The following is a 68,686-nucleotide window of genomic DNA, read 5'->3' as shown; positions in this document are numbered from 1 at the left end:
TCGGCCACGCCATCCCTGCGGCAGGAGCAGGAGCAGGAGCAAGAGCAGGATCTGGAGAGTGTTGCAGCAGCTTCTCCGACTCCCAAGATCCCGGACCGGAGCAGGAATGACGATTTGCGCCAGTTTGTGCGGCAGGAAGTACATTCCGCCATCACCGTTGCCTTGTCGGAGGCGATCGCTCCAATGCTGGCCACCGGCACCATCACTGCCCCTGGATCCGCTGGAACTCAGCCTTCGGCGGAGTCTACCAATGCTGGTAATCTCTCCGTTCCCCAGACTATACGAGAGAAAATATTGAAGGGTGACTTTGTAGATTTCACCCAGCTGCTGCCCGATACTATCGCCACCTCGTATCCTGCCCCACGCCAGCTTCAGCTGCAGTTCAGCAGTGGCGGCCAGTCTCTGGAGGTGGTGGAAGGTGGAGCTGCCCAGCCCGTTCGTCGACGTGTCCACGACTTGCCGACATGGCTGGAGGCATGGACTCTCTTCATGAACGTCGTGTGTTCTGCCAACCCGTCCCGCCTGCAGGAGATGCTCTCATACCAAGCCACCATTGTTGCAGCCAACAGGCAATACTATCCGGAGGCTTGGCTGTCGTCCGACACCCAGTTTCGCTCTGCCTTTCTGCTCAGCCAGGCAAGCGCTTTGACGTCATCGACATCAATCTGTGGCAAATGTCCGTGACTAGCCGATCAAGGCCCACATGTGAGTCCTGCCGCCTCGTCCATCCCGGAGGCGGCCAGTGTCCCTTTCGTCCGCAACGTAACAACCAGCAAGCCTTCAATGGAGTCCGTACGGTGTCTAATGGCCAACCGATCTGTCGGAACTTCAACGCTGGGCGTTGCAGTCTTAGCACGTGCAAGTACGCCAATGTCTGCAACCGCTGCGTGTCCAAGGACCACAACGGGTCTAAGTGCGGTAGGCGCCAGTAACTCTGCTGCTTTGGCTGCAGTTCTACTGATTTCACAAGCGCATGTCCTGCTGTCCAGACACCCCTCTCTGTTTCTCGCTTCGAATCACTGCTCCGTAACCACCCTGACAGTTCATTGGCTTCGTATGTTATTAACGGCCTCCGCTGCGGCTTTAACATTGGCTTTACCGGCAAGCGCATAACTAACCAGCACTCGTCCAACCTCTCATCACCATTCCAGCACTCTGCATTTGTGTCTGCACAGCTCACCGGTTCCTGCAACGCCGGCTACACGGCTGGCCCATTTGACACGCCCCCATTCCCATTTATATACTGCTCTGGCATTGGCGCCGTTCCAAAAAAAGAATTGCAAGCTACGCTTGATACACCACCTGTCCAGCCCTGCCGGCTCCAGCGTTAACGACGGGATCCCTGCCGAGCCTTTCTCCTTGCAGTACATCAGCATTGATGAAGCCATTGACATCATTATGTCCTCCCCGTCTCCTGTCTATCTCTCTAAACTCGATGTGAAGAGCGCTTTCCGTCAAATACCTGTCCGCCCACAGGATTGGCATCTCCTCGGCATCCTGTGGCTAGGGGAAGTACTACTACGACCGTGTCTTGCCATTTGGGCTCCGCTCTAGCCCGGCGGTTTTTGATGCCGTGGCAGCCACCATCGAATGGATAATGCACCACGAATTCTCCATCCTTAATTTGCTGCATTTCCTGGACGACTACTTGTGCGCGAGCGTGGGCCAGGCAGTGGCGAATCGGCAGCTGGCCATTCTTCTCCGTGCATTCTCATACCTCGGAGTCCCGCTCGCGCCTGCTAAGGTGGAAGGCCCGTCTCGAACCCTGACATTCCTGGGCATTATCCTGGATTGTGAGAAGATGGAAGCCCGGCTCCCGGACGACAAATTGGCTGACATCAAGCGCCTGTTGACTGCAGCGGGCATCAACCCCACCCTGTCTCAGCGCGAACTCGAATCTCTTCTGGGGAGCTCTCCTTCGCTGCAAGAGTCATCGTACCCTGCCGGACGTTTATGCGGCGCCTGTGGTCTATTTGCAGTCGCTACCAGCAGCCTCACTACCGCATCAGTCTGACTACCGAGTGCCAGGAAGATATCCAATGGTGGCTACGGCTCCTGGAACAATGGAACGGAAAGTCATTCTTCCTGTTCCCAGATTGGACACCATCTCCAGACTTGGAGCTGTTCACTGATGCCAGTGGCACCCTGGGCTGGGGCGCATTCAACAGCGGCCGCTGGCTTCAAGGGACCTGGTCTCCTGAGCAACTCGCTCACAGCATTGAGTGGAAGGAGCTCTACGCGTTGGTCACAGCGTACTGCACATGGGGCAAGGAATGGCGCCAGCTTCGTATCACAATGCACTGTGACAACAAAGCTGTGGTAGATTGCATCCGCTCCGGCACATCCAAGTCACCGCCAGTGATGACCCTGATCAGGGGGCTGTTCTTTGTGTGCGCCCGCTTCAATTTCAACGTCACTGCTGCTCACATTGCTGGCCAGTCTAACTGCATTGCCGATTCGCTGTCTTGTTTCCGCATGGAGGAATTCCGGCGTCTCGCCCCAGCTGCTCAAGCACAACCAGAAGAAGCAGTGCTGCCATTCCAGTCGATGTAATAGCCTTGACATACAGGTACCGATTGTCATTGCTAAATTGCCGTGTTGAGAACCTGCGTTGGATTTCATCCATCTGCATGCCTACCTTTATCCATCTCGTGCCTTGATCACTTGTTCTTAGCTCTCGTGCATTGGTGGTGAACGCTTGCTGGGGTGCCGTGTGCTGGTTTTCTGGGAACAGCTTCCTTCAACTGGTTGCTTTGCTGCTACTATCTCTGCTTAAAATTGCATAGTATTGGTCGGCTGTTTGCGACGCCAATCAGTAGTCATTGCACCCGGTCGCGGGTACTATTGCCGCTCAAGCATGAGCGATTGCTTTGGCCGTTTGCAACGCCAATTGCTTCACCCTGGTCGGCTGCTTGCAACGTCGATCAGGGGGAACTTTGCACCCGGTCGCGGGTACTGCTGTGGCTCAGTCGTGAGCGATCACTTTGGCTGTTTGCAACGCCAATCGCTTCACCAGTTGATCGAAACCAGCACACTGGTGTACCCCAATCATCCTTGTGCGGTGTTTTGAGAATACGTGGGTATGCATGCAGCTTTGCTCTGTGACTTTCCATTGCATGTGGTCACTTGGCTCTCCCATTTCCTATACACTGCTCTGATGCGTTCGGGTGCAAGCGCTAAATGTTGGGTTAGCTTTTGGGCTAACCCTAGTTAGCGATAAGACCGATGCGCTGCTCTCTATCGCATGCTAGCTGCGACTGACCTAGCTTTACACGTGCACTCAACTGCTGCGCATGCGTGCCCAAATCGCCTTGGGTAGCTCTTGCTGCGCTGACTTTGGCTTGCGCTTTCCTTTGCAGTGTCACTGAGCAGCAACCGGAATTTGTTTGCCACCCACCCTCCCATTCCCACATTATATAGGTGGGAACAGCTTCCTTCAACTGGTTGCTTTGCTGCTACTATCTCTGCTTAAAATTGCATACTATTGGTCGGCTGTTTGCGACGCCAATCAGTAGTCATTGCACCCGGTCGCGGGTACTATTGCCGCTCAAGCATGAGCGATTGCTTTGGCCGTTTGCAACGCCAACTGCTTTGCCCTGGTTGGCTGTTTGCAACGTCGATGAGCGATCACTTTGGCTGTTTGCAACGCCAATCGCTTCACCAGTTGATCGAAACCAGCACACTGGTGTACCCCAATCATCCTTGTGCGGTGTTGTGAGAATACGTGGGTATGCATGCAGCTTTGCTCTGTGACTTTCCATTGCATGTAGTCACTTGGCTCTCCTATTTCCTATACACTGCTCTGATGCATTCGGGTGCAAGCGCTAACATTAATTAGAGGTGATACGAATATACCGAACATTCGAATATTCGTTCGTTAGGCCACAGCGAACGAACATTCGTAGTTCTCACGAACATTCGAACTTTGAGAATGTGCGTACGGTACGATAAACCCGTAAAAACATCGTGATCACTCATGATCGTTTCACACACCGCCTGTAGAATATGTGTAGCTGCGTGCTTGTTACCAGCGCTACGCCAGGTGGTACACAACCTGCACGCGCGCGCGGTTCACGATCTAAACCAGCACTTGGCTGGAGTTGTGGAGTCGTGTCGACAACATGTAGACGAATATCGGAACAAAGCATGAGTACTCATACATGTACTTACATATTTTTGCTGCTCGCTTTTCCTTTGACCACTTCGTAGTTTTCTTTTGTTTCGAGTTCACACTGTTCCCATGTCAGAATCTGTTGTCGGTCGTGCTCCCCGTTCTGTTGTTTGGGATCATTTTACTAAATCCGAGGATAAGAAGTCAGCTACTTGTACCTGCAGGATTCCCCGTAGCGCAAACCGACGAGCAACCTCTATGCGCAGCTGAGAACACAAGTACGGTAACTTTCAGCATTCTTCTGTCGTCTCCGGGAGTGCAGTTATTTCTACGGCATCAACACTGAACAGGAAGCAAGTTGATGACAAACATTGCTGTGACGCACCGTTCTGGTCCTCAGCAGTAGCAGTATGGCATTGCTCAGTTGGAGGCCATTGTGCCTCAAATTTGGAAAGCATCATAAAAGACGTACTGTAAAGTTAGAAACTTTCGCAAGTGATTAAATTTCGCTATTTTCGCGGCCATTGCGCATTCTGGAGAAGAAAAATCGCCACAAACTGCTCAGTACGTTCATTGCAGACAGCACAACTACAATATTCAAAAGAGGTAAAAATCGAAAATAATTCTGATCACAAACCAGCCGCATTCACGAAAACGCAAAATTTGTGCGCCACAAAAGTTTATTGCTATAATAATAATAATAATAATAATGCTAATAATTGCTATACTGTATTCCAAAATTCCACTATTTTCTTGCCTATGCCGGTTCATGCGCGAGCACGCGCGTGCGACGAGAATGTTAGAGAATGTTCGTTCGTTCGTTCGTTAACATCGAGAACGTTCGAATCTCAAATTTTATGTTCGTTTCAGCACTAGCATTGATATCAAATTCAAATAGTTGTATTGCACGGTGTCATTGCCTCCTCCAAGATCCATCATCGACCCCAGTGTGGATGCCTGTAGTTGCAGTGACTCCATGTGAGGGTGTGGCAGAATACTAGTTCGCTACTACACGCTGGTTGCAGTCCTAGTGTTGCATACTCTGATGGACGCATTGCTTGGAAATAAGAGAGGAGAGAGTTGGATATCATGCACGATCCCGGCCAAGGAGTTGTGAGATGGATTTCCCCACCAACTATTCACTCACAATGATGTAGTATCGTTTGAGAGATCTCCAGAACACATTGCGAAAGAAGAACAATATGAAAACCGAATACCAAACGGCAACCAAACAACACCAGAAGTCCATGCCAGAAGATGCACACTAAACTCCAAAGTCATCACCATGCAGGTGCCGCCCAAGCGGATCCGCGAATGCAGAGGTTCCGCTTGCATTATTTTGGCATGGCGAATCCAAACTTTCCGCCGAAGCGTAAGTACCGCTTTGGTGGCGCCGCCAAAAAGTGCATGTGTGACCGTGGCCTTATGAGCCACTCTGATCAACTCAGGGAGTGTGTGTATAACTTCTACAGTGTGTCTACAGTATGTGTTGAAAACATTACTTCGAAGTACACCTTATGCCCCAGGTCCACACACGTGTAGTTTTTGGAGGAACGCATGAATGCCAGTATGTTGGTTGAATGGAAGCAAAAATATGGAGCCGTGAGGCGACATTAAAAAAAGTGATTCAGCCCGGAAAGACACCTGACAGTATGACATTTTTGTGTTCTACTGACGTCTCTGTGCGCATGGGACCAAGTTAACACTGCGATAGAGTGTGTTATAGCGAAAATTAAGCTATTGCGGATTATGTTATAGTGAGGAAATTTTGTACAGAAGTTTCGGCAGGGACACTTGCGTTTCGTACGTCATGTTGAGGTTTATTTTATCGTGAGGGTCGATAGCAAGGTCTGATGTGTGGTAATATACAAGCTGTCTGGATAAGTGGGGGGGGGGCAACTCCTGCCCCAATTTTTTTTAAATTTATGCTCACGGCTGCATATCCTCGCTTCCATTCAATGCAAAATACCGGCATTTGTGCATTCTTCCAACACTTCAGTCGTGTGACTTGGTACAACAGGTGTACCGTATTTTTCGGAGTATAGTGCGCACCTTTGTATAACGCGCACCCCCAATCTTCGTTGGGGATGCGCACTTCAATCTTCATTGAAGTACATGCATTTCATATTCGGAGCATAGTGCGCACCTGAGATTTAGGGCCTAAATAGCACATCTAAAGTGCGCACTATACTCCGGAAAATACGGTACTTCAAAGTACGTAGCCAGCAATCACTTGTCCTCGAGTACATTGAAAATCAACATATTTTTTCAGCATCACTTTTTAACGAGGACGCGGCAAAGTTGGATGAACAAAGCATAGATGAAGACGATCATCCTGCCCACTTCACCATCATCTGCCATAGGTACGAGGCGAAACAACTAAACAATTCACAAGAAAAATGTACGCCCACCGACCCGCTGATTTTGGTCTGAGAATTTTCTGTTACCATTAAAATGTACGAGGAGCACTCAAAAATCAGCTACAGACGTACCTTGTTGCACCCTCCTCCTTTTTCAAGGAACAAAAATCGTCTGTCCACTTGCAAACCGGGAACCAGCTGCTCCTCGGGGCGCAGGTAATGTTCACCAAGGGCGCAGAGCAGCATCCGTTCCAGAAAAACAGCTAAATTTTAAGGAAGTTGCTTGCTTGAGTACGTGAGTAACAAATTGTATTCTTTCCAAATCCACTTTGGAGTGAACCTAGTCGAACGTTCCAATATTCGCTTCACCCCAAAGCAGTATGTAGGGAATTTAACGCCTTTTCCATATGATTATCATCAGAAATCATTATTACACTGAAAGCGAAATACTACATGGTGCCATACAGTAAACATTACTTGATCTAAAACTAATATGGGAAACACTGACATCCTAAAGATTGCAAATCATGAAGGCGTCATAACATGGCAGCGTGGAGTCATGTGAAGCATGGAGGTAATTACATCGTGCAGTCCCTTGTTTGCACACCGCGTCATTATGTTTCTGTGGCAGATTTTATTACGAGAAACTACGAAATTTGAGAACAGATTACTGTATTACATAGGTGGCTGCAGTCCCAGCTGTGGTGGTGAAACCGGAGTATTTCCGCCGACCTGAGGTCTCGGATTCAGCGACACTTCAGTGCAACAAAAACGGAAGGTGAAAATGGAAAAGGAATGGAAAGATGGTACTTGTAGTAGAATAATACGATTGAGCCAGTGTGAAAGCGGACAGAGTGTTCAAGGAGGGTTTAGAGGGCATCTGTGGCTGAGAGCCAGTATCGACTACGGGAGACTTTTAGCCGTCTTCCTTGCATGCCTGCACTCCGTTCTACATGGGAAGGTTGCGTAGCAACTGCACTTGGAGTATCATGATGGTCATATTGAAGGGCATGTGTTTGGGTTATGCTGAGCTCACTGACCTTTTCAGATTGAGCACTCTGGCAAGGTACATTCGGGCCTGGTTTAAATCTGGCTTTGGAAAATGTATTTCTTATTGCGATCTGGCTCGGCCTTTCCCTGTGCTGCGCTGATGAGTCCAGAAAAGAGGAAAGAGTTCTTTCTGTGAATTGAGTACTATTGTGTGTACACATATGTGTGTGTATTTGTGTGTGTATGTGTGTGTGTATGTGTGTATGTGTGTGTGTATGCATGTGTGTGTGTGTGCTTGTGTGTGTGTGTGTGTGTGTGTGTGTGTGTGTGTGTGTGTGTGTGTGTGTGTGTGTGTGTGTGTGTGTGCATGTGCGTGTGTATGTGTGTGTTTGTGTGTGTGTGTGTGTGTGTGTGTGTGTGTGTGTGTGTGTGTGTGTGTGTGTGTGTGTGTGTGTGTGTGTGTACGCATGTATGCTCGTGTGTTCACATCAACATTCTATCCCCATGATAATGTACAGCCCAGCAGAATCGTACTACTGTCACTTCTACAACAATGGTTTTCGACTACACTGGTCAGAGATATGATATACCATGTAATACTGTGGGTTCATCAGGTATGAATGTCACTTGGACATCCACTTTAGATCTTAAAACAAAGATGGTGAACACAATGAATGGAATATCTCAAAATGGACTGTTGGAATACGTGAACTCTACTTTCAGCTTCATGGGAAATGATTCCAGTATTATGCTTACCAGAGATAACCCAGCTGGTGTGCGGTTCAATGTGACATGCACTACAGCATACAACACCAGTTTTAATTGTAGATTTGCCGTAAATACTTCTGCAAGTGATAAGCAGGTACCCCAGGATATACTGGACCGATGTGATAGAGCAGTCAAGTCTTTGTCAACAACGTACTCCATCAGCATTCAAGGTAAGAGACACATGTCCATATAAGTTAACAAAGTGCAATGAACGTCTGGTCTCGCAGGACCTATTGCACAGACTTGGTATTGTCTTTCAGCCTTTGTCAACAACACAACCCATCATGGTGAAAGGCAACAAAGGTTTGTTTTCTTTGTTGCCCGCGGCGCAGTTAACGCAGAATTATCTGTCCGTGCAGTGAACTCGCGACCAAGCAGACAATGCATACCTGCCAAGTAACCAGATTTTTTTCAGGATTATACCGCAATTTTGGATGAACTCCCGTGATCCCGAAATTCCTGTCGGTTATCCCGAAATTCACTGTACCAGAAACAAGCTTGATATTGTATTTGGAGCACTTCACATGACTTATCACAGGCCAGTAGTTGTCCTTATTGATTCCGGACCACCATAGCCTGCAGTACCAGTGCTCCTTCCATAAACAGTCCCTGAAAAACCTCCATTTTTGAGTCTTGAACATGCGTCAGTGTGATCCGATGATCACCATCAATCATTTATTATCGAAATGTTGGTGCCATCAAAAGTGGGAAAAGGTTTTTTAGGAAAAATACGACATACTGTAAATATACAAATATTCGGCAGCTATTTAATTTCGGCTATATTCGGCACCGTCCCAAAACGCCTAAATTAAAACACCGATGAAAATTTTCTCAGCATCTGTCGCACTATACCATGCCCTCTACCCCACGCCGAAAATAAATCGCCGCCGAAATGTCAAAAATCGTGAAGTGCCGAAATTTTGCAGTGCCGAAATTTTGTATATTTGCAGTATCCCGAAAAACCAAGGCAAATCCCGGGATTTTGCCATAGCGATCCAGAAAAATCACTCTCAGTAATTGGCTGGTATGACAATGCCGGAAGTGGTTTGCGAAGAAGGCAAGGGCCAGGGCTTCGCGGTCACTGGCGTCATAGTTACGCTCCGCGTGCGTCATTATTCGGCCACCCAACGAAATGGCGCGTTACACCTGGTCCTGTACCTGGCTCAGTACACCACCTATGGACACTTTAGAGGCATGTGTGTCCAAATAGAAGGGGCCGGCATCCCAGAATGCCATAACCGGAGCACTCGATAGCGCAGACTTCAGGGCGTGGAAGGAAGCGTCACAAGCGTTCCTCCAGAAAAACTGCGTATTCTTACCTGTGAGAGCCGTCAGTGGGGCTGACCGCTGCGCAAACTCACGGGTGAATCTGCGGCCATAGCCCGCGACACCAAGGAACGGCCTGACCGCAGTGACAGACTTCGGCGTCTTCCATGCAAGAATCGCGGAAACCTTGTCCGGATCGGGGCAATTCCGTCTGCCGACACGCGGTGTCCAAGGAACGCGACATCTGACCGGAAAAAGGAACACTTTGCCAAATTGAAACGCAGGCCTACTGAACGCACACGCTCAAACACCCCAAAAAAATCAAAACTTGGTTTGACAATGTGTCGCTCGCATTGAGAGCATCATCGAAGAAGGCAAGTTTGTTTGTCCGCCTGAAGCCGTGCCCTGTCCTCCCGACTGCCAACCGCCCGCCGTTACTGCTTCTCGTCCTGACCCACTGACGCTACCCGATGTTTACGAGCCACGCTGCGTTCCGCCGCTACAGCCCTCGTCTTCTGGTCCTGTTCGTCCTTCTTCTCCTGTTCCTCGTCCTTCTGGCCGTGTTCGCACTGCACCTGCTCGACTAACTGACTATGTCTTGGACTGAGTATATGAGCCAGCGCAAGCAAAAAGGGACGTTATTTTGCGGCACGTGATTTTTTTGAGAAAATGGCACTTGAAGTGAATCAGCTGATTTCCGGCTGTCACCTTCGGATCAAACTTGAAACTGTGCGTTTTTCGGTGATACGTGATTTCTTTGGAGCAAATTCGCTCTGTGTATAGGAGAGCCAGTATCCTGCTGCTCCTGTAGAAGAAAACCCTGTCTAAATCGACCCCAGACCAAGCATCAGCGATAAAAATCGATCGATCGACAGCGCGACCTCCGCTGCACGCGCAGCATGCGCGAGCTGAAAAGACAAAGGAACTTGCTTTCAGCGCAGCTGCCTTGCTGCCTTCGCTTTCCCCTGAGTCCTTGGGTGGCTACTCACCATGAGCTACCATCAACGAAGCTCTGAAACCTCTCCTAACCTGGGAGATGATGAGGCTGAATTTTTGGGCGAGAAAGAGAGCGCCATTGAAAAATCAAATCAATCTGAGGACGGGAATAATGACTCGGGATGACCAAAGTGAACATTATCTTGAACAGCGAGTGGATGTGGACGCAGCAGCAGAAGTGTAGGTCGTAACGACTGCACCCAAACTTTCCCAGGCTACCTCTTACCTCTGAAGCCACGCAGCATGAAGATGTCACATGAAAACGTGCGATGTTTTTTGGGAAAATAGAGTGGAACAAATGTCCGTAACTTTGCTATTTGTGTATCGATTTGAATCAGTTTTTCCATGGGATTCGTACATCTTCTGGATACAAGAATCTGTTGATAACTCAAAATGCACAAAAACCGGGATAACGTCCCTTTTCGCTTACTCTGGCTCATATTATTTGGTTTGTTTTCTTTTTTTTGCTTCCTAGGCTTTCGTTCATCCCCGTCGACGTAAATGTTTGCTAGGGGGCACAGTGTAATAGGTGTATGTAAACAAAGACTTACATACTCCCTATTCGTATTTCCCGCTCGGTCCCCTTAGCAATGAGAGCCACTCTCGTGTAGAAGAGCGGGTACTCCAGGGGTTCTCCAGTCTACAGTTGAGTCGTTGTTGTCCTGTTCTCCTTCGTTCTTGTCTACAATCTTGTCGAAATACTTATTCCATATTCAATACTATAAAATCCCTGTGTTCTGGAAGTGTGAGGGGACTTCGCTTAGGCTGTCATCACACCATGGTACAAAGTGCTGCGTCTACGTCCACGTAAGGAGTTTTTGGTCGGTTGTCATGATGATCCGTATACGGGATGAAAACGGGAGCAGAGGAAACGGGAGACGTAGACGTGGTATGGAGAGGGGGGGGGGTATACGGCTTTTTGTATGAACGTGCGTATCTCCCCCAGCCTTTTTCCAAGCGACCCTGTGCTTCGATGTACGTGGGTTCAAATTTCTCCAAAAACCTGACTGTATGTACGCGTCAAGAATTGTGCCTGTCTAGTACGCCTGATGACACGACCACCTGTTTTGGTTTTTCACCATAGACGTAGACGTGACCGGGAGTTGGAGAACGTGGTGTGATGACGGCCTAAGGCTGTCATCACACCATGGTACAAAGTGCTGCGTCTACGTCCCCGTAAGGAGTTTTTGGTCGGTTGTCATGATGATCCGTATACGGGGTGAAAACGGGAGCAGAGAAAACGGGAGACGTAGACGTGGTATGGAGAGAGGGGGGGGGGGTATACGACTTTTTGTCTGAACGTGCGTATCTCCCCCAGCCTTTTTCCGAGCGACCCTGTACTTCGATGTACGCGGGTTCAAATTTCTCCAAAAACCTGACTGCGTGTACGCGTCAAGAACTGTGCTTGTCTGATGACACGACCATCCGTTTTGGTTTTCACCATAGACGTAGACGCAAACGGGAGTCGGAGAACGTGGTGTAATGACGGCCTAAGCCAGGAGCTAACACAGGTATGACTTTGGCCGTATTTCAGCATGGTCGAGTGGAATCATTCAAAAAGATTTATTTCAAGAAAACCCAAAAAGGAAGATGGGGGACATGTCCTCATTGTGCCACGTGTCCTGTGGAGTTGATGTAGTAGTTTTTTTTTGATTTTGCTGGTAGTTTGCATAATGAGTTGAGTCCATTGCTTATCGTCTTGCAGTGTAACTCAAAAGGTGCCTATGTTGGTGGGCCTGCAGCAGGAGAGTAGCATGGAGTGTGATATGGATGCTGTGGTGGGGTCAGAAATAAAGGACGACTGGTTTCGTGGTGCTTACGAGGAGATGCCAATCCTTCAATTACCGTCCTGCTAAGTGGCGCATTGTAGAAATGCAGGAGATAAATCCCTCGTGTAATGCGTCGCAATGAGTGCCGTGTCATCGGTGCTTGGCAATGTGTCTCGTGTTAAGGGCAGCGGCCTGCAGCAGGTACTTGTGCAGCGCCGTCTCCAGATTATCACTGATCTCGTCGCTGTCACTGGCTTGACGGTCAAGGTCCAGTGGTTCAGCAGTCAGCAGAACAAGGCGGATGAAAATCCGTGTTCCCAGCAGCTGGGTCCGATGTGGCAAGATGCTCCTTGCTCAGACTGCACCGTCCGTCACCGCTGCGGTAGTGACCGTTGGTCCATTCTCATTGGATAGAGTATCTGCTGCTCAGAATGCAGATCCTCGGATTGTTTCGACTCGCCAGCAAGTAATCGATGGCGACCCAGTTACTGATCCTGTGTTTGTCAAGATGAAGTCACAGCTCGTAGTCCATGATGGTATGCTGTTTCGAAGTGTGAAGTTGCCGCCCAATGATGCAGTCGTCATTCCTGTTATTCCTAGTTCACTCGAGTCCGATGTCGTTCATGCTGCTCATGTGAACTGTGGTCATGCGTGTGTGGAGGGTACATGGCGCTTCCTCCGCTCGAAGTGCTATTTCCCGAACATGACTGCACAATGTCAGCAGTTTGTGCGCCACTGTTTGCTGTGTGCTGCTGCCAGCCCAACCAAGGGCATTTTGGCGGAGGCCAGTCGCCCTGTGGTGGCTGACGGCCCATGGAGTGTTGTGGAAATTGATACTCCGGAACTGGGCGTCGATCAGAGTGGAGAGTACCATTGTGTTCTCGTCTGCATGGATACTTTCACCAAGTGGGTGGAGGTGGTTCCGCTCTGTCAGCATGACGCGGCATCAGTGGCCGAGGCATTTGTCGGCCTGTGTACGCGGTGGGGCCCGCCCCAAGTTGTCCACTGTGATAATGGCACGGGATTCATCAACGCCGTGATGTCATCGCTGTTTGACACGTTTGGTGTGACAGTGCTCAACGGTGCCGTGCATCATCCCCAATCACAGGGATCTGTTGAACGGTTTACCCCCACTCTCCTCACCTCAATTCGGAAGGTGTTGGATGAGGCTGATGATTGGCGATCTGAACTGGACGAGTTACTGTACTTCTACCGTATTCGTCCTCACTCTGTCCTCAAGATTTCTCCTATGCGTGTGATGCTTGGCTGGGAGCCCACAGGTGTGCTCTTCTCGGCTTCTCCTGGGCTGGGCCTGACTCCACCTAATCTTGAACGCCAGGCTGCCCGGATCCGTGATTTTGTGGAAGCTGAACTGTCCTCCAAGGACTTTGTTGAGTCTGAAGCTGATAACTGTGTGTTCGCCGTTGGTGATGAAGTTCTTCTACGTCGTTCACATTGTCGCCAGAAATGTGAGCCGCCCTATGAGCGTGACTGGGTGGTAATTCACATCGTGTCCCCCTCTACTGTGGTAATTCGCAATGAGGCTGGTGGTGGTGGTGACAAAGTGGTGAATGTTGAACTGCTGAAGCCTGATGCTGTTGCTGATGTGCCTGTTGCGGATGCTGTTGCAGATGTGCCTGCTCCAGATGCTGTTGCTGATGTGTCTGCTACAGATGCTGTTTCTGATGTGCCTGATGTTATTGATGTGCCAGCTACGGGTGCTGCCCCTGATGCTGGGTCTTGGTTTGATCCCTGTGATCCTAATTATGTGCCGCTTCGCGCCCCTGCCGATGATCCTGCTCCGTATCAGTTTCGCCCTTATGGCCTTCGTCAGCGTGGGTCGCTTACACCCCTCAGCGCTTCCGTTAGTTTTGCTTTGTTGCGCTATTTAGTATGTGTGGTGGTATTTTGTTTGGCATACCACCAGGCGGAGAAGTGATGTTGCACGAAGGAAACAATCAGCAATGGCAGCCTTCAGAGCGCTATTCACGGTATGGTGTCGTCGGTCGATGATCAGCTAAAGTCTACGGCTAAGGCTTTACAATGCGGTTATCATCCCTGTGCTGACGTACAATGGAGGCACCTGGGGACTGACGGCTTCAGCATGGGAGCGTCTGGACACATTCCATCGAAAACAACTTCGGAGTCTCCTGGGTATCCACTGGGCACAGGTGATTCCAAACAGAGCCCTGTACGGCAGATGCCACACAGAGCCCATCAGTGCCCTCATGCGGCGATCCAGATGGGGCCTGTTTGGGCATATCCTCAGACTCCCTCGAGACACCCCTGCCGCCCTCACTTTGCGGAGTTACTTCACCTGTGGGGACAAGGTATGGCGAGGGCAGCCACGGACAACCATCATGTCCACACTATCCGTGGACCTAGAATGAACAGGACTGATTAGTCTGAGGAACTTGGCAGACCTGGAGCACCTGCGGGCCATCGCCGGGGACAGGCCTGCGTAGCACGAGCTGTGCCAGGATGTACGCAGTAACTAACGGATGGGACAAAGGCATTGTACAGACCCCGTGCATTAAGCACTTACGATCGACCATGAGTTACAAACCTATCGTAGTTGTCTGTTATTCTTGTATTATTTTTTGATCTTTCGAATAGATCCCGTGCATTGAGCACCTATCATCGAACATGAGTTATGTACCTATCGCCTGCTGTCTTCCTTTTATTTTTTGTTTTCCTATCTGCCCACTCTGCCTGTCTTCTGGCACATGCTAATACGTGGACTTACTGTTGACGTAAACGCGGACGTGCGTATAAGAATTATAATAATACTAAAATGTGTTCAGGTGAAACTATGTACACTGTACATGCGTACTGCTTGCGAACACGTGCATTTAGCATGCAGCACTGTACGAAAATAAAATCCGTATGAAAAGTCGAATTTTGGCTGTGTCCGAAAATATTTCCGTCCGAACATTTCCTGCTATACAGTACTTTGTGGAATGCACGTCTTTTGACATACACTTGCCGGGAATATTCTGCAATGTATGCACTGGCATTGGATACTCCCAAGTGTATGTTACATGTGTTGTGTATGTTACAATAGTCCCTGGCAGTATGCAATGTAATTAGGCGATGATTAGAAAGTCGAATTATGTACAGTTTGAGTGATTTGTTGCACAAAATCACTGCTGGAGGCGGAATTCCAGTGCCGGATTAAAGCGTAGAAAATGAACTGAAAAAATCCGTTTTGCCAGAACGTGTGCTGGTTTGCAAGGGTGCTGGATAAACAAGTGCCGGATTAGAGAGGCACGACTGTATAAGGTTGGTGATGACGTTGTGGTGCAAGACGTGATGGGTGTTGCGGGTGGAGGGGGGGGGGGGGGAGGTGTGTTGTTGGGTGTCTCATGCTTGTAGGGCTTGCTTAGTAAGGAGTCGTGACCTAAGGGTAGGAAGCTGTGCACGATGGAGGAGGGAACTGTGGTGAACGGCTGCAAAGAGGGGAATCCGAAGGCAGATGGGCATAGAACGGCGCTGAATTCTCTCCAGTGTCCCACTACTGCTGTGCCGTGTTGGAGAGGGCAAGGCTGCCATATTCGAGACCGGATCGGGTGTACATGTACGTTGTGTATATGCTGCAAGCGTTCATTGTGCCACCTGTCCTGTGGAGTAGATGTAGTAGGTCACGGCTTTGCTGGTAGTTTGCATAATGCGTGGGGTCCATCACATATCGTCTTGCAGTGTAACTCCAAGGTAACTCTAAGGTACCTATGTTAATGGGCCTGCAGCAGGAGAGTCGCGTGGCGTGTTATACGGATGCTGTGGTGGGGTCAGAAGGAAAGGACGACGGGTTTCGTGGTGTTGACGATGAGATGACAATCCTTCAATTATCGTCCTGCTAAATGGCGCGTAGCAATGCGGGAAATAAATGCCTTGTGTAATGCGTCACAATGATGCCGTGTCATCGGCAAACTGACTGCATTTGGTGTGCAAGTCAGTACATGCTGGGGGGGGGGGGGGGGGGGGGTCGATCGTGTACATCAGGAACACAATAGGCCCCAGGACAGAGCCCTGGGGTACTTCAGCTGGAATGGATTTCCGTGATGACAAAGCGGAGCCAACCTTGACGCTTGTGAGCCAGTCAAAGGCAATGCCATGGACACCAAGGTGTCCGAGTTTGGTCAGGAGGTCAGCATGCCAGACACAGTCAATGGCCTTTGACAAATCAAATAAGCACGCCAACACTGCCTGACCGGCATCTCGGCCGGCAAAGATGTCACGAACTAGGTGGGAGGGCTGTAGTTAAGTGCTGACTTTAGATCGAAATCTAGATTGATCGGCTTGTAGGTGGGGCTCAATGCGGGTGTAGAGGCGTTGGTGGATAATCATTTCCTGAACTTTGCCGAGGAGCGAGATTATCCTGTTATTGGTGATCTCTGACCAAGAGGCTTTCTTGTGCAGAGAACTGTCATGTTTAGTCATGATCATGACTCAGCTGATTCTACACCTTACCCTCCCAATTCTCCACTCACACCACATCTGCTGCATCCTTACATGTAGCACTGATACCATAAGTGCCACAGCTATAATCTTGCACCATCATCTGTCATGATTTTTTTACTTCGAAGTTTTGTATTGTATTGTATATTAAATTTATTTACGGATTCTCCCGAGAAATAGAATAATGAAAATAGAAGTGTGCAGTGTATGGTAAGGGTACAGTTTGTGTATAGTCAATTGATGGTTCAAGTCCTGCCTGGGAGCGGTTTTTCCAGCCGTGCTGCTACCCACAGTCCACTGGGAACTTGTGGCCAGGCACAAGGGGTACATGGATGCAGCTAATGGGGTCGTTCTTGGCACTTGTGCCAGTGGTTGTGAGACTTACCCACTCACCCCCACCGTTAGGCGCTGCATCTGCCGCTAGGGTTTACCGGGTGTTAGCGGCCGTCGTGAGTTCCCTTCGGGAACGGACACAATAATTTACTTTTTACTTTTTTTAATTGCTGTTTTAAGATTTCTTTTGGTTATGCAGTGATGGACACGCTCAAGCAGCACTGCCAACTCCAGCTGTATTCTTAGCACCCAAAGGGGCAGAGGGACAGAGTGAGACAATTCTGCCACCATCCCTCCCTATCCAACTTATTCACACTATCATTATGATTATCGTACCCACTGATCGGGTTCACTCTCACAACTGGTGTTATCTAGTTATTTGCTGCAGCTCTGCCTTGAGCTATATTACATCCATTTAGCATTGCAGCGCTACGTTAAGCTAACAGCAGCTCTACTTTGAGCTAACAGCAGCTGTACTTCGAGCTAACAGCAGCTCTACTTTGAGCTAACCGCAGCTCTACTTTGAGCTAACCGCAGCTCTACTTTGAGCTAACCGCAGCTCTACTTTGAGCAAACAGCAGCTCTACTTTGAGCTAACAGCAGCTCTACCTTGAGCTAACCGCAGCTCTACCTTGAGCTAACCGCAGCTCTACTTTGAGCTAACAGCAGCTCTACTTTGAGCTTCAAACCAGTTGTTTCGAAACCAGCACCCCTCAATCCAAAGATGCCACTTTGTTGACTTGTTTGTGTGAAGGACGGGGGCTAATGTGAGAAAGACAGAGACAGAAAGACAGAGACATAAATACAGAGAGACAGAGCAACAGAGAAACAAACAGAAAGTGTATGAGAGACGATGAAAGAGAGAGAGTGAGAGATAGAGAGACGGGGGAGAGGGAGAGAGGAGAGAGTGGGGGAGAGAGAGGGGAGAGACAGAGTGAGAGAAAGGGAAAGACAGACAGAGAGATAGAGACAGAGACCGAGAAAAAGACAGAGACAGATAGAAAAATAGAACGATAGATAGAGAGGGAGTGAGAGGGAGAAAGAGCGAGGAAAAGGGAATGAGAGAGGCAGTGAAAGAAAGAGAGAGAGAGAGAGAAAGATTTTGTGATAAAGAGAGGCAGAGAGATAGTGATAAACTAAGGATGGAAAGAGAAAAGAGAAATCAGGTGAAACTTAAAGTCCGAGCAGCCGTTAACCATTTCTAGTTCATAACAATTCTCAAATTTTGCGGATCTCCCTGCAGCAATCCATTGTGACCATACATTTATTAAACGTCTTGCAGTCTCTTGAATACACCAATCCATGGACAGGGACTCAATAGTTTATGACTTTCTAGAAATAAGAACAAAACCAAGGGTAGACAGGAAACGGGAATATGGACACGAGTTGCGAGTCTTTCCACGGCTAGTGGTGGACATTTAATCTTAACTCATATCAATATTTTTAGAATTGCGATCAACAGAACGAGCTGAACCGACATTTTCACAAAGGCTTTTATTGTATTCAAAAAACGAGTGGATACGAAGGCAGTGAAGAACATGGAAGAAAGAAAAAATGTGATATTGAAGAAATGATGAACAAAAAATTGTACTTCGAACTAGTTTTCGCACAACACTCCTCAGGAAGCTACGTTGTACTAATGAAAAACAATCCAGAAAGATACTTATAAAGAGAAATGGAGTGAGAAGAAACAACACCTATGAAAATGATAATCCTAGCACTAAGGTAATAACAGGAAAAACTACGAAAGCACTTAACGAACTTGTAAGGACTACTAGTATACTGTGACACAAGATATGACACCATGGCCAACCAGAGCCAAACAGACAGAACAAGTTGCTACTAAAACAATTTCAAACGAATAATGCTGTCCTTCTGGACACACAGATTAGGCTTATGAATACGTTGACAAACGGCTTCTAACACACTCAACTGCAACTTATAACCACGACGAGCATAGCACAAAACAGAAAAAGAAGAATCAGAATAAACCTTACAGCAATCAGGACGAGATGCAATAATCTTATACACTGATGACTTCCTACTAGAAAACACACGCTTGCACCCACTCTTACTCACACAATCATTCTTGCTCTCACACTCACCGGAATCACTGGACTCACTGGCCGAATCCTCCTCAACGACGTCCTGCCTCAGAGCAATCAGGTCCCGTCTCCTCCCATCCCTCGTCTCACGTTCCTGTTGTGTATTCGGTTGGCTCGGTACTTCCGTACTGAAATAGTTCATGGTGTAATTAGCAGTTGTTCTTCTGGGTCTCATTGATATTGAGGTAGGTATTGTTGTCGTCGTATTCATAAGCCTAATCTGTGTGTCCAGAAGGACAGCATTATTCATTTGAAATTGTTTTAGTAGCAACTTGTTCTGTCTGTTTGGCTCTGGTTGGCCATGGTGTCATATCTTGTGTCACAGTATACTACAGTCCATTCATAAAAAAATGGGTCCTGGCTCTGGCGAGCTCCCGTATTTGGCGATTTTTCGTGATTTCATCGTACACAGTGCAGTGCTGCGAACTTTGAAATTTGAAAAAGGGTCCAAAAAGGGTGCCTGAACTGGGGTTCGAACCGCAGAATGCACTGTTGCAGGCGGGGTCAAACAGCCTGGATTTTGATGGTTTTTCCCAATTCAGTGCTTTTGGGGCAAAACCTGGCCGAAATCCTGTTCTTGCTATGGCTTGCTTTTTGGACAAAAAAACTTCAGAAACATAATTGGAAGAGGATTCCATATGGGATTGCAGAAAAAAATTCTAAAAAAACTCAACATTTGACCCATTTATGGCCAAAAGCTAGAAGTTCATTTATTTCTGAATGGACTGTAGTAGTCCTTACAAGTTCGTTAAGTGCTTTCGCAGTTTTTCCTGTTATTACCTTAGTGCTAGGATTATCATTTTCATAGGTGTTGTTTCTTCTCACTCCATTTCTCTTTATTAGTATCTTTCTGGATTATTTTTCATTAGTACAACGTAGCTTCCTGAGGAGTGTTGTGCGAAAACTAGTTCGAAGTACAATTTTTTATTCATCATTTCTTCCATATCACATTTTTTCTTTCTTCCATGTTCTTCACTGCCTTCGTATCCACTCGTTTTTTGAATACAATAAAAGCCTTTGTGAAAATGTCGGTTCAGCTCGTTCTGTTGATCGCAATTCTAAAACTATTGTCGCCTCGACGCCTATTTTCATATCAATATGTCCGTTTTTTTCTACGTTAAATTATTGGCTCAACATCCGAGTTTCAAATTGCACGCCTGATGAGCTGTCACGAGCCATACGGCGAAGCATGCGTCATGTGAAACTACTTGGTTTGTAGTCAACTAGTCCATCACAATGTCATGCATGAGGAGTTCTGTAGGAGGTAAACATTTGGCTTGTAGAATTCGTTTTCGCAAAGCTTCCCCTTTTGTGCTTATGTAAATAATCGACGCGGAGACAACAATGTTATAATAGCTATAAAGAGAACAAATTCTGCTGTCATCGCCACACTACAACAAAGTCATGAAGGTTTACCAAAATCGATTTTCTTGTCACAATCATGAGTGGAAAGCCGTGACTGAAGAATAACCATGCCAAATTAATAATTTATATACATTCAATAATGTGTTACGAGAACAAAACAAAGTGCTAAAAATAGAATGAGGGAAGGTGAGACAATAGAAGTAAAGTGAGAGCTAAGTGCAACAGGGGTGAGGAACTAATTGCAACGCTAGAACTATGTAGTGAGACAAACAATCATGCTCTGCACCTACGAAAACAATCTTAACGCAACTACATGTTTCTTCTGCTTACAAAGATCAGGCTTATGCAAACGAATACAAACAGCCTCAAGTACTTTCAACTGACTAGCGTACCGTGCACGACAAAGAACAGAAAAACTAAAATCATCATACACCTGCAGACACTTAGGGTGAGACAACAGATGAAGAAAACGGCAGACTTCTTACGATCACAATCACCATCCGATTCCTCGTCTCCACCAACCGCAACCTCGTCCCCCGTCTCATCTTCCAACTCATCCCCAGTGTCGTCCTCCGTGTCATTCTCCTCATCACCACCGATCGGTCCCAGGCTCGCTTCACGTTGCTGAACCTCTGTTCGTTGACTCCTCCTTTAATCTTGATGGTAATTTGTTACCATTGTTGTTGTTTTCATTGTTGTTGTTCCTGTTGTTGCTAAATCCTCTGTTCCCAGTGTCTTCGCCGGTGCTTGACATCCAGTACTGTAATAATTCATTGAATAATTAGCCGTTGATCGTCTAGGTCTTTGAATGTTGATCGTGTTGTTTTCTCTGTTGAATTCCGTTTCCTTCAGCCTTCTTTCTTCTTGTTCATGTTCAGTGCTTACCTCATCCATATTTGCCCGTTCCAGCGACGCCACAGACTCAGCCCCAGCACTGCCGATGGCAGATGCAGGTGGCGGTTCTGGGGGAGGCAACGGCAACGATGGCGATGGGGGCATCACCATGATCACCTCGCCTCAGCGTCCACTTTGGTCTTGAGCTGGATGTTGTTGTGGTGTACTTTCTTGTGTTGTTATGGGACATTGTGTTATAACGTTAGTGACAATGTGCACATTATCCATCTCCACGGCTCTCGATTCTATTTTTAGCACTTTGTTTTGTTCTCGTAACACATTATTGAATGTATATAAATTATTAATTTGGCATGGTTATTCTTCAGTCACGGCTTTCCACTGATGATTGTGACAAGAAAATCGATTTTGGTAAACCTTCATGACTTTGTTGTAGTGTGGCGATGACAGCAGAATTTGTTCTCTTTTTGTGCTTATCTTTGATATTTCTGAGCCACCCAAGTTGGGAGGTGTGCTGCTTTGCTGCTTCGATTTGTACCGTACTGCCAATATATGTTGTCGCGTAACGCGTAACGCAGGGGGGGTGCGGCGTAACGCGCGACCAGGCTAGTGCGACAAATTTTCGTTGACTTCGTAACGCGCGTCCGGCGGGGTGCGGCGATCTTTTCATTGCAGTTTGCACTGCAAAAAAAGGCTGAAAACTGTGAAAGCACGTGTACCGCGTGGTGAAAAGTTCAAAACTGGACGCAGCAGGAAGTCCTGACACTCGAAGGCGCATCATTCAGTGGTTGGCGATCTCAATGGTTTCTTCTTTCCCGAGGTCGTTTTGCGAAGAAGAGCGATGTGTTTACCAGTTTCCTTGTGACAATGCAGAAGTCTCTATTCGCCTTCGGCGTGAAGAAAATCACACCCAAGGAAAGTGAAAAAGGAAAGGATGAGGAGAGAAAGGAGACGAAAAACAGGATTGCTGCTGATCGTGCAAAGAAAGTTTTAGTGAAGCAGAAGAAAGTTCGTGAGCAAACGAGAAAGCGTGTTCGTCGGCACCGCCAAAATGATGCGGCAATAGCAAAAAAAGGACTGCGGCAATATAGAAACCTGTGTAACGGCTCCTGTGCGACTTTGCATGTAACGCCCTGCGTGCGGCAAACATGTGCCAATGTAACGCTTCATGGCCTCACTGCGGCAACATATATTGCCAGTACGGTAGTTAGACCGCTTTGTCAAGTATCTTACTGGTCTCGTCATCGTCCAGTAGCAAGCGGCATTCCTTGTTCCTGTGGAACTGTGGCTTGTGCTCGTTTTCGTTGCGCTTACACTCCCCTCTTTGGTCTCTCCTTGAACCTTCAGAGTTGAAAGACGCAATGTGTCCGTTGATTTCGTTCGGTCCAGGGCAGGAATAGACACCGCTGCTCAGGTTCTCCCCCGGTCATGCGTCAGTCTCCTGGTAACGATCGTAGATGACCTGAATCCTGGCGACCTCTCGTTGTGTCCCGGACGCCTTGGGACAGCATTCTCCTCTGCTCTCTCTGTTGCCCCTCCGGGCCCCACGTGACCCTTGTGGCAGTGGCTCGAAAGGACAGGACAGGTGTGTGTGTGTGTGTGTGTGTGTGTGTGTGTGTGTGTGTGTGTACATTACAAGTTGCCCTATAACAAATATAAAAATAAGCTCGGATGGTGAGCCAATGTAATCATGGCTAAAAGAAAAAGGACAAAATGTTACGAGTTATGACTAACTGTCCACCATGTACAAGTGTAACCAGATTATACAGTCAGCAAGGGCGACAAAAATGCACAAACTGACAGGGAGTAATGAGACCTTCGACGACCAAATAACATTCAAGTTGTTGTTGTTGTTGTTGTTGTTGTCGTTGGTGGTGGTGTTGTTGTTGTTGATTGTTGTTTGGCTTTATTTAAATTGGAGTTCCAAAACAGGCCTAATTCTTATGACAATGGTCCCACTGATAATAAGAGAAAAGAAAAATATATAATAATAAGCGGACAAACAGAACCAAGAAGAAGATACAGCTGTAGTTAGATAACTAATATGAGCACGGCAGCAGGGGAAAAAAGTCACAAGCACGGCAACCGGGAAGAAAGGAATGAGTGAGTGAGAGAGAGAGAGAGAGAGAGAGAAAGAGATAGTGAAGCAGATGAGTTCATCCTAGTTGACGGTACTTTTTCTTTTGTTTAGTTGTTAATTTTGACTTGGCAAGGAAGTGTCCATAATTTCATGCCATCGGATTAACAAAGTATGCAGAGACAGGAAAGGTATACAATCTTAGATATATGATTGGGTAATCATCTGCACCAACCAGCATTCCTGCCGAAGCATCATGTCGGGTGTGGTGGGCCGGCATTCCAACGTCTCTCCATACACCAGGAAAATCGTGAAGCGAGAGTTCCCTCCTCTGCAACTGACAAAGTTTTCACTTGACACTCAAGTTGAAATTTCTAGATACCTAGCTAATCGGAGCAGACTTCAGGATACTCGCAACGCTCAGGAATCGTCAGTTCGATCCGAACAGGATTGGTTAGACACAAGAAATACAGCAATTTTTTATTGACTGCTATCTTCATCTTTACCAACACAGTTCACCACATAAACGTTCGCCCGAAAAAATAAGAAAAAAAGATCCACTCAGCTGGCTTGGCTCTTCGACTAGTGTCTGCAAGTTACTTCATCTCAAATTATCTGTCATTGTCTTTTGAGTGCATTCCTGGATAGTCCGGCTATCACTACTAGCAAGAGTGCATAACCCCCAGGGGTTAAGTACACTTGCTAGTACGAGGTGATTTGGTTTTTTAAACATGGTTGTAAAATGACGTTTTTCAGCCACTTCTAGGCAAGCTACGTCCACATGATTTGTCGCAAGTGGAAGTGCTATCCTTTATGCCCGTTGTCTAAAAAATTGGTAATGATCCCACTTTGGAAAGTGTCCTGAATCATGTTCTACTTTCATAGTATTCTCAGGGTTCAAATAATTTGTGTGTCATTTTTTATACAAATTTGTAAAATGACCCGCTCTCTGCGAAAACCGACCTTAGGTGCTTCGTAATTTTTTCGAGAAAAAGAACAAAACGTCACGGTCTGTCGATTTTTGAAGATCACAAGGTGAGAGTTATGGCGGAACGAAGCAGAAGACAGTCGCTAGCTCAAATAATTGCTGTGGGCTTCTCCCAGAGGTTTCATCCGAACTCCTTTACGATGAATAGTCATTTTTTGGCCTGGTCCAATCGCAGTTCTGATGACAGCAGTGCCAAGGAGAGTTGGATGTGGAATCGCAGGACGCAACGCTGATCGAGCTGGACAGCCATGCGGAGGAGAATTTCGATCAGGCGTCGGTTTTGCCACCAGCCCAGCCCCTCAATGCCGGCAATAAACAGAGTGCAGACCAAGAAAAATCGGTTCAAGTACTGTCTACAATCCAGGAGGCGCGCGACAAGTTTGACAAGGGCTGTAGTTGTTCCGCACTGGTGCTGTTTCAAGAGCGTGACACTTGAAACCTTGCTTTACATTTACAGCGCACACAACGCACGTCCTGACCAAGTCAGAGCGCTGCTTGTGTGTAGGCGGAAAGCTAGACGTGCTCAGGAGACGTGGTGAGGCTACCCAGCGCGTCCAGCATGCTGGGAGATGTGATAAGATGGGGCTCAACAATACTACTACTACTACTCTGAACTACTGAAGACTACATTGTAGTCAGTGGCTGGTGTGGAAGTCATGTACAATCATGCATGTCAGGAAGTCTGTGTATGCCTCCAGCCCAGGATCAAGCCCTGGGTGCTGAAATCTGTGCAGGCTGCTGTCAGTGCAAGTGAAATCAGCCAAACACAGGAATGACCTCTGGAATGCACTGCCTGTGGAAGATGTTGTGGAGCTGAAGCATTTTATAGAGCATTATGCTATAGCTCATGGCCTCCCTTAATTAACCTGCAGGTCCACATGGGCACAACAAGCCAGTACCAACCTACATGTATTTGCCCAGTATCACTACGAAGAAGCTTGTTCACCAGGCGTTCACAAAGCCTGGTGGCAAAGCTGCATACAGTACGTTTGGCAAGATTTGGAAAAGGACCTGCCATGATATCACCGATTATGAAACAATGTGTGCGGCAGATGTAGACATAACTAGATGTTCTACTACCAGTACCAGATAAAACTATCAATATCCTTTAACCCGGCATTGATCCGAGCTTCTTCACTACTTTGCACCTGCCTCTACCCATCACTCTGGCTGGCATATCCTCATACAGAGCCAAATACCTCTTCCAGCAGATTCGTGAGCAACACCATGCACAGAACAGAGATCGAATGTGTCTATCTCCACAACCGCTGAGGAAGATCCAATGCCATCCTTTTGAAGATTATGACATACAGATATATTCTGCAAAGTTTGGTTGCAATCATGCTGCTTGAATTCTCACAACATTGGCTCCAAAATGTAGCATAAAATCCAGGATTTTTTGCTACTTTTCCTCAAAATATTATAGGAAAAGTGCAAAGAAATTGTCATTGTATCTAACTGAATATGTATGCAATCCACCTCAAACTTCACCAGAAGTTGAAGAAAGGGGCATGGGTCAACAATCCAGCACAAACTCAATTTCGCCAAAATAGCACCTAAGGTCGGTTTTCGCAGAGCGCTGGTCAAATGGCATCACAAACTGGGATATTCGGTCATCAATGTTCTGAAGTTGATAGATATCACTTCAAGGAATGCTAGTGGATGAAAATTAATCTGTCAACTTCATTGTATGCTCCCGCAAAGCCGTGTTTATATATTTGTAACTAGTGGCTGTGTCATACGGTAGAATTGGATATGTAGCATAGCATTGCAGCCTTGTTTTCGTTCTCACCGAGTGTATTCCATGACCTACTGTTCTTCATTGTTGTCTTTAGTGATGGCGAAACAGCCCGACCTATTCCAAAAGCCCTGCGGAAGAAATTCACTGCCCTCCTCGTCCATTCAAGTGCTTATTTTACACATTTTACACAAAATGGCAAAGCCCCACCACTAGTTATACTGACGTGGCAGGGAGAATCCGACTGTATATTGCCCTGGTTCTGCCAGTTCTTTTGTATAACTGCGGCGCATGGGGCCTCACGGTGGCAAATGCAGAATAAGTTAAAACGTACTCCACCGGAAGCAGCTCCGACGGCTCATTGGCATAGTCTACTCAGCCAGGATATCAAATACTGAGCTGTATAAGAGGTGCAACACGGAACAATAATCTGACATCGTGGACAATAGAAGATGGCAGCTAACCGGCCATATTCTCCGTATGGACAGGGATGCGCCGCCATGGATCGCACTGACGGGCTATTTTGCAGGAGATGCCAAGGCTGGGTGTGGACCTCCAAGGACATCCATTGTGACATGCATCACAAGCGACTTGCAGAGAAGGAACATCGACTTAAAGCGCAGCAATCAGCTGGAGAATGTGCGGGCCATCGCTCTGGACAAGCCTACATGGAGAAATCTGGCCAACAATCCATGATCTGGCGTCACAGGTCATATCTAGATAATGAAATTTGATCATAGGAGATAGGACAGAAGCAGAACGTATAATTATACCCACATAATTATATTATTATGCGCTGTAGTGTTATTATCTCTCCTTCATTCACTTCTTTCGAAGGCGATAAGCCAGACCCACCGGGAAATATTTCCATGGGTGGGACAGCAAAAAGAAAGTGAAAAAACAAGCAAAAATAAATAAATAAATAAAACCTAAAAACCAAAGGGACAAGAAATAGTAGAAGGAAGAGGAAGAAAGGAAAGAAACTCAATCCGAACTCCAACATCATTATTATTATTATTATTATTATTATTATTATTAGGGAGATATAAATTATATGCACCAAATTTACTGGTCAACATATACTGGCTCTCATTTGCCAACACCCATGTTTCGATACAGCCATCCAGAGGAGAAGAGAAACTGCCAGAAGAAAAGCAAATTTTACACATTTGTTAAAAATGCCCAACGTTAAAAAAGCCAAATCACCTTGTATTAGTAAGCACATTAAATCCCTTCCCCATACATGATCGCACTCCTTCCCGAATCACGCTGTCATGGATGGCGCACGTACACGAATCTCCGCACTCTCTTTTTGGCATCGTACTTTGTACTTATTATTTTCTGAATACTAAAGGCTGTTCAACAGCGAGTTTTCGCTCGAAGTTGGTTAGTCCAACAGGAACTTACTAGGGTGTCCGTTGTGATCGTGAAATCCTTTTACAAACATACTCTTTCTGTTTGCACAGATCAGGCTAGTGAATAATTACTGTATAGCAGGAAATTTTCGGACGGAATTTATTTTCGTACGATTTCGTACACGGCCCCTTTGGTACTAAAATTACTTCCGTACTAAAATTTGTTCATGCTAAATTATCTACACTATACATGCGTACTGCTTGCGAACACGTGCATTTTGCATGCAGTACTGTACGAAAATAAAATCCGTTCGAAAGGTCGAAATTCGGCTTTGTCCGAAAATATTTCAGTCCGAAACTTTCCTGCTTAACAATATACACACAGCTTCGATTGCCTTCAACTGCTGTTCATAACAAGCTCGACTCAATACAGAGACATGAGAATCATCATACGCACCCAAAGTATCTTCACGAGATAATAAATGCAGGTACCCAGCTGACTTTTTACTAACACGATGTTCATCTGCTTCATCACACTCCTTCTCTCCTCGTCATCCGCCTCCTCGTCCTCACCATTTTCCCTTTCATAGTTCATGTCTGGAACTCTGCTACCGTCTGTGCCATCCTCATTCTGCCTTTGTCGTTGCCTGGTCTGTTGATGATATTCAACACCTCTCTTTGATGTGACTTGTTGACAATCCTGTATCCTGCTTCCAGTTTCCGCTCCACTCGGCGCTAGGCCATTCCTCGGGTAAAGGTCAGTAGAGTTATATTTGCCCTAGCTCGTCGCGGCCTCTAAATCATTGGTGCTGATGCAAACGTTGGTTTAGGTACTCCAGACTTCTGATTACGTGCTGTACAGTTAGCAGTGATGGTGCTGCTATCATGGCTGGCTCCACCCCACCTACCAACGACACTGGTGGTGGTTCCGGTGGTGGCAGGGCGGAGGCGACGGAATTGGCTGCTTGGGTGGCCTTACCCTCTTCCTCAGAGCCACGTGTTCTCTAGGTTCAGGCTGTACCCTTGGTAGAAGGAGGGGAGGAGGAGTGGGTAGTGGCTTGGTCGGAACCGCGTGGGTCGCTTTGATTTAGCGTTTCCTTTTTTTCTTTTTTTAGGCAGTATGGGCAATTATCCCACACTGGAACCAGATAACATACATTCATCAAATCAATGCCAGCAATCGAGGACATCTGAGAGTTGTAAGTTTTGTACTCCTCCGAGGTGTGATTTCTTGCCTGCTGGGCCAAGCACAAGGAAGCCATCTGCAAAAATACTGCAGAAAATGGTTGTTGTTTGATCCTTTGGTGTAATCATTGTTTCTAGTCGAAGCTAGTTGCTGTTTGGAGCAGAAACGCTGAAATTGACTATTTTCTGCATGTACTCATACATGTACTCATGTACTCAGGCATGCAGTCTCACTCGTATTTTAGCTCTTTTTCTGGAATGGATGCTGCTCTGCGCTCCTTGGTGAACATTTGCTGCGCCCGTGGAGGAGCTGAAAAGGACCACTGGTATGTCTGGTTCCTGGTTTGAAAGTGGAGAGTCGACTTTTGTGCCTTGAAAAAGGAGTAGAGAGTAGGGGTGAAACGGGTGATCCGGGTACACGGGTACCCGTTCGTTTAACTGGCGATCCGTTAGCAAACGAGTACCCGTTAGTCGTGTACGACAGTACGGTACGGTGCTGACTTGCACAGTCGTACATCGCACAGTTCGGTGTACAGTTTGAGCGGGTTGTTCTTGATCGATCTTGCTACATGTGACCGTTTTGCATGTAGCGCAGTGCATGCAGTGTACTTGTCACTCGTGCTTGCATGTCATCCTGGCGCGAAATCCGGAAGGTACTAGTAACTGTCGTCTCTAAAAATAGTTTCCAACCGCTGGATAAGAAGACTTTATCAAGCCTGTTTGCAAAGTGCCGCCACTTAGTTGGACATTTCAAGCATTCCGCCTTGAAAACTGGCCAGCTTGAAGATAAGCAACGTCTGGTCGGTGCGAAGGAAGTGAAGCACCTGGTTCAGGATTGTGCAACAAGATGGAACAGTGTGTACCTGATGTTGGATCGTCTTGTCCAGCTCAAAGTGCCTGTGCAGTTGGTCCTTGCGGATATGCCAGACAAAGATCGCCGCTCCATGGACTTGTCCGCAGACCAGTGGGCCACTGCTGAACATCTCCTCGATTTCCTGAGGTCGGTGGACCAGGTGACGACATCTTTGGGCGGTGAGCAGTACTCAACCCTGTCCTGGCTTCTTCCCCTACTGACGGCACTGAAATCCCATTGCCAGACCGGAGATGATGACGACCTGCTGGTAGTGGCATGCGTGAAGCAGGCATTTGCGGATAGTATAACTAGGCGCTTTCATTTGGATGGCTTAGATGTTCACGGAGAGGCAGTGCTTGCTACTGCGTTGGACCCTCGGTTTCGGGCTCTAAAGTTCCTCGACTTGGAGCAGCAACATGAAATGCAGCAAACGCTCATCAGCTATGCAAGTGTCGGCTGCTCGCCCTGCACGGAATCTTCAAGCTCTAGCTCCGAGCCACCAGCAAAACGCCGCTGCCTCCTGGATCAGCTGCTTTGCGACGACGGTGAGGATGAGGATAGCGAGGGATCCATCGAAGCAGAGGTAGCAGCTTATCTGGCTGAAAAAGCCATTCAAGCGCTCTGTTGACCCTCTGTTGTGGTGGAGCACAAATGCTGCCCGATTTCCACGCCTGGCTCCACTCGCACGGAAGTACTTGTGCATTCCAGCAACTTCTGTTGCATCTGAGCGCGTGTTTTCCTTTGCTGGGCAGATCGTCGACAAGCGCCGGAGAAAGTTGTCTGCAGAAATGATCGATGGACAAGTCTTTCTGCACAAGAACGCCCACATCATCGATGTACGAGTTCCTGCGCCACCGAAGCCGGCCATGCCACTTGTCTTGGCTGCAGATCTTCCTTCACAGATCTTCCTTCACAGCCAATTGAATTATAGATACAAGTAGTTCATGCTCTCTCTCCCTGTGTGTGTGTGCGTGTATGTGCATGTGCATGCGTGTATGTGTGTGTGTGTGTGTGTGTGTGCCTGCCTCTCTCTCTCTCTCTCTCTCTCTCTCTCTCTCTCTCTCTCTCTCTCTCTCTCTCTCTCTTTCTCTCTCTCTGTTTCTTTTTTTCTCAAGAAGAAGATTCATTCTGGTTAGAAATGCTTCCAGAATGCCCGTAAAAGAGACGTTGTGCTTACGATCATAACCAGTGGCAATGCAGTGGCAATGTTCTTGTAAAAAGTGCATGGCTTGCTAAAGGGTACCCGATAACCCGCCCGTTAAGCCAGGTACCCGTTTGTTAGCTTAAAGGGTAACCGTTTCACCCCTAGTAGAGGGCGATAAAGGTACGTCTGTGGCTGACTTTTGAGTGCTCCTCGTACATGTTTGATCGTGATAGAAATTCTCAGACCAAAGTCAGACCAAAGTCAGCGCGATGATGGTCGTACAGTTTTCTTGTGGATTTTTTAGTTGTTTCATCTCGTATCTATGTCAGTAATGGTGAAGTGGAGAGGGTGATTTTCTTCCTCTAGGCTTCGTTCGGCCGACTTTGCTTCGTCCTCGTTGAAAAGTGATCCTGAAAAAAAGGTCGATTCGCAAAATTATGTTGATTTTCAATGTACGAGATGACATGCGATTGCTGGCTATGGTAATAACTGGCCACAAAACTCAGACTAAGAATGTTAATTACTGAGACTAGCAGTTGTCTAACATAGATCTCGAACACTTTTCCGCTTCAAAAAGATCTGTGAACTGTGGCCTGATTCATCGATTACCCTCATATGCAAGTATTGTCTTTTCTGTGTTCTGCCTTACAGTACCGAAGACACCAGGTCGATCTGGCTCTGGGGTGAATCTGGGAACAATATTTGCAATAGCAACAGCACTAGGAAGACCAGCAGGAATTTTTTGTCTTTGTTGCCTGCATGTTTTTTTAATCTGAAAGCGAAACGGCCTTCGATTGGCAATTAAACAGGCTGGAGTGAAGGTGAGCTTCTCGTATGATCCACATGCAATAATCAAACGTAACTCTTTACCTACTTCTGCACAAATGAACACCATTAGCAGTTCGTATTTTATCTTCATCGCTCTTTTCTGTCACCTGATCAATAGGTGGCCCTAAATTCGCTTTATAGGAATAATATTGACCGCTTAGGCCATGGTAAAAATAAAGTTGATTCTCAGGTCATGAGCCTGTGAAAATTGGTGCGAGCGGGCGATTTTTTATTTTATATCCCATAATTTTTTTATTTCCAAAGATAGGGTCGGTCACACATAATTATGTACATCGTATCATGTTTATAAATTCAGGCCATGGCCAGGGAGTAGAAAAATACGGGTATTTTACTACTCCCTGATTCATGCCTTTCGCATTGACTGTTTTCATGTGCGCATATGCATGCATAGAAATAAAAAAATCCTCGGTGCGCCGCCAAAAATCGGTGCCACGTACTTGAGAATCAAGGATAATTTTTACCATGGCCTTATATTGACCACCTACTGGTATATTGACCGCTAACTGTATAGCAGGACATTTTCGGACGGAATTTATTCCCGTAGCTGTGCAGAAGACGTTACTTCAGTAACGTCTGGCGCTAGCCAGGGTCCACACAGCTTTAATTTGGTGTTAGTTTGTTTGTTTGTTTGTGTGTTTGTGTCACACCTGGCGCTATCCCGTATCTGTCCCGTACCGTACTGTACCAGCAAAGACAGCTGGCCACAATACTTTTATTTGTTTGTGCCATCGACATGCATGCCTGGCGCTATCCCGTACCTGTCCCGTCCCATCAAGAGTACGGTACCATCAAGAGAATGAGTATATATGCGAAGTGTATCGGGGGAATGCATTCAGTGCAGTAACTTTTTGTGTGGATTTGTGTGCGAGGCCGAGATCCCACTAGCAGGCTGGCTGGGCCGCCTGTCAACCAGCCCGGGAATGGCATGTTGGCCGATAGCATAATAATTATAACGTATATACAGTCTTGTAGATGTATAGCAGGGAGTCATATTATGTAAACGACTCCCTGCTGTATGGGGAGATTTTCTGGAAAGAAATACGAAGTAGGGAGACAAGTAAATGCAATCAGAATGGATGTTAGTTGCCGTCAGTATGATAATAAGAAGAAGAACGCCCGTGATCGGCAGAGTCAGCGCCGGGGCCAGGAAACGTCAGGACCGACATCCCGTCAACTCCAGAACGCCCGTGATCGGCAGAGTCAGCGCCGGTCCCATACCTTTGCAGCAGACATTACTTCAGTAACTCATCGAAACGTTTTTGCAATACAATGATGTAGCTAATAAAAGGAAAAAAGCATTTCCATCAGTTCTAACAACATGCACGACGAGCTGGGCAACAAAGCATAGCGCAGGGCCCTGAGCTTCCAAGCTCTCCCGTTTTCGGACGATTTCGTTCACGGCCTCTTTTGTACTAAAATAGATTCCAAACTAAAATTAGTTTATGTTAAATAATGTTATCTCTACGCCTCGTGCGTGTGTACTGCAGTACTGCTTGCGAACATGTGCATTTAGCATGCAGCACTGTATATTGCGATATTGCCCGCAAAAAAATAGTTTATTTGCCCGCAAAAAAATAGTTTATTTCAGTGATCGCGTGACTACTCTGTAGACTAGACTGTAGGACTCTACGACGAGTCGCAGTGTACCATTGAGACGAAGATGGAATTCTTTTTGGAGATGGACGTCTCGGCAATGGACATGGCCTCGGCTGTCTGCCGTGTGGTGCTTGCAGGGATCATTTGTTCAGTCATGTTGGCAGCGTGCCCATCGGTAAGCTTGTGGATAAGATTCAGTTCTGCTCGATGTGGTACTGTGATCACAAAAAATTATTTGAAATAACACAAATTCAACTCAGCATCGTGCATTTTCAGATCCTCGCAAAGTCACTTCCTGGGGGTGGTCTTCCTGTGCCACGCAAAACTCTTACCAGGCTCATCAGTTAATTCTGTCCTCTGCCTTCACCTTTGCTTAAACAACAAACACAACAATTCAGGAATGTTTTGCAATGAAAAAATACAGCCATCTCTGGAGCTGAAAAAAAGAAGAAAAATTGTCCTCAGAATTACACACCAGGGAGTCGTCAAATACTTGCAGTACTGTATTTGACAACTTCCTGATACACATGTAAACATGAAGAAACTCTTTGTGGCAGCACTCTTAATTTTCAACTGAAATAATGATTCTGCTGTGTTTCATTGTGGTTGCCGTGTCTATTGCTACGACGATGCCGTGTCGGCACTTTTTTTCTGTCTCCTTCTTTCAGTACTCTATATCTCTGATGGCCTGTAGCAGACTTTTTGTTAGGGTGTAGGAGAAATATCTTCATTTTTCCTGTTTTGATAATGATGTAGTGGTTGCGACTTCGGCGATGATTTGTAAGAAAGGTTTGCTCCCCACACCCGAGCTTGCGCTATTCCGCCGACTTTACTTGACACTTGACTGACTCACGACTGCCATCCAGAGCACACGAGAAGTCCATCGAACCTTCGACTCGGCAAACCTGCAAGAAAGCACCACTCCCTGCTCAATACACAGTGTTTCGGGGAATTCACCCCTCATCAGTTGAGCTTGAGTAGGCTGAGGAAGATTGTGCCTGAAGAGCATCACTTATATAGTGCTCTCCAGGTACAAACATTACCAAGGATACAAACTTACAGAGACGCTCCGCTTCCAGCACGATAAACACCTCGTGAACACCAGATAGCAGCGTGAGTCAGTGTCGCTCCTGGACGGTGAGACAGACGTCGAGGACCCTCGGTCATTCGCAACGCTGTCACCTCCAAACCAACTAGTTGCAAGACCGCGCTGGGCACAACAGTACGAAGTAGTGGTTGCGACTTCGGCGATGATTTGTAAGAAAGGTTTGCTCCCCACACCCGAGCTCGCGCTATTCCGCCGACTTTACTTGACACTTGACTGACTCACGACTGCCATCCAGAGCACACGAGAAGTCCATCGAACCTTCGACTCGGCAAACCTGCAAGAAAGCACCACTCCCTGCTCAATACACAGTGTTTCGGGGAATTCACCCCTCATCAGTTGAGCTTGAGTAGGCTGAGGAAGATTGTGCCTGAAGAGCACCACTTATATAGTGCTCTCCAGGCACAAACATCACCAGGGATACAAACTTACAGAGACGCTCCGCTTCCAGCGCGATAAACACCTCGTGAACACCAGATAGCAGCGTGAGTCAGTTTGATAATGATAGCACATCAATATACATTGTGGTCATAATGTGGTGGCATTTGGGCTAGTTTCAACAGCAGCCCAATGGTCTGCTCTGTGGGCCATGTGATAAATTTGTTATCGCATGGTTGCTGCAGGCCTTATGGCATATTATTGCCCCTCGAGGTTAGCCCTTGGGCTAACCTCTCGGGGCAATAATATGCCATAAGGCCCTCGCAACCATGCGATAACATATACTTATTCCCGTAGCTATGCAGAAGACGTTACTTCAGTAACGTCTGGCGCTAGCCAGGGTCCACACAGCTTTAATTTGGTATTTGTGTGTTTGTTTATTTGTTTGTTTGTTTGTGTCACGCCTGGCGCTATCCGTATCTGACGGCAAAAAAGCATAGGGATGTTATAATTTTTTCAATTCTCCTATTTTTTCAGGCCTATGCTGGGATTCGAACCCGCACCATCGCCCTACATGCATTCCCCCATACACTTCGCATTCATACCCATTCTTCCAAGTTGCTTCACGTTATGATCTTGCGTTTGAAAGCCCTATTTGAATATTGCGGCCAGCTGTATGTGGCCAGCTGTGTTTGATGGTACGGTACGGTACGGTAGACGGTGTGGTATTACCCTCGATCGTACCTGTCCCGTACATATCCCCTACCATACCGTGCCATCAAAGACGGCTGGCCACAATGCATATTCAAATAGGGCTTTCAAATGCAAGATCACATTGTGAAGCAACTTGGAAGAATTAGTATGTATGCGAAGTGTATCGGGGAATGCATGCAGGGCGCGCGATAGTGCGGGTTCGAATCCCAGGTTATGTAAGGAATTTTGAAAGAATTTGTAACATCCCTATGCTTTTTTTGTCTAGGTCATCAAGGCAAAAAAACCAAAGCGTAGGGCCCTGAGCTTCCAAGCTCTCTCGTTTCAGGATCACCCAAAGGCTGACGCCTATCTGGGGGATCTCCTATTTGTGTATGTACTAGTAACATAGTTAAGGATGCGAGAGAAAGTGCGCAAAGTGAGTGTGAAATGTTGGTTTGAAAAAGGAATAATAAAAAAAAGGAATAATAAGAAAAACAAGGAAAGAAAGTAAGACAGAAAAGAAAAGAACAAGCATGTAAATCAATGATTGCACATCAAAGGTGTACCAGTGCATTCGAACTGATACTTAGCAATGTGAATACGTAAATGACGCTTGAACTCAGAAAGGGAATCTAAAGTTGTCAATCGGGGTGGAAGACAATTCCAAAGAGAACCAGTTTTCTGTAGGAAAAAGGATGAAAAAATACCACCATGTGAGTCAAAAATGAGCTTTTTGGGCCTACGAGCACTACTTGATATGGTTATCGCAAAGCGAGAGAGATATTCTGGGTGGAAATTGATGTACTTAAATAAAACAACAAGAGAAATAAAGATACGGCAAAATTTGCAGAGATTCTAAGTGACACAATCTATTCAAAATGGATTTTGATTCATAGATATCAAAGGTTATTTTTGCAGACTTCAGGAGTCGCCGGCAAACCTTAGCCTGGAGTACATCAAGGGACTCTAACTGAGCGGATGTGATCCTAAATGACCAGACAGGAATGGCATATTCAATAAAACTACAATAAAAACAATAAAAAACAAAGGAAAACGTCTCTTATGTGGTGTTATTGAGACTGGAGAAACGTTGATAGTAATGTTTGAATACGTGCCCAAAGCCACATCATCGGGAATTGGACAAGCAGCACTAGATGCAGCAGGTTTAGGGTGTGACTGGTCTGTTAGAATGGCTTCCCTGGGAGAAGCGACAGGAACTTCTGAAACAGCACGCAGATTCACTTTGGACTCAGCAATATCAGAGTTTTACAAAATATCAATTGCAGAAGAGATACGCACAGCATCTGCATCAGCAACTCTATCATAGCTTGTAGTGAAGCGGGATTTTTGTGACCGGAAGCAGTACAAATTTGGCGATTTTCAATCCCACATGTCTTCATCTGCGAGATAGCAGTGACACAAATACAATTATTTGTGTACTTCCGTATGCCTGCAGCTTCACAAATGCTTAGCATCGTTTTGCCCAGTTTGTTATGGGACAAGGGAGCTTTCACGGACCAAACAATGTTACCTTCTTGTGGTGCGTTCAAAGCACCACCTTTCAGTCATTGAAACACGCGATGTATGTCTGGTTTCAGATTACTTAGGTAGAGCTTAATAACTCGAACCTGATGCTGATCCCGACCAACACCTGCACTGGAGAAAGGCAGTTCCACTGATGCCGCCCTGACGTTTTTTCGAACAGAAATCTTCAGAAAAGGGAATATCGTGAGCTGCGATTGAACTTCTCGTCCACGCAAACAGAAGTGCAAGGAGAGAATCAGCCATAAATATCTGCTAACAGACACAAATTGAAAACAACGAGACCATAGCATCAGAAAAACTAAAAATATAATTTAAAAATTCAACACAAGCACGACAATAGAATCAAAAACCAAACACCATATAAGGTTATCTTTACCTGGTAGGGTTGAAAGGATTGTCTGTTGTTTCCACGTCCTAGAAGTGGTCCATGATTGTCTTCCAATCACTCTCCAAAACTGCATCCCTGTGTTTGACAGCTGGCTCGTCTCCATTCTTCTTCTTCGCTTTGAGCCCTGAATTTAGGATTTATGTTCGATTTCTCAAACTCTTTCCCTGTCGTGAACACGAAGTCTCTGCCCATGGCGGACAGACGACGCTATGTTGTTCCTCTTGCAGCAAGGTGACTAGCTCGTTCGTACGGGGTCACATCTTTCTTCTTCAAGTCAAAGTAGAAGCCATCGAGGCAGAGCGCAAGTTCACTGGCCGCACACGTCTGCAGATCAATCTGGGGCTTGTAATCCTTGAGTGCAGACATACACGTACAGATTGGTCTCCTTTTATTTGTTGGCACGGCATCTTAAACACATTAATCATGCTCGGATGGCTCTGAAGAACCAAACCGAGAGTTCATTGCTTCCAACGTCAAACCAAAAAACAAAACAAAAAATTATTGTGTCCGTTCCCGAAGGGAACTCACGACGGCCGCTAACACCCGGTAAACCCTAGGAGAATCAGAAAAGACAACTTAGTGCACATGCGCAAAATTCCTTTTCCAAGAAGTAGGAAAATTAGTACCTTTGGCGTATGTACTTTTTAAACGGCGGATGAAGAAGGTTCGGAGAGCCATTCCCACCCCGTACAATGGCGGAATGGTTCAAAGAAGGTTCAAGTGATCACGATAAATAGGATATTGACCAAGACGAGGGACATCCGTCTTTTATTCCGCCTATATTTCCCATATTGACCTCGTCTTGGTCACTATTCCATACTTATCAAGGGTGAAACGATGTGGCAAACGTTATGCGTTAGTTGTTTGCCCTATTGAGCAGTGCTCAAGATTACTTCCTTGTCGTGGACAATCAGTACTCGTTGTCAGTCTGGTGCTCCCTTGTGCACTTTTGATTTTTCAAAATCTGGTTCAGTTGGTTGACTCTAACTTGTGCCCCGCCGTTTTCTTGTTTCCACATAATATCATTTGTAGACACCCTCCCCACCATTCTTTTGATATTGGGCAAAATAAAATCGACTAAAATACGCAGTGAAACAAGGTACAAGAACGATCGGTCACTGCTGCTCACAGCAACATCGCGCATCCCAACCAACTATGTTCGAACATTGATCCAAGTTACCTAGTAATGTTTACCCATCCTACTTTAGATGGGCGACTTGCTGAGTCCTTCGAACAAATGAATCAATCCAGCCTGTCCAATGGCGACCATTACGAAGGCCATCTACAAGGGCCAGTAGCAGCGGGGTTACGTCTTGAAATTGGGATTAGACCGCCACCATAGCCTGCTACAACATTCCCCCAAGCGCCAACAAGCGGTCTTCAATAAAGTTATCCACTAAACATCATTTTTGGGGAATTATTCACATTTCGAACTCTCCAACAGCCATGCACTAGCCGAATGTAACCGCGTGGCAGGAAAGCACACACACACACAGCGTCTGCACATGCCTTTTTGCAGTGCTACCAGTACTATGATGTATCATGGGTATAATACCTTCCCTCGCAGAAACTCTAATGAAGCCGCTACGAAGCGTCACTTCATCAACCCACCATGACGAGAAAGAATAGCTGCTCCACAGCACGAAATCAGCAAGGTATGCAACAGTAGTGCCAGATGGCCCAGATTGGGCCAGAACCATCTCTTTTGTGGGTATCTAATGTACGTGAGTGACACACTTCAGAAAGGTTTCTCTCAGATGGCTACGAGCCCATGTACTTCCGTCTGCATCCTTGAAGAAGAATACAGAAAAACGACACTCAGCGGGGCATCAGAAAAGTGTCCCTATTCGCGAAGTGTCCTTATATCCAAGTTCTCATTACATGTGTATGTATACGGTTAGATTTGACTTTGTTCTGGACATGGGAATTCTGTCGTTATTCGCGAATTGTCGTAATATGACTTATATCCGCAGTCGTTTTTAGCGAAGTTGACCCAGAGGGCACATTCCTGTTTCCGTTTCATTGTCTGCTACCGTTATACACCCGAGTACTTCCTCTCCTTCCATTTTTAATGCGTGGCAGCCGTGACAGCCGTAAATAATGAACGCCTCCACAGGTTGCTGCGCATCGTGGTTGTGTCTTGCTTGGCACGTATCGGCTCGCTGTCCTGTGTGATCTCGTTAGAGCGAAGTCCCCAACGACCGTCTTGAGTGGTTCGGTAATCTGCTTGGATTGGGAGCGTGAAGAACCATCGGGTAGTGTAACGTTAAGGACATCGGTATTGGTTGTCGTTGAAAGGTCCAGCTTCTTGACGAGGTCCTCGGATATAAAATCGTGCGTTGCCCCAGAGCCCATCAGCATTGTCACACGGCGGTCGCTGATTTTGCCCTGCACGCGAAACAGGTCCTGCTCATTATCTGAAATGATGTTCCCCAAGCTAATTTCGACCTTGGTCGCGCGGAGAGTAGCTGCTGCGTCTATTTCTGTGGCCTCATCTACTTCGTTGGACGGCTCCTCACCTTCCAACCTACTGAATATATTACTGGTCTGAATTGGAGTACTATTCTTGAGTGCTGGTTGACTAGCCACTAGTCGCACACCTGCCCTTACTGGCGGCCATTCTTTTAATTCCGTTGTGCTGGTTTGGATGTGCCGTTCAGTTTTCGTTGATCGCAATATGAGCTGCAATCAGCGAAAACGACCCTTAGAGATTTCGTAATTTTTTCGAGAAAAAGGTCGATTTGTGACGTTCAACGATTGTTTTGATCGCGCTGCGAACAGCGCGACGACTTCTTGAACTCCTTGCTTGAAGTAATTTATTTTGAAGTTAGTTGAAGTGGTGTCGAGTGGCGACTCCAGTGTTCCTTGATCTTGCTTCGATGGATGCGGACGCCAGAGCTGTTCGCAGCGCACACACGGCAGTCATTGTCTACAGCTAGCTCGAGCCTGGTGGGGATCCGGGAGTGGACGCTGAAGTAGCCGCTGAAGTTCAGAATAAGGATGAGACGTTCTTTGGTTCCGACATCCGCATGTCGTCAGTGAGGCGGAATCGCAGCCGTCATCTCATGCTGCGATGCGGCTCAAGGTGGCCGATGACTCGTCCGAGTCGGGAGATGAGGAGTCGTCACCTGAGATAAATTCTGAGTCTGGGGCTAGTGACGGCAGCGACGTCGTGTCTTCAGCTGCGGAGGAAGAAATGGAAGACGAGATTGCGGAACGACTCCACGCAGGATGCAGCTGCGAATATGTCGATCATTTCTCCGCACTCATATCATCAGCTATTCTTTGTCATTATAGCTGCTTACTGCACTATTTCAAAAATATTCAAGCTGCCCACTCACCTTCGAATGCTGAATATTCATTGTACACATACATCGTATACATACATTGCACCAATTTGGGGTACACCTTGTATATTGGTGTATACACCCGTTTAGAATCGGAATATTGAACTTTTTCTTGGCTGAGGTCCTTCAGTAGATATGGTTCAACAAATTTCTAACCAAAAAGGAATTTTGAAAATGTTGACCCTAAGGGCTGTTTTCGCTGGTTGAGGCCCATATATTCGAAGGCTTATTGCACTGAAAACAGACAATCTGCCTCTGCGCTGTCAGGTAGTCATTAAGGAACTGGCGAGTCGGGGGGGGCGGGTTGTTGCTCGCATCCCCTTCTTGTGACTGAGGCTCTTGCAGCGTCCGCTTGCAGCCCGAGTTCCATGTTCTCATCCACTGATCAGCAGTGACGGCCTCTCATACCGCTTTTGACAGGCTTTTCGGATGCTCTCTCAGCACATGGGTCTGCAGGGTGGGAACAGAAAGCCTTTAGAATGTTCTCCCAGGCCTGGAACCTTTCGGCCTTCCAATCATAGCGACCAAATTGTGAGATCTATGGCGAAAGCCCATTCTTTGAATTCCGACGCTCACCACACGGCACCAGGTTCAAGTCCTGCTTGGAAGCGGAAGGATTTTTTCCAACCGTGCTGCGACCCGTAATTGTGAACTCTTGGCCTGGCAGGAGTAAAACATGGATGGGGCAAATGGGATTTAGGCCTTTGGCCTCTGGTTGGTGGATCTGATCTATCCTCCCCCACTGTTTATTAGCCGCATCTGATGCCTGATCATGGGGTGGTGGCGTCCCACGGAAGCGGAAAGGTGGTTCTTGACCAGGGAGTTGTACGACTCCTTGTTCTTGACCTGCCCGGTATTTGAACCCGTCGAAAAAAACATTGAACAAGTGTGGTTCCTTGATGTAGAGTTGTGTCGATGACACTGTCCACCCCCCCCCCCCCCCCCCCTCAACCCACCCCCAGCTTTAGCAGGTCGTTCTTCACCTTGGTCACTCGACGTATGTAGCCGACTGTCCCTGAATCGTGAAGGTTGCGAGGGCAATCACTCCACAGAGCAGCGAAATGGAGCCTGTTAAAACCATATTCTGCTACAAGTGTAACTGGTGAGACGATGTGGATGATAAGAAGCTGCCTATTTGAATCATAGCCATGATCAAGGATGCAGGTGAGAACACAAGGTTAGATAAGAGGAGGTAGAGGAATGGATATGAATAAGCGGGTAGGGTTGAGGTGTGACACTCTAATACACAGAGAATGCCAAGGCTGTTGTAAACAAAGATGGAAACGACGACATTACAAGCACCAACTTATTCGTTCATCCCGTACTCGCGCAATCATTGCCCCTGGGGCCCAATTTTTTCAATGTCCATCACAGGTTAGGCACTATTCAAGAGAGGGCACTATTTTTTATTACTGGTAGATTTACGTCTTCCCGCATAAAAAACAAAGAAGGCAAAGAAATACCGAGCCTAATGTTTACTGTTAACTACCACGACTCAACAGAAAGGGCAACAAGAGCTGCGATTATGATCCTGACAAGAAATTACCAAAAATTTCAAAGGATAACAAACGTGCACATGCACTTGGTTACAAGCCCTGGGGGGAGACTAGGGTGCTATACGAGATAGGGCACTATTTAAGAGATGGCTCTAATCGCTCGAGTATGGCGTACTTACATGTAGGGATTAACTACATTTTGTGTTGCTCCCTACATGGGAGCTCGCGGTTTTTCCTGCCGACTTGAATTCTCACTTGACTGACTCACGACTGCCATCCAGAGCACACGAGAAGTCCATCGAACCTTCCACTCGGCAAACCTGCGAGAAAGCACCACTCCCTGCTCAATACACAGTGTTTCGGGGAATTCACCCCTCATCAGTTGAGCTTGACTAGGCTGAGGAAGGATGTGCCTGAAGAGCACCACTTATAGAGTGCTCTCGAGGCACAAACATCACCAGGAATACAAAATTACAGAGATACTCCGTTTCCAGCGCGACAAACACTTTGTGAACACCTGATAGCATCGTGCGTCAGTGTCGCTCATGAAGGTCCTGAACAAAACCGCGAGCTCCCATAGTGAGCAACACACTCTTCCCCTACTATCGCCGAAGTCGCACCAACCTCTTCTTAACTACATTTTAACATGGAAAAATGTTGGCACAAGTTATGCGATCGAGTCCACCAACAAAACCAGATTTTTTCGTCCTTGCGCCTTCCAAGTTGGTAGGCCGTTGATTAGCGCTATCGACCAGTGCTGAAGCTGACTTTCATGCCATGGAATGTCTCAGTACTCCTTGTCAGTTTTGTGCTAGATTGTGCACGTCTGACCGTTCCAAATCTGGTTAAGTTAGTGGCCTCGATCGCATAACGTGTGCCCACATTATCCAGGTTGCAGTATCTTCCTTGGCTCACCATCTAATTTCTTAACTATATTTCAAAAGCCTTCTATAGTCCAGGCCGGCCAGGCGATCTGCAAAATTGATCATCCGGATAGTTGACAACCGGAAAGTCGTCATTCTACTGTATCCTCAAAGATTTGGCTTAGTATAGCAAGCAACATTCAAAACAATGAGTCGATTTACTGTGGCCTCTAATTTCCTTACACTTTGAAATTCTCCGTGAAGTCCAAATTTGATATTGCAAGTTGATTTATTTTTCCAAAAAAACGTTTTACATTGATAATAAAAAAATATTTGCACCATTTCGGTCTCACCGGATTCCTCAGAGCTCAATTTACTGAAACAGATAGCTCAAGAAAAGTACTGATTTTTTTGATTGTGGAGAAAGCAATGAGGTTGTTTCACCTCGACAATATGTGCTTTCTGCCTAACCTCGTTCACATCAACAACGTGACTCCAAGTTTTAGATATTGGCCAATAGAATGAACTCAGCCATAGTGCATTTGTAGTTTAGCTGGAACAAATTCTATGATGAGTAGACGGGAAGCTTCTGCTTCCTCTCACGTAATCCTGAGGAAGCACTTGTAACTTATGCACCAGGTTTAGAGGGTAGATTTAGTTCATACTCTACTGCATGTGCTCTCAAGGGACTTTACATGCAGTGGATGGAGCAGTTATTTCTTTCTCATCACTCCATTTGTGTATGGTCGTGGGTCGCATGCCGCAGAATTTAAACTTTCTTCATCTTCTGCGACAGGTGCCTTGTGACTGTGCGCGATAGCTCGTGACAGACAGCTTCTTGCCGCAGCGGTCGCAAATCGCGTGTCGCGTGGCAGAAATTTGTAGTGCGAATCGGTCTTCAGCGGTCAAATATCAGTATAATTATACTAACAATAGAGGGTAATAGAAGTGTGTTTGATGAGATCGAGCTCATTCAATCATTATGGTTGTAATAATTGGTTTGCCAGGTGTATACGGCTGTCGTGTGTTCCCATCGGGAATGGACCCGATAATTTACTTTTTTATTATCTGTTTCCTGTGCTCATTTGATAATATTTGCAGGAACGAGGATAAACATGTCTAAACCTGGTACTCAATATAATAGCACGCGAGATGGGAATGAAACAAGTGCTGCTAACACTGCTTAAAGATCCAGCCAGTGTGTTACATGAACAGTGGAACCCACTTATAAGTACTTTAGATATACAACTGCTTTGTACGCTATTTTTCCTACGCATGCATTTTCCAACTACCAGCGTAACTACATTTTGTGCTAAACATTAAATTTTCTTAGTTTATCACGGTGGAAGCAGCCCTTCTCTCTTCATACAGTTCCTCGAGAATCACGCATTCTATTCTGTTGCTAAAAGTAGATGTAAAACGCATGCAGATGTTTGCTTCAAAATTGTTCATCCCAGAAATGTTTCTCACGTTCATATCCAATCGCTATATTAGGTGCTGTTTTATTTATGCATGTCTGGTTTGCTTCATTTCTATTTATGGCAAGCAAGGACATTTAAGAAAGCTATTTGAGATTTTTGTTACTATTTTTGGTTCTTGTTTACTTACCTACGTATATGTTCAAGGGACTGGATATCGTCATTTGAAGAGCGAGATACATGCCTCACTGTGCAACCCTTCGTTTAACTTAGAGGAGATTAAGGTTTTCTGTTAGGCTTTCTGTTTTCATTGAGAGATATGTTGGTAAGGTATTTCATTTGCGAGAAGAAAAGGTTTCTATTTTACTACACAGCTAGGCTTAGTTATCTTGCATATTCATCCAAAATTTCATTGCAGTATGGTTATTATGTCCAGGACTCAAAAGACGTGTATTAACATTATTATCTTTATCATCTACATATATTTCATGTCCGATGGCGGCCTATATTCTCGTTTTTCCTTCATTACCTTGGCACATGTTATTGCGGCTGGATATCATTTTCACTAAATTTAGAGGAGATAAAGATTTTCTGTTAGGTTTTCTGTTTTCATTTAGAGATATGTTGATGAAGTATTTGATTTGCGAGAGCAAAACGTTTATATTTTATTGCACAGCTAGGATCAGTAAGTGAGATTATGCTCTTTATGCCTTAAATTAGGATTCATAATCTTCAGTATTTGTCCTGGATTTGATTGCAGTGTGCGTATGGCGTCCAGAGCTCAAAGGACGTGTACCATGAGAGTTCTAATATATGTCCACTGACGGCCTATTTTCATTTCTATGACTTGAAATTAATTTTGGTGGAAGATTAGACACACAGACACACAGACAGATTACAATTGCTGGGACACGCTGGACGCGCATTGCTCATTGTTGTGCGTGGTGGGTAAGACACTTGTGTTGGTGTTGCACGCACTTGTGATGTCTTTCTGTAACTGTAGTGTTCCCAGGGCCAGGAAGACCAGGTCCAGCCAATCTGTCTGGCGTTTGGGTCAACAAAATACGAAAGACAAGAACATGCATGCATCTATGCAACAGTACGGTCCATGTAGATCCAAAAGCCATCATTTATCATGCCTTTAGGCCTACTGTTAGATAGAAGCTTCAAGCCCTATTCTGTTGGGTTTGGGAGAGTATAGTTCTTATGAATAACTGTAGAGCAGCAATTACGTGTGGAACTGTTTTTCTGTAAATCTGGAGATTAGCTATAGAATCGTGAGCGGCGCCATTAGACCTTTCTATAATACAATGGCCCTGTATCCCTCTCCATCATGTGAGCTTCACACCTACCCCAATATCTCGCTTTTCTGCCCTAGATTTTTAACTAACCATAGTCTGTCCAGTGCATTTAGGAGAGGAGTAGGGGAACATTGGATTTTCTCGCCGTGAATAACTGGCGCTTTGCATAGGTTTTGGATCTTCATCCACACTTTTGACCCTCATGTCGGTGGCGTACCTGTGGTCAATGAAACGTGTTGTTGGCTGAGATTCTTGGGTGGATCGGAAATATCATAGATAAATACGAAGGCAATTTTCGCGAATTGTGAAGAACCAGTTGCTACTATCTAATTGCACTCTTCGTGCTTCGATCCTACATGACCGTAGACGTGTATCGTGTTACTGTTGCATGGGTGAACAGTTACTTCATTTGCTTCATAACTCGTACTCCTGTGTTCTCATGTACAGTGCTGGCAACTGAAATCCGACCCCCTGATCAGCTGAGCGCACCGCTCAGGGGTCGGATTTCAGTTGCCAGCACTGTACTTTTCATTGTATGATTGGTTCAGTATCCGAGCACAATATTTAGAATGGGTTTATTCAAACTTTATTGCCTACTTGGTATCATACCCGAGCACGGGGTGACACAAACGTACATGTAACTGTATTTTGTAGAAATTTAAATGTACACTATAGCTTCCGTCTTCTTCAGTCATTCTGTAGGTACACAGCATTGCACGTTGTGCCTTCGAGGCTGTTGTAGCCCTGGATCGAGCCTATGGGACTGGCCTCATGGCCAGAGCGTTTTGAGATATTCAGTTTGCTCAGCGGATTTTTCCATTTACACATCCTGTACTTTCACGTCATGATACAGGAAAGGAGAGAAGCTAGGACAAAGAAGCCCATTAGCAGCGCACCAATGCCAGTTGGTAAAAGTATGCAAAGGGACATGCTGGTGAGCTGCAAAGAATGGCCTACCATGTGATATAATAATATTTTCCTGGCACAAAACTATCAGGCGGATCTAATCATAGCCTAGAAGCTGTGGCATCTTATATGATCCACAGAAAGAAGCCAGCAATTTCTGTACCTACATGTATGGTGAAGTAAATTAAAGGCAACATCTATAAACCATTGGTCAATTATTGGCGAGCCTGGCCCAGTACTGCAGGGTTTGGGAAAATTAGAATATCCGACATGCCATTTGCTGGACTACTATGCTGCCAAAAGTCACCTCAACGAGGAGGTGTTTCCTCAGCCTTGCATTGGCAAATTATGTGACCATACTGGGGATTTTTGTTGCAAACTTTCGTAGCGCCACCAGAAAGTACGGCGCGTGGATACACATGTCCATGTGTCCATGCATAAGTGTCTTATAAACCAGAGAGGTTCCAGGCTGCTCAGGAAAGTGCTCAATATCGAGAGGCAGAGCTAGTTCAAACAATACGAGGACGGACAAATGTTTTCAAACACTTTCCCGTCCTCTTATTTCAACTCGGATACTGAGCCAGTAATAAATGTACAAAAAAAAAGAAGAGAAGAAACACATGAGATTGTTGGTGCATAACTCGTTCTTATGTGTTTCTTCTCTTTTTTACATCCTCTTATTTTTTGTTTTTTACATTTCTTAAATGTCCATGCATCCATGTATCCACGTGGATATGCATGTCCATGTGTCCATGTTAACGTGGAATTACATGGGCTTGTAAAAAAAAAAGAGTAAATTATCGTGTCCGTTCCCGAAGGGAACTCACGACGGCCGCTAACACCCCGTAAATCCTAGCGGCAGATGCAGCGCCTAACGGTGGGGGTGAGTGGATAAGTCTCACAACCACTGGCACAAGTGCCGAGAACGGCCCCATTAGCTGCATCCATGTACCCCTTGTGCCTGGCCACAAGTTCCCAGTTGACTGTGGGTAGCAGCACGGCTGGAAAAACCGCTCCCAAGCAGGACTTGAACCAGGTACCTCTCGTATCTCAATCATGGTCTTGTATAGTACCCCATATTTTCGGGCTGGGCCATGTGCCTACTCCGAACCCACCCGACACATACTACTCATGTATAAACATAGCAAAGTTCAGTTGTCTGAGCTTTGCTATGTGCATGACACCCAGCGTTACGACAATGACCTAGCCGGCTGTCTCTATTCTCAGTTGTCTGAGCTTTGCTATGTGCATGAAACCCAGCGTTACGACAATGACCTAGCCGGCTGTCTCTATTCTCAGTTGTCTGAGCTTTGCTATGTGCATGAAACCCAGCGTTACGACAATGACCTAGCCGGCTGTCTCTATTCTCAGTTGTCTGAGCTTTGCTATGTGCATGAAACCCAGCGTTACGACAATGACCTAGCCGGCTGTCTCTATTCTCAGTTGTCTGAGCTTTGCTATGTGCATGAAACCCAGCGTTACGACAATGACCTAGCCGGCTGTCTCTATTCTCAGTTGTCTGAGCTTTGCTATGTGCATGAAACGCAGCGTTACGACAATGACCTAGCCGGCTGTCTCTATTCTCAGTTGTCTGAGCTTTGCTATGTTCATGAAACCCAGCGTTACGACAATGACCTAGCCGGCTGTCTCTATTCTCAGTTGTCTGAGCTTTGCTATGTACATGAAACCCAGCGTTACGACAATGACCTAGCCGGCTGTCTCTATTCTCAGTTGTCTGAGCTTTGCTATGTACATGAAACCCAGCGTTACGACAATGACCTAGCCGGCTGTCTCTATTCTCAGTTGTCTGAGCTTTGCTATGTACATGAAACCCAGCGTTACGACAATGACCTAGCCGGCTGTCTCTATTCTCAGTTGTCTGAGCTTTGCTATGTACATGAAACCCAGCGTTACGACAATGACCTAGCCGGCTGTCTCTATTCTCAGTTGTCTGAGCTTTGCTATGTGCATGAAACCCAGCGTTATGACAATGACCTAGCCGGCTCTCTCTATTCTCAGTTGTCTGAGCTTTGCTATGTGCATGAAACCCAGCGTTACGACAATGACCTAGCCGGCTGTCTCTATTCTCAGTTGTCTGAGCTTTGCTATGTTCATGAAACCCAGCGTTACGACAATGACCTAGCCGGCTGTCTCTATTCTCAGTTGTCTGAGCTTTGCTATGTGCATGAAACGCAGCGTTACGACAATGACCTAGCCGGCTGTCTCTATTCTCAGTTGTCTGAGCTTTGCTATGTTCATGAAACCCAGCGTTACGACAATGACCTAGCCGGCTGTCTCTATTCTCAGTTGTCTGAGCTTTGCTATGTACATGAAACCCAGCGTTACGACAATGACCTAGCCGGCTGTCTCTATTCTCAGTTGTCTGAGCTTTGCTATGTACATGAAACCCAGCGTTACGACAATGACCTAGCCGGCTGTCTCTATTCTCAGTTGTCTGAGCTTTGCTATGTACATGAAACCCAGCGTTACGACAATGACCTAGCCGGCTGTCTCTATTCTCAGTTGTCTGAGCTTTGCTATGTACATGAAACCCAGCGTTACGACAATGACCTAGCCGGCTGTCTCTATTCTCAGTTGTCTGAGCTTTGCTATGTGCATGAAACCCAGCGTTATGACAATGACCTAGCCGGCTCTCTCTATTCTCAGTTGTCTGAGCTTTGCTATGTGCATGAAACCCAGCGTTACGACAATGACCTAGCCGGCTGTCTCTATTCTCAGTTGTCTGAGCTTTGCTATGTTCATGAAACCCAGCGTTACGACAATGACCTAGCCGGCTGTCTCTATTCTCAGTTGTCTGAGCTTTGCTATGTTCATGAAACCCAGCGTTACGACAATGACCTAGCCGGCTGTCTCTATTCTCAGTTGTCTGAGCTTTGCTATGTTCATGAAACCCAGCGTTACGACAATGACCTAGCCGGCTGTCTCTATTCTCAGTTGTCTGAGCTTTGCTATGTGCATGAAACCCAGCGTTACGACAATGACCTAGCCGGCTGTCTCTATTCTCAGTTGTCTGAGCTTTGCTATGTTCATGAAACCCAGCGTTACGACAATGACCTAGCCGGCTGTCTCTATTCTCAGTTGTCTGAGCTTTGCTATGTTCATGAAACCCAGCGTTACGACAATGACCTAGCCGGCTGTCTCTATTCTCAGTTGTCTGAGCTTTGCTATGTTCATGAAACCCAGCGTTACGACAATGACCTAGCCGGCTGTCTCTATTCTCAGTTGTCTGAGCTTTGCTATGTTCATGAAACCAAGCGTTATGACAATGACCTAGCCGGCTGTCTCTATTCTCAGTTGTCTGAGCTTTGCTATGTTCATGAAACCCAGCGTTACGACAATGACCTAGCCGGCTGTCTCTATTCTCAGTTGTCTGAGCTTTGCTATGTTCATGAAACCCAGCGTTACGACAATGACCTAGCCGGCTGTCTCTATTCTCAGTTGTCTGAGCTTTGCTATGTGCATGAAACCCAGCGTTACGACAATGACCTAGCCGGCTGTCTCTATTCTCAGTTGTCTGAGCTTTGCTATGTTCATGAAACCCAGCGTTACGACAATGACCTAGCCGGCTGTCTCTATTCTCAGTTGTCTGAGCTTTGCTATGTTCATGAAACCCAGCGTTACGACAATGACCTAGCCGGCTGTCTCTATTCTCAGTTGTCTGAGCTTTGCTATGTTCATGAAACCCAGCGTTACGACAATGACCTAGCCGGCTGTCTCTATTCTCAGTTGTCTGAGCTTTGCTATGTTCATGAAACCCAGCGTTACGACAATGACCTAGCCGGCTGTCTCTATTCTCAGTTGTCTGAGCTTTGCTATGTGCATGAAACCCAGCGTTACGACAATGACCTAGCCGGCTGTCTCTATTCTCAGTTGTCTGAGCTTTGCTATGTGAATGAAACGCAGCGTTACGACAATGACCTAGCCGGCTCTCTCTATTCTCAGTTGTCTGAGCTTTGCTGTGTGCATGAAACCCAGCGTTACGACAATGACCTAGCCGGCTGTCTCTATTCTCAGTTGTCTGAGCTTTGCTATGTGCATGAAACCCAGCGTTACGACAATGACCTAGCCGGCTGTCTCTATTCTCAGTTGTCTGAGCTTTGCTATGTGCATGAAACCCAGCGTTACGACAATGACCTAGCCGGCTGTCTCTATTCTCAGTTGTCTGAGCTTTGCTATGTGCATGAAACCCAGCGTTACGACAATGACCTAGCCGGCTGTCTCTATTCTCACTTGTCTGAGCTTTGCTATGTGCATGAAACCCAGCGTTACGACAATGACCTAGCCGGCTGTCTCTATTCTCAGTTGTCTGAGCTTTGCTATGTTCATGAAACCCAGCGTTACGACAATGACCTAGCCGGCTGTCTCTATTCTCAGTTGTCTGAGCTTTGCTATGTTCATGAAACCCAGCGTTACGACAATGACCTAGCCGGCTGTCTCTATTCTCAGTTGTCTGAGCTTTGCTATGTTCATGAAACCCAGCGTTACGACAATGACCTAGCCGGCTGTCTCTATTCTCAGTTGTCTGAGCTTTGCTATGTTCATGAAACCCAGCGTTACGACAATGACCTAGCCGGCTGTCTCTATTCTCAGTTGTCTGAGCTTTGCTATGTTCATGAAACCCAGCGTTACGACAATGACCTAGCCGGCTGTCTCTATTCTCAGTTGTCTGAGCTTTGCTATGTGCATGAAACCCAGCGTTACGACAATGACCTAGCCGGCTGTCTCTATTCTCAGTTGTCTGAGCTTTGCTATGTTCATGAAACCCAGCGTTACGACAATGACCTAGCCGGCTGTCTCTATTCTCAGTTGTCTGAGCTTTGCTATGTTCATGAAACCCAGCGTTACGACAATGACCTAGCCGGCTGTCTCTATTCTCAGTTGTCTGAGCTTTGCTATGTGCATGAAACCCAGCGTTACGACAATGAACTAGCCGGCTCTCTCTATTCTCAGTTGTCTGAGCTTTGCTATGTTCATGAAACCCAGCGTTACGACAATGACCTAGCCGGCTGTCTCTATTCTCAGTTGTCTGAGCTTTGCTATGTTCATGAAACCCAGCGTTACGACAATGACCTAGCCGGCTGTCTCTATTCTCAGTTGTCTGAGCTTTGCTATGTGCATGAAACCCAGCGTTACGACAATGACCTAGCCGGCTGTCTCTATTCTCAGTTGTCTGAGCTTTGCTATGTTCATGAAACCCAGCGTTACGACAATGACCTAGCCGGCTGTCTCTATTCTCAGTTGTCTGAGCTTTGCTATGTGCATGAAACCCAGCGTTACGACAATGACCTAGCCGGCTGTCTCTATCTCAGTTGTCTGAGCTTTGCTATGTTCATGAAACCCAGCGTTACGACAATGACCTAGCCGGCTGTCTCTATTCTCAGTTGTCTGAGCTTTGCTATGTTCATGAAACCCAGCGTTACGACAATGACCTAGCCGGCTGTCTCTATTCTCAGTTGTCTGAGCTTTGCTATGTGCATGAAACCCAGCGTTACGACAATGACCTAGCCGGCTGTCTCTATTCTCAGTTGTCTGAGCTTTGCTATGTTCATGAAACCCAGCGTTACGACAATGACCTAGCCGGCTGTCTCTATTCTCAGTTGTCTGAGCTTTGCTATGTTCATGAAACCCAGCGTTACGACAATGACCTAGCCGGCTGTCTCTATTCTCAGTTGTCTGAGCTTTGCTATGTTCATGAAACCCAGCGTTACGACAATGACCTAGCCGGCTGTCTCTATTCTCAGTTGTCTGAGCTTTGCTATGTGCATGAAACCCAGCGTTACGACAATGACCTAGCCGGCTGTCTCTATTCTCAGTTGTCTGAGCTTTGCTATGTTCATGAAACCCAGCGTTACGACAATGACCTAGCCGGCTGTCTCTATTCTCAGTTGTCTGAGCTTTGCTATGTTCATGAAACCCAGCGTTACGACAATGACCTAGCCGGCTGTCTCTATTCTCAGTTGTCTGAGCTTTGCTATGTTCATGAAACCCAGCGTTACGACAATGACCTAGCCGGCTGTCTCTATTCTCAGTTGTCTGAGCTTTGCTATGTTCATGAAACCCAGCGTTACGACAATGACCTAGCCGGCTGTCTCTATTCTCAGTTGTCTGAGCTTTGCTATGTTCATGAAACCCAGCGTTACGACAATGACCTAGTCGGCTGTCTCTATTCTCAGTTGTCTGAGCTTTGCTATGTTCATGAAACCCAGCGTTACGACAATGACCTAGCCGGCTGTCTCTATTCTCAGTTGTCTGAGCTTTGCTATGTTCATGAAACCCAGCGTTACGACAATGACCTAGCCGGCTGTCTCTATTCTCAGTTGTCTGAGCTTTGCTATGTTCATGAAACCCAGCGTTACGACAATGACCTAGCCGGCTGTCTCTATTCTCAGTTGTCTGAGCTTTGCTATGTTCATGAAACCCAGCGTTACGACAATGACCTAGCCGGCTGTCTCTATTCTCAGTTGTCTGAGCTTTGCTATGTTCATGAAACCCAGCGTTACGACAATGACCTAGCCGGCTGTCTCTATTCTCAGTTGTCTGAGCTTTGCTATGTTCATGAAACCCAGCGTTACGACAATGACCTAGCCGGCTGTCTCTATTCTCAGTTGTCTGAGCTTTGCTATGTTCATGAAACCCAGCGTTACGACAATGACCTAGCCGGCTGTCTCTATTCTCAGTTGTCTGAGCTTTGCTATGTTCATGAAACCCAGCGTTACGACAATGACCTAGCCGGCTGTCTCTATTCTCAGTTGTCTGAGCTTTGCTATGTGCATGAAACCCAGCGTTACGACAATGACCTAGCCGGCTGTCTCTATTCTCAGTTGTCTGAGCTTTGCTATGTTCATGAAACCCAGCGTTACGACAATGACCTAGCCGGCTGTCTCTATTCTCAGTTGTCTGAGCTTTGCTATGTTCATGAAACCCAGCGTTACGACAATGACCTAGCCGGCTGTCTCTATTCTCAGTTGTCTGAGCTTTGCTATGTTCATGAAACCCAGCGTTACGACAATGACCTAGCCGGCTGTCTCTATTCTCAGTTGTCTGAGCTTTGCTATGTTCATGAAACCCAGCGTTACGACAATGACCTAGCCGGCTGTCTCTATTCTCAGTTGTCTGAGCTTTGCTATGTGCATGAAACCCAGCGTTACGACAATGACCTAGCCGGCTGTCTCTATTCTCAGTTGTCTGAGCTTTGCTATGTGAATGAAACGCAGCGTTACGACAATGACCTAGCCGGCTCTCTCTATTCTCAGTTGTCTGAGCTTTGCTGTGTGCATGAAACCCAGCGTTACGACAATGACCTAGCCGGCTGTCTCTATTCTCAGTTGTCTGAGCTTTGCTATGTGCATGAAACCCAGCGTTACGACAATGACCTAGCCGGCTGTCTCTATTCTCAGTTGTCTGAGCTTTGCTATGTGCATGAAACCCAGCGTTACGACAATGACCTAGCCGGCTGTCTCTATTCTCAGTTGTCTGAGCTTTGCTATGTGCATGAAACCCAGCGTTACGACAATGACCTAGCCGGCTGTCTCTATTCTCAGTTGTCTGAGCTTTGCTATGTGCATGAAACCCAGCGTTACGACAATGAACTAGCCGGCTGTCTCTATTCTCAGTTGTCTGAGCTTTGCTATGTGCATGAAACCCAGCGTTACGACAATGACCTAGCCGGCTGTCTCTATTCTCAGTTGTCTGAGCTTTGCTATGTGCATGAAACCCAGCGTTACGACAATGACCTAGCCGGCTGTCTCTATTCTCAGTTGTCTGAGCTTTGCTATGTGCATGAAACCCAGCGTTACGACAATGACCTAGCCGGCTGTCTCTATTCTCAGTTGTCTGAGCTTTGCTATGTGCATGAAACCCAGCGTTACGACAATGACCTAGCCGGCTGTCTCTATTCTCAGTTGTCTGAGTTTTGCTATGTGCATGAAACCCAGCGTTACGACAATGACCTAGCCGGCTGTCTCTATTCTCAGTTGTCTGAGCTTTGCTATGTTCATGAAACCCAGCGTTACGACAAAGACCTAGCCGGCTGTCTCTATTCTCAGTTGTCTGAGCTTTGCTATGTGCATGAAACCCAGCGTTATGACAATGACCTAGCCGGCTGTCTCTATTCTCAGTTGTCTGAGCTTTGCTATGTGCATGAAACCCAGCGTTACGACAATGAACTAGCCGGCTCTCTCTATGCTCAGTTGTCTGAGCTTTGCTATGTTCATGAAACCCAGCGTTACGACAATGACCTAGCCGGCTGTCTCTATTCTCAGTTGTCTGAGCTTTGCTATGTGCATGAAACCCAGCGTTACGACAATGACCTAGCCGGCTGTCTCTATTCTCAGTTGTCTGAGCTTTGCTATGTTCATGAAACCCAGCGTTACGACAATGACCTAGCCGGCTGTCTCTATTCTCAGTTGTCTGAGCTTTGCTATGTGCATGAAACCCAGCGTTACGACAATGAACTAGCCGGCTCTCTCTATTCTCAGTTGTCTGAGCTTTGCTATGTTCATGAAACCCAGCGTTACGACAATGACCTAGCCGGCTGTCTCTATTCTCAGTTGTCTGAGCTTTGCTATGTTCATGAAACCCAGCGTTACGACAATGACCTAGCCGGCTGTCTCTATTCTCAGTTGTCTGAGCTTTGCTATGTGCATGAAACCCAGCGTTACGACAATGACCTAGCCGGCTGTCTCTATTCTCAGTTGTCTGAGCTTTGCTATGTTCATGAAACCCAGCGTTACGACAATGACCTAGCCGGCTGTCTCTATTCTCAGTTGTCTGAGCTTTGCTATGTGCATGAAACCCAGCGTTACGACAATGACCTAGCCGGCTGTCTCTATTCTCAGTTGTCTGAGTTTTGCTATGTGCATGAAACCCAGCGTTACGACAATGACCTAGCCGGCTGTCTCTATTCTCAGTTGTCTGAGCTTTGCTATGTTCATGAAACCCAGCGTTACGACAATGACCTAGCCGGCTGTCTCTATTCTCAGTTGTCTGAGCTTTGCTATGTGCATGAAACCCAGCGTTATGACAATGACCTAGCCGGCTGTCTCTATTCTCAGTTGTCTGAGCTTTGCTATGTGCATGAAACCCAGCGTTACGACAATGAACTAGCCGGCTCTCTCTATTCTCGGTTGTCTGAGCTTTGCTATGTTCATGAAACCCAGCGTTACGACAATGACCTAGCCGGCTGTCTCTATTCTCAGTTGTCTGAGCTTTGCTATGTGCATGAAACCCAGCGTTACGACAATGACCTAGCCGGCTGTCTCTATTCTCAGTTGTCTGAGCTTTGCTATGTTCATGAAACCCACCATTACGACAATGACCTAGCCGGCTGTCTCTATTCTCAGTTGTCTCAGCTTTGCTATGTTCATGAAACCCAGCGTTACGACAATGAACTAGCCGGCTCTCTCTATTCTCAGTTGTCTGAGCTTTGCTATGTTCATGAAACCCAGCGTTACGACAATGACCTAGCCGGCTGTCTCTATTCTCAGTTGTCTGAGCTTTGCTATGTTCATGAAACCCAGCGTTACGACAATGACCTAGCCGGCTGTCTCTATTCTCAGTTGTCTGAGCTTTGCTATGTTCATGAAACCCAGCGTTACGACAATGACCTAGCCGGCTGTCTCTATTCTCAGTTGTCTGAGCTTTGCTATGTTCATGAAACCCAGCGTTACGACAATGACCTAGCCGGCTGTCTCTATTCTCAGTTGTCTGAGCTTTGCTATGTGCATGAAACCCAGCGTTACGACAATGACCTAGCCGGCTGTCTCTATTCTCAGTTGTCTGAGCTTTGCTATGTTCATGAAACCCAGCGTTACGACAATGACCTAGCCGGCTGTCTCTATTCTCAGTTGTCTGAGCTTTGCTATGTTCATGAAACCCAGCGTTACGACAATGACCTAGCCGGCTGTCTCTATTCTCAGTTGTCTGAGCTTTGCTATGTTCATGAAACCCAGCGTTACGACAATGACCTAGCCGGCTGTCTCTATTCTCAGTTGTCTGAGCTTTGCTATGTTCATGAAACCCAGCGTTACGACAATGACCTAGCCGGCTGTCTCTATTCTCAGTTGTCTGAGCTTTGCTATGTTCATGAAACCCAGCGTTACGACAATGACCTAGTCGGCTGTCTCTATTCTCAGTTGTCTGAGCTTTGCTATGTTCATGAAACCCAGCGTTACGACAATGACCTAGCCGGCTGTCTCTATTCTCAGTTGTCTGAGCTTTGCTATGTTCATGAAACCCAGCGTTACGACAATGACCTAGCCGGCTGTCTCTATTCTCAGTTGTCTGAGCTTTGCTATGTTCATGAAACCCAGCGTTACGACAATGACCTAGCCGGCTGTCTCTATTCTCAGTTGTCTGAGCTTTGCTATGTTCATGAAACCCAGCGTTACGACAATGACCTAGCCGGCTGTCTCTATTCTCAGTTGTCTGAGCTTTGCTATGTTCATGAAACCCAGCGTTACGACAATGACCTAGCCGGCTGTCTCTATTCTCAGTTGTCTGAGCTTTGCTATGTTCATGAAACCCAGCGTTACGACAATGACCTAGCCGGCTGTCTCTATTCTCAGTTGTCTGAGCTTTGCTATGTTCATGAAACCCAGCGTTACGACAATGACCTAGCCGGCTGTCTCTATTCTCAGTTGTCTGAGCTTTGCTATGTTCATGAAACCCAGCGTTACGACAATGACCTAGCCGGCTGTCTCTATTCTCAGTTGTCTGAGCTTTGCTATGTGCATGAAACCCAGCGTTACGACAATGACCTAGCCGGCTGTCTCTATTCTCAGTTGTCTGAGCTTTGCTATGTGAATGAAACGCAGCGTTACGACAATGACCTAGCCGGCTCTCTCTATTCTCAGTTGTCTGAGCTTTGCTGTGTGCATGAAACCCAGCGTTACGACAATGACCTAGCCGGCTGTCTCTATTCTCAGTTGTCTGAGCTTTGCTATGTGCATGAAACCCAGCGTTACGACAATGACCTAGCCGGCTGTCTCTATTCTCAGTTGTCTGAGCTTTGCTATGTGCATGAAACCCAGCGTTACGACAATGACCTAGCCGGCTGTCTCTATTCTCAGTTGTCTGAGCTTTGCTATGTGCATGAAACCCAGCGTTACGACAATGACCTAGCCGGCTGTCTCTATTCTCAGTTGTCTGAGCTTTGCTATGTGCATAAAACCCAGCGTTACGACAATGAACTAGCCGGCTGTCTCTATTCTCAGTTGTCTGAGCTTTGCTATGTGCATGAAACCCAGCGTTACGACAATGACCTAGCCGGCTGTCTCTATTCTCAGTTGTCTGAGCTTTGCTATGTGCATGAAACCCAGCGTTACGACAATGACCTAGCCGGCTGTCTCTATTCTCAGTTGTCTGAGCTTTGCTATGTGCATGAAACCCAGCGTTACGACAATGACCTAGCCGGCTGTCTCTATTCTCAGTTGTCTGAGCTTTGCTATGTGCATGAAACCCAGCGTTACGACAATGACCTAGCCGGCTGTCTCTATTCTCAGTTGTCTGAGTTTTGCTATGTGCATGAAACCCAGCGTTACGACAATGACCTAGCCGGCTGTCTCTATTCTCAGTTGTCTGAGCTTTGCTATGTTCATGAAACCCAGCGTTACGACAATGACCTAGCCGGCTGTCTCTATTCTCAGTTGTCTGAGCTTTGCTATGTGCATGAAACCCAGCGTTATGACAATGACCTAGCCGGCTGTCTCTATTCTCAGTTGTCTGAGCTTTGCTATGTGCATGAAACCCAGCGTTACGACAATGAACTAGCCGGCTCTCTCTATGCTCAGTTGTCTGAGCTTTGCTATGTTCATGAAACCCAGCGTTACGACAATGACCTAGCCGGCTGTCTCTATTCTCAGTTGTCTGAGCTTTGCTATGTGCATGAAACCCAGCGTTACGACAATGACCTAGCCGGCTGTCTCTATTCTCAGTTGTCTGAGCTTTGCTATGTTCATGAAACCCAGCGTTACGACAATGACCTAGCCGGCTGTCTCTATTCTCAGTTGTCTGAGCTTTGCTATGTGCATGAAACCCAGCGTTACGACAATGAACTAGCCGGCTCTCTCTATTCTCAGTTGTCTGAGCTTTGCTATGTTCATGAAACCCAGCGTTACGACAATGACCTAGCCGGCTGTCTCTATTCTCAGTTGTCTGAGCTTTGCTATGTTCATGAAACCCAGCGTTACGACAATGACCTAGCCGGCTGTCTCTATTCTCAGTTGTCTGAGCTTTGCTATGTGCATGAAACCCAGCGTTACGACAATGACCTAGCCGGCTGTCTCTATTCTCAGTTGTCTGAGCTTTGCTATGTTCATGAAACCCAGCGTTACGACAATGACCTAGCCGGCTGTCTCTATTCTCAGTTGTCTGAGCTTTGCTATGTGCATGAAACCCAGCGTTACGACAATGACCTAGCCGGCTGTCTCTATTCTCAGTTGTCTGAGTTTTGCTATGTGCATGAAACCCAGCGTTACGACAATGACCTAGCCGGCTGTCTCTATTCTCAGTTGTCTGAGCTTTGCTATGTTCATGAAACCCAGCGTTACGACAATGACCTAGCCGGCTGTCTCTATTCTCAGTTGTCTGAGCTTTGCTATGTGCATGAAACCCAGCGTTATGACAATGACCTAGCCGGCTGTCTCTATTCTCAGTTGTCTGAGCTTTGCTATGTGCATGAAACCCAGCGTTACGACAATGAACTAGCCGGCTCTCTCTATTCTCGGTTGTCTGAGCTTTGCTATGTTCATGAAACCCAGCGTTACGACAATGACCTAGCCGGCTGTCTCTATTCTCAGTTGTCTGAGCTTTGCTATGTGCATGAAACCCAGCGTTACGACAATGACCTAGCCGGCTGTCTCTATTCTCAGTTGTCTGAGCTTTGCTATGTTCATGAAACCCAGCATTACGACAATGACCTAGCCGGCTGTCTCTATTCTCAGTTGTCTCAGCTTTGCTATGTTCATGAAACCCAGCGTTACGACAATGAACTAGCCGGCTCTCTCTATTCTCAGTTGTCTGAGCTTTGCTATGTGCATGAAACCCAGCGTTACGACAATGACCTAGCCGGCTGTCTCTACTCTCAGTTGTCTGAGCTTTGCTATGTTCATGAAACCCAGCATTACGACAATGACCTAGCCGGCTGTCTCTATTCTCAGTTGTCTGAGCTTTGCCATGTTCATGAAACCAAGCATTACGACAATGACCTAGCCGGCTGTCTCTATTCTCAGTTGTCTGAGCTTTGCTATGTGCATGAAACCCAGCGTTACGACAATGACCTAGCCGGCTGTCTCTATTCTCAGTTGTCTGAGCTTTGCTATGTGCATGAAACCCAGCGTTACGACAATGACCTAGCCGGCTGTCTCTATTCTCAGTTGTCTGAGCTTTGCTATGTTCATGAAACCCAGCGTTACGACAATGACCTAGCCGGCTGTCTCTATTCTCAGTTGTCTGAGCTTTGCTATGTTCATGAAACCCAGCGTTACGACAATGACCTAGCCGGCTGTCTCTATTCTCAGTTGTCTGAGCTTTGCTATGTGCATGAACCCCAGCGTTACGACAATGACCTAGCCGGCTGTCTCTATTCTCAGTTGTCTGAGCTTTGCTATGTTCATGAAACCCAGCGTTACGACAATGACCTAGCCGGCTGTCTCTATTCTCAGTTGTCTGAGCTTTGCTATGTGCATGAAACCCAGCGTTATGACAATGACCTAGCCGGCTGTCTCTATTCTCAGTTGTCTGAGCTTTGCTATGTTCATGAAACCCAGCGTTACGACAATGACCTAGCCGGCTGTCTCTATTCTCAGTTGTCTGAGCTTTGCTATGTGCATGAAACCCAGCGTTACGACAATGACCTAGCCGGCTGTCTCTATTCTCAGTTGTCTGAGCTTTGCTATGTTCATGAAACCCAGCGTTACGACAATGACCTAGCCGGCTGTCTCTATTCTCAGTTGTCTGAGCTTTGCTATGTGCATGAAACCCAGCGTTACGACAATGAACTAGCCGGCTGTCTCTATTCTCAGTTGTCTGAGCTTTGCTATGTGCATGAAACCCAGCGTTACGACAATGACCTAGCCGGCTGTCTCTATTCTCAGTTGTCTGAGCTTTGCTATGTTCATGAAACCCAGCGTTACGACAATGACCTAGCCGGCTGTCTCTATTCTCAGTTGTCTGAGCTTTGCTATGTGCATGAAACCCAGCGTTACGACAATGACCTAGCCGGCTGTCTCTATTCTCAGTTGTCTGAGCTTTGCTATGTGCATGAAACCCAGCGTTACGACAATGACCTAGCCGGCTGTCTCTATTCTCAGTTGTCTGAGCTTTGCTATGTTCATGAAACCCAGCGTTACGACAATGACCTAGCCGGCTGTCTCTATTCTCAGTTGTCTGAGCTTTGCTATGTGCATGAAACCCAGCGTTACGACAATGACCTAGCCGGCTGTCTCTATTCTCAGTTGTCTGAGCTTTGCTATGTTCATGAAACCCAGCGTTACGACAATGACCTAGCCGGCTGTCTCTATTCTCAGTTGTCTGAGCTTTGCTATGTGCATGAAACCCAGCGTTACGACAATGACCTAGCCTGTTGTCTCTATTCTCAGTTGTCTGAGCTTTGCTATGTGCATGAAACCCAGCGTTACGACAATGACCTAGCCGGCTGTCTCTATTCTCAGTTGTCTGAGCTTTGCTATGTGCATGAAACCCAGCGTTACGACAATGAACTAGCCGGCTGTCTCTATTCTCAGTTGTCTGAGCTTTGCTATGTGCATGAAACCCAGCGTTACGACAATGACCTAGCCGGCTGTCTCTATTCTCAGTTGTCTGAGCTTTGCTATGTGCATGAAACCCAGCGTTACGACAATTACCTAGCCGGCTGTCTCTATTCTCAGTTGTCTGAGCTTTGCCATGTGCATGAAACCCAGCGTTACGACAATGACCTAGCCGGCTGTCTCTATTCTCAGTTGTCTGAGCTTTGCTATGTTCATGAAACCCAGCGTTACGACAATGACCTAGCCGGCTGTCTCTATTCTCAGTTGTCTGAGCTTTGCTATGTGCATGAAACCCAGCGTTACGACAATGACCTAGCCGGCTGTCTCTATTCTCAGTTGTCTGAGTTTTGCTATGTGCATGAAACCCAGCGTTACGACAATGACCTAGCCGGCTGTCTCTATTCTCAGTTGTCTGAGCTTTGCTATGTTCATGAAACCCAGCGTTACGACAATGACCTAGCCGGCTGTCTCTATTCTCAGTTGTCTGAGCTTTGCTATGTGCATGAAACCCAGCGTTATGACAATGACCTAGCCGGCTGTCTCTATTCTCAGTTGTCTGAGCTTTGCTATGTGCATGAAACCCAGCGTTACGACAATGAACTAGCCGGCTCTCTCTATTCTCAGTTGTCTGAGCTTTGCTATGTTCATGAAACCCAGCGTTACGACAATGACCTAGCCGGCTGTCTCTATTCTCAGTTGTCTGAGCTTTGCTATGTGCATGAAACCCAGCGTTACGACAATGACCTAGCCGGCTGTCTCTATTCTCAGTTGTCTGAGCTTTGCTATGTTCATGAAACCCAGCATTACGACAATGACCTAGCCGGCTGTCTCTATTCTCAGTTGTCTCAGCTTTGCTATGTTCATGAAACCCAGCGTTACGACAATGAACTAGCCGGCTCTCTCTATTCTCAGTTGTCTGAGCTTTGCTATGTGCATGAAACCCAGCGTTACGACAATGACCTAGCCGGCTGTCTCTACTCTCAGTTGTCTGAGCTTTGCTATGTTCATGAAACCCAGCATTACGACAATGACCTAGCCGGCTGTCTCTATTCTCAGTTGTCTGAGCTTTGCTATGTTCATGAAACCCAGCATTACGACAATGACCTAGCCGGCTGTCTCTATTCTCAGTTGTCTGAGCTTTGCTATGTGCATGAAACCCAGCGTTACGACAATGACCTAGCCGGCTGTCTCTATTCTCAGTTGTCTGAGCTTTGCTATGTTCATGAAACCCAGCGTTACGACAATGACCTAGCCGGCTGTCTCTATTCTCAGTTGCCTGAGCTTTGCTATGTTCATGAAACCCAGCGTTACGACAATGACCTAGCCGGCTGTCTCTTTTCTCAGTTGTCTGAGCTTTGCTATGTGCATGAAACCCAGCGTTACGACAATGACCTAGCCGGCTGTCTCTATTCTCAGTTGTCTGAGCTTTGCTATGTTCATGAAACCCAGCGTTACGACAATGACCTAGCCGGCTGTCTCTATTCTCAGTTGTCTGAGCTTTGCTATGTTCATGAAACCCAGCGTTACGACAATGAACTAGCCGGCTGTCTCTATTCTCAGTTGTCTGAGCTTTGCTATGTGCATGAAACTCAGCGTTACGACAATGACCTAGCCGGCTGTCTCTATTCTCAGTTGTCTGAGCTTTGCTATGTTCATGAAACCCAGCGTTACGACAATGACCTAGCCGGCTGTCTCTATTCTCAGTTGTCTGAGCTTTGCTATGTTCATGAAACCCAGCGTTACGACAATGACCTAGCCGGCTGTCTCTATTCTCAGTTGTCTGAGCTTTGCTATGTTCATGAAACCCAGCGTTACGACAATGACCTAGCCGGCTGTCTCTATTCTCAGTTGTCTGAGCTTTGCTATGTGCATGAAACCCAGCGTTACGACAATGACCTAGCCGGCTGTCTCTATTCTCAGTTGTCTGAGCTTTGCTATGTTCATGAAACCCAGCGTTACGACAATGACCTAGCCGGCTGTCTCTATTCTCAGTTGTCTGAGCTTTGCTATGTGCATGAAACCCAGCGTTACGACAATGACCTAGCCGGCTGTCTCTATTCTCAGTTGTCTGAGCTTTGCTATGTTCATGAAACCCAGCGTTACGACAATGACCTAGCCGGCTGTCTCTATTCTCAGTTGTCTGAGCTTTGCTATGTGCATGAAACCCAGCGTTACGACAATGACCTAGCCGGCTGTCTCTATTCTCAGTTGTCTGAGCTTTGCTATGTTCATGAAACCCAGCGTTACGACAATGACCTAGCCGGCTGTCTCTATTCTCAGTTGTCTGAGCTTTGCTATGTTCATGAAACCCAGCGTTACGACAATGACCTAGCCGGCTGTCTCTATTCTCAGTTGTCTGAGCTTTGCTATGTGCATGAAACCCAGCGTTACGACAATGACCTAGCCGGCTGTCTCTATTCTCAGTTGTCTGAGCTTTGCTATGTTCATGAAACCCAGCGTTACGACAATGACCTAGCCGGCTGTCTCTATTCTCAGTTGTCTGAGCTTTGCTATGTGCATGAAACCCAGCGTTATGACAATGACCTAGCCGGCTGTCTCTATTCTCAGTTGTCTGAGCTTTGCTATGTTCATGAAACCCAGCGTTACGACAATGACCTAGCCGGCTGTCTCTATTCTCAGTTGTCTGAGCTTTGCTATGTTCATGAAACCCAGCGTTACGACAATGACCTAGCCGGCTGTCTCTATTCTCAGTTGTCTGAGCTTTGCTATGTGCATGAAACCCAGCGTTACGACAATGAACTAGCCGGCTCTCTCTATTCTCAGTTGTCTGAGCTTTGCTATGTTCATGAAACCCAGCGTTACGACAATGACCTAGCCGGCTGTCTCTATTCTCAGTTGTCTGAGCTTTGCTATGTTCATGAAACCCAGCGTTACGACAATGACCTAGCCGGCTGTCTCTATTCTCAGTTGTCTGAGCTTTGCTATGTGCATGAAACCCAGCGTTACGACAATGACCTAGCCGGCTGTCTCTATTCTCAGTTGTCTGAGCTTTGCTATGTTCATGAAACCCAGCGTTACGACAATGACCTAGCCGGCTGTCTCTATTCTCAGTTGTCTGAGCTTTGCTATGTGCATGAAACCCAGCGTTACGACAATGACCTAGCCGGCTGTCTCTATTCTCAGTTGTCTGAGCTTTGCTATGTTCATGAAACCCAGCGTTACGACAATGACCTAGCCGGCTGTCTCTATTCTCAGTTGTCTGAGCTTTGCTATGTTCATGAAACCCAGCGTTACGACAATGACCTAGCCGGCTGTCTCTATTCTCAGTTGTCTGAGCTTTGCTATGTTCATGAAACCCAGCGTTACGACAATGAACTAGCCGGCTGTCTCTATTCTCAGTTGTCTGAGCTTTGCTATGTGCATGAAACTCAGCGTTACGACAATGACCTAGCCGGCTGTCTCTATTCTCAGTTGTCTGAGCTTTGCTATGTTCATGAAACCCAGCGTTACGACAATGACCTAGCCGGCTGTCTCTATTCTCAGTTGTCTGAGCTTTGCTATGTTCATGAAACCCAGCGTTACGACAATGACCTAGCCGGCTGTCTCTATTCTCAGTTGTCTGAGCTTTGCTATGTTCATGAAACCCAGCGTTACGACAATGACCTAGCCGGCTGTCTCTATTCTCAGTTGTCTGAGCTTTGCTATGTGCATGAAACCCAGCGTTACGACAATGACCTAGCCGGCTGTCTCTATTCTCAGTTGTCTGAGCTTTGCTATGTCCATGAAACCCAGCGTTACGACAATGACCTAGCCGGCTGTCTCTATTCTCAGTTGTCTGAGCTTTGCTATGTGCATGAAACCCAGCGTTACGACAATGACCTAGCCGGCTGTCTCTATTCTCAGTTGTCTGAGCTTTGCTATGTTCATGAAACCCAGCGTTACGACAATGACCTAGCCGGCTGTCTCTATTCTCAGTTGTCTGAGCTTTGCTATGTGCATGAAACCCAGCGTTACGACAATGACCTAGCCGGCTGTCTCTATTCTCAGTTGTCTGAGCTTTGCTATGTTCATGAAACCCAGCGTTACGACAATGACCTAGCCGGCTGTCTCTATTCTCAGTTGTCTGAGCTTTGCTATGTTCATGAAACCCAGCGTTACGACAATGACCTAGCCGGCTGTCTCTATTCTCAGTTGTCTGAGCTTTGCTATGTGCATGAAACCCAGCGTTACGACAATGACCTAGCCGGCTGTCTCTATTCTCAGTTGTCTGAGCTTTGCTATGTTCATGAAACCCAGCGTTACGACAATGACCTAGCCGGCTGTCTCTATTCTCAGTTGTCTGAGCTTTGCTATGTGCATGAAACCCAGCGTTATGACAATGACCTAGCCGGCTGTCTCTATTCTCAGTTGTCTGAGCTTTGCTATGTTCATGAAACCCAGCGTTACGACAATGACCTAGCCGGCTGTCTCTATTCTCAGTTGTCTGAGCTTTGCTATGTTCATGAAACCCAGCGTTACGACAATGACCTAGCCGGCTGTCTCTATTCTCAGTTGTCTGAGCTTTGCTATGTGCATGAAACCCAGCGTTACGACAATGAACTAGCCGGCTCTCTCTATTCTCAGTTGTCTGAGCTTTGCTATGTTCATGAAACCCAGCGTTACGACAATGACCTAGCCGGCTGTCTCTATTCTCAGTTGTCTGAGCTTTGCTATGTTCATGAAACCCAGCGTTACGACAATGACCTAGCCGGCTGTCTCTATTCTCAGTTGTCTGAGCTTTGCTATGTGCATGAAACCCAGCGTTACGACAATGACCTAGCCGGCTGTCTCTATTCTCAGTTGTCTGAGCTTTGCTATGTTCATGAAACCCAGCGTTACGACAATGACCTAGCCGGCTGTCTCTATTCTCAGTTGTCTGAGCTTTGCTATGTGCATGAAACCCAGCGTTACGACAATGACCTAGCCGGCTGTCTCTATTCTCAGTTGTCTGAGCTTTGCTATGTTCATGAAACCCAGCGTTACGACAATGACCTAGCCGGCTGTCTCTATTCTCAGTTGTCTGAGCTTTGCTATGTTCATGAAACCCAGCGTTACGACAATGACCTAGCCGGCTGTCTCTATTCTCAGTTGTCTGAGCTTTGCTATGTGCATGAAACCCAGCGTTACGACAATGACCTAGCCGGCTGTCTCTATTCTCAGTTGTCTGAGCTTTGCTATGTTCATGAAACCCAGCGTTACGACAATTACCTAGCCGGCTGTCTCTATTCTCAGTTGTCTGAGCTTTGCTATGTGCATGAAACCCAGCGTTACGACAATGACCTAGCCGGCTGTCTCTATTCTCAGTTGTCTGAGCTTTGCTATGTTCATGAAACCCAGCGTTACGACAATGACCTAGCCGGCTGTCTCTATTCTCAGTTGTCTGAGCTTTGCTATGTGCATGAAACCCAGCGTTACGACAATGACCTAGCCGGCTGTCTCTATTCTCAGTTGTCTGAGTTTTGCTATGTGCATGAAACCCAGCGTTACGACAATGACCTAGCCGGCTGTCTCTATTCTCAGTTGTCTGAGCTTTGCTATGTTCATGAAACCCAGCGTTACGACAATGACCTAGCCGGCTGTCTCTATTCTCAGTTGTCTGAGCTTTGCTATGTGCATGAAACCCAGCGTTATGAGAATGACCTAGCCGGCTGTCTCTATTCTCAGTTGTCTGAGCTTTGCTATGTGCATGAAACCCAGCGTTACGACAATGAACTAGCCGGCTCTCTCTATTCTCAGTTGTCTGAGCTTTGCTATGTTCATGAAACCCAGCGTTACGACAATGACCTAGCCGGCTGTCTCTATTCTCAGTTGTCTGAGCTTTGCTATGTGCATGAAACCCAGCGTTACGACAATGACCTAGCCGGCTGTCTCTATTCTCAGTTGTCTGAGCTTTGCTATGTTCATGAAACCCAGCATTACGACAATGACCTAGCCGGCTGTCTCTATTCTCAGTTGTCTCAGCTTTGCTATGTTCATGAAACCCAGCGTTACGACAATGAACTAGCCGGCTCTCTCTATTCTCAGTTGTCTGAGCTTTGCTATGTGCATGAAACCCAGCGTTACGACAATGACCTAGCCGGCTGTCTCTACTCTCAGTTGTCTGAGCTTTGCTATGTTCATGAAACCCAGCATTACGACAATGACCTAGCCGGCTGTCTCTATTCTCAGTTGTCTGAGCTTTGCTATGTTCATGAAACCCAGCATTACGACAATGACCTAGCCGGCTGTCTCTATTCTCAGTTGTCTGAGCTTTGCTATGTGCATGAAACCCAGCGTTACGACAATGACCTAGCCGGCTGTCTCTATTCTCAGTTGTCTGAGCTTTGCTATGTGCATGAAACCCAGCGTTACGACAATGACCTAGCCGGCTGTCTCTATTCTCAGTTGTCTGAGCTTTGCTATGTTCATGAAACCCAGCGTTACGACAATGACCTAGCCGGCTGTCTCTATTCTCAGTTGTCTGAGCTTTGCTATGTTCATGAAACCCAGCGTTACGACAATGACCTAGCCGGCTGTCTCTATTCTCAGTTGTCTGAGCTTTGCTATGTGCATGAAACCCAGCGTTACGACAATGACCTAGCCGGCTGTCTCTATTCTCAGTTGTCTGAGCTTTGCTATGTTCATGAAACCCAGCGTTACGACAATGACCTAGCCGGCTGTCTCTATTCTCAGTTGTCTGAGCTTTGCTATGTGCATGAAACCCAGCGTTATGACAATGACCTAGCCGGCTGTCTCTATTCTCAGTTGTCTGAGCTTTGCTATGTTCATGAAACCCAGCGTTACGACAATGACCTAGCCGGCTGTCTCTATTCTCAGTTGTCTGAGCTTTGCTATGTGCATGAAACCCAGCGTTACGACAATGACCTAGCCGGCTGTCTCTATTCTCAGTTGTCTGAGCTTTGCTATGTTCATGAAACCCAGCGTTACGACAATGACCTAGCCGGCTGTCTCTATTCTCAGTTGTCTGAGCTTTGCTATGTGCATGAAACCCAGCGTTACGACAATGAACTAGCCGGCTGTCTCTATTCTCAGTTGTCTGAGCTTTGCTATGTGCATGAAACCCAGCGTTACGACAATGACCTAGCCGGCTGTCTCTATTCTCAGTTGTCTGAGCTTTGCTATGTTCATGAAACCCAGCGTTACGACAATGACCTAGCCGGCTGTCTCTATTCTCAGTTGTCTGAGCTTTGCTATGTGCATGAAACCCAGCGTTACGACAATGACCTAGCCGGCTGTCTCTATTCTCAGTTGTCTGAGCTTTGCTATGTGCATGAAACCCAGCGTTACGACAATGACCTAGCC

The 68,686-nt window shown here is 46.7% G+C and overlaps 1 protein-coding gene and 1 long non-coding RNA gene across 2 annotated transcripts; both read left to right on the top strand.

Moving 5' to 3' along the window:
- Positions 1–1,597: 1,597 nt before the first annotated feature.
- On the top strand, positions 1,598–2,553 carry LOC135812989 (uncharacterized). Its single transcript, XM_065326208.1, has 2 exons — positions 1,598–1,935; positions 1,980–2,553. The coding sequence occupies exons 1-2, from the start codon at positions 1,598–1,600 to the stop codon at positions 2,551–2,553; spliced, it is 912 nt and encodes a 303-aa protein (XP_065182280.1).
- Positions 2,554–7,982: 5,429 nt separating this feature from the next.
- Positions 7,983–45,166, top strand: LOC135812652 (uncharacterized). Its single transcript, XR_010552899.1, has 4 exons — positions 7,983–8,399; positions 28,647–28,730; positions 31,365–31,534; positions 44,075–45,166. It is a non-coding gene; the product is annotated as an uncharacterized LOC135812652 (long non-coding RNA).
- Positions 45,167–68,686: the final 23,520 nt, after the last annotated feature.

This window comes from Sycon ciliatum, chromosome 3 (genome assembly GCF_964019385.1).
Source record: "Sycon ciliatum chromosome 3, ocSycCili1.1, whole genome shotgun sequence".
Lineage (NCBI taxonomy): Eukaryota > Metazoa > Porifera > Calcarea > Leucosolenida > Sycettidae > Sycon > Sycon ciliatum.
Note: the sequence above shows the minus strand (reverse complement) of the source record. Positions and strands in the feature narration are given on the sequence as shown.

Bases quoted from the DNA above. Each gene is read 5' to 3' on its own strand.
- LOC135812989 (XM_065326208.1), top strand. From the start codon at position 1,598: ATGCACCACGAATTCTCCATCCTTAATTTGCTGCATTTCCTGGACGAC. The intron at 1,936-1,979 runs GTACCCTGCCGG...GTCTATTTGCAG, and splicing joins CCTTCGCTGCAAGAGTCATC to TCGCTACCAGCAGCCTCACT.